Genomic DNA, 72,089 nt, shown 5'->3' with positions numbered 1-72,089 from the left:
TTCAGCATTGCTATTTGTCACCCTGGAAATCCTAAAAGGACTTTTCGGGAATCAGGTGTTCATTCCTTAAACCCATGAATACGTTATTTCTTTTATAAAAGAAATTATTATAAAAATTTGAAGGTGTTTTAACAAAGTATCTATTATTAAAATTATTTTTTAAAAAATTATTTATTTTATAAATAATGCTATATAGAATAAATAAGTAACATATAAAATCATATATAAAAATAAATAATACTATTTTATTTTCCTTGCAAGTCGACATCTTTGAGGTTTTGTGCAATGAGACCGTTATCTCGCTAGCAGCTAATCTGTCGTGCATAGCCACTGTAACCCAGTCGCGTTTCTGATTTTAATTAACAAAGCTGATCACACATGTTTTTGAGGTATGGCTTTGGTATCCATGTTGGCACTCTGTCACGCTCTACTGTATATTTGAAGCGGTTGCATTTATATTTCTTGCAGAAACAGGCACTTTTCTTAATTTCCTAAACACTATCTTTAAATCCTGCAGTGTCCAAGTTAAAATTTCTCCTATAAATATCCAGTGACGCATTTTAATTATCAAAAGAAAATTTGAATAGCTCTGGACACCGGAAATGATAAATTATTGAAACCATCAGGCTTCTAATAAGGTGGGTGGTGGAAGACCACCTCACCGGAAAATGAAAATCATCTATTATATAAAGATTATAGCATGGATGAGACATCCGCATCAACCATGTCAACGGGAGTTTTTGATTATAAGTAAAAATGAAGATCACCTTATATGTACAAGGAATTCGAGGAATTTAGATACTGGAAAGGACTTTAATATTCTGGCTATTTTTGAATTTTTTTTTTCATAAAGGAAACTTGATATTGCCCTTTACTGCGAGTAAAGGGCAATATCACTGCGAGATAGCCAATTTCACTGCAAGTTGCCGAAAACTTTTGTTTCGATCACATATAGGCAAATCGGTCAGAGATCACACGCAGTTAAGACACCAAAACACAATTTGTAGATTGCGTAATGTGTAGATGGAGTAATAAGTAGTGAAACGGTGGGTTCTGCAGAATGGGGTGTCCTACTTTCAAGATAAATCTCTGGATTTCTTGTCAGTGTCACGTAATAATAATGATAATGATAACAGAGCTTTCATAGCTCAGTCATTATAAACGAAACCCTTTGGTCCGTAAGACCTGGGTTCGATTCTTGTTTATAACTCGAAGAACTAAGAATTTTCGACTTAAGGTGAGTTAACTGTTTTACTCCCAGAAACTCGAGTTTATCATGAGAAGGCTACCCAAACCATCACAAAGCCACCTCCTTGAACAGAGTCGATATGGCACGACTGGCTCATGGCCTCATGCTAGCGACTCCATCCTCACAACCTCCCGTGAGCTCGGTACAACTGATAACGGGAATTACCAGACCACTCGACTCTGGTCCACTCTGGCGGGGTTCAGTTTTGATGGTCCCGACACCAAGCGAGGCTCAATGACCGATGGCGGGCTGTCAACAGTGTTACACGATTAGGACTTCTACTCCTGTAGTCCATGTCATGCAGGATACACCGTACCATTCTCTCGTTGATGCTGGTTGGATCCCCGACATTGAAACTGGATGTCATTTGTGTCGCTGTTGCCCTGCGATTGATCTGTAAGAGCCTGGACAGTCTACGTCGATCCTGATCATCAATGTCGTGTGGTCGGCCACTACTTGCTTGCTGGGCTCTGGCATCTGTAATGATATACTCGCGGTAGACCCTTGACACGGTTGTCGTAGAGAAGTCTAGCGTTCTTCGCATTTGGGAGATAGAATGATCCATCTGCCTTGCGTCGATTATATGTCCACGATCAAAGTCGTACATTTAACCGTGATCGTGGATTGCAATACAGTGCTTGGAATCCCTGATATTACTGTCTGCCAGCCTATTACTGTCTGCGTTCGGTTTGGGTACGTTTCACTCTGCGCGGGGATTACTTGTGTCACCTTCCCATCACCCCTATCTCTGATGTTTTGTCCATTGAGTGGAGATCGTTACAACCTTCTGCGTATTTGAACTTTCATTCAGAAAGCTTTATTTAAATGTTGTAATTCGCCTTAAATATTTTAATGTTTGTGAAATTGTATCAAAGGTTTTCAAGATATCTTTATAGAACATCGATTCATTTAGATATTCATGTTTACCTGAAATTAAATTTAAATCTTTTTAAAATATATTTTATTACAATTACTAATTTCTCCATGCACGTTTTTATTTTTAGAATATATTCTATTCTTATACATTTAATCTCAGTGAGGATTTGAGGGATTACCCTTGGTAATCCCGCAAAATTGGATGGCAAATATTGCCATCCAATACCCTTGGAGGGTAATGGATGGCAATGCTGTAGCCGATGAAGTTCTAACCAAGGCTCGGCTGTTGCTGTTACCCTCCTGCCATGATCAGAGCTTTAATAGCTCAATAACACCTTATCCCTACACTGTCCTCTACAGATAACGGGGAAGATAAAAAGCATTCTTGCTTCGTCCCTTTAAGCCAGTCCTTATAAGGACTATTTCAAGCATTATATAGGAAAATCGACCGTGAGATGCGCTCATTAATACCCTTGGAGGGTAATCGATGGCAATGCTGTAGCCAATGAAGTTCTAACTGAGGCTCGGCTATTGCTGTTACCCTCCTGCCATGATCAGAGCTTTAATTGCTCATTAACACCTTATCCCTACACTGTCCTTTACAGATAATGGGGAAGATAAAACGCATTCTTGCTTCGCCCCTTTAAGCCAGTCCTTATAAGGACTATTTCAAGCAATATCAAAGGGAATCCAAAAATTTCTTGTTTAGTACTTTACAAATATAGTATGCAGATATTACAATCCGTGCATATTTTGCAATTCGCAATAGCGTTTAGAAACATCCCACTAGTAAAGTTTTTTTTTTTTTTTTAATATCCGAAAAATGGATTGGGGTGTTTTAAAAGATGCCCAGTGCGAAGAATGCCAGTGAATCAGAGTCCGTAGCATATTTAGTATCACCAATGCCCTCTGGTTGGAAGAAAGGTTTCTGTAGTGGCTTAATCGATCTTTAAAATTTCTTGTTTAAAAGATTAGTTTCGAGTTTATTCTTCATTGCCTTAGGAAATGTTTTCTAAAAGAAATAAATTACATATCTTAAATAACTGTACTTACAATTTTAAGCTTTTATTTCTTTTATTATGTTTTTTTTTCATTATTATATGTATTTCTCAGTGAATTTCTTATTTTGTGTGAGTTTTATTAAATATATGATTGGAAATCGGTTACAATACAGCTTCATTTTCATAATATTGTTTATTACAGTACCATAATCCCGTTTTACTCATTCAGCGTAATATCTCAAATGTTATAAATAAATAAACGTATTAAACATACTGTCTATTTGATATCCGATCTCCAAAAGGTTTTATTTTGGTAATTGAAAATGAGGTATGTACCATCACTTAATCATAAAGTCAATTTGAGATTCATTACATAAAATAATATTAATAGATTTTTTATGTATTATTTTGCAATGCATGGGTTTTAATCGAATTCAACTGAAAATAATATTCTTTACGCTAAAAATATACAGTTGATGAAATAAAAATATTTCATTAAAACCATAAATATCTAAATTATAAAAAATAAATTTAAAAATCAAATAAAAATATTAATTAAAGGATGATATTTGAATTAAATTTCAATTAAAAATAATTTATTTCCCACACCTTTATTTGAAATGAATAAGTTTATTCCTAATTTGACATTGAATTTGGTCAAATGGGAAATTGACATTGAATTTGGTCAAATGGGAATGAAACAAGGAGGAAAAAATGGCGGCCCGTGTGTTAGTGTTTTGTGTAGTGTATTATTGATGATGAAATTAAAGAGTCAGCTGAGTCATTGTGTTGTTAATTAGTGGCGATAGTTTTGAATGATAAATGATATATACAGAGGTAAGTGTTCTTCATTTTCTAAGGTTTTTTAAGGTGAAATATTTGCTACCGTTGCTGGTAGATCGATTTGATCTACGGGATATATATATAATAGAGTAACATTTTATTGCTGGTAGACACCTAAGAGTGTCTACGGGATCTGCTAGTGGACCCTCAAAAGTTCACAGGATTGTCTTTGCCTGCTCGGGGCACCTGCGGGACCTCTACTCTTTCTCCATCTGTGTATCAACACATTTTTATTTCTTGAAATGACAAAACTTCTAAATGAGACCCAATTCGAAGAAGTCTACAGGGAATTCCTCAGACTGGGAAAGCTACTGAGTGATAACTGGCCGGGAAAGGTTAAACTGTATGACACGTTTCCCCCTGAATGTGTCTCAGACGCTGTCGCTGAAGATCATTTAGAGTCGATGCCTTCTACTCCTTCAGACTTTGCAGAAGTGCGTGCTCACAAAGTCGTCGCTGAAGATCATTTAGAGTCGATGCCTTCTACACCTTCAGACTTTGTAGAAGTGCGTGCTCGCAAAAAGCGAAGAACAACAGAAGAACCGCACAATGACAATACTGTAATGGAACAGGATTCTCAGGGTTCGGACGCCGCTACCTCTCCCAAAGAAAAGGTGCCTCCGGTCATCCTTAGAGAAAAACAAAAGTGGGCAGCTTTACGATCCACAATGTCCAATCTGCATATTGGCTTCATTAAGGCCAAAAACATGGATGAAGGCATAAAGATTCAGCCAGCAACAGTGACAGACTACAGAAGGTTGACCAAGGAACTGGACAACAGAGGCATCCAGTATCATACCTTTGCGCTCAGTTCAGAAAAAAATTTAAAAGTAGTCCTTCGTGGTGTCTGTGAAGACATTGACACAGCAGAAATCGCTGCTGACCTAAATTCTCAGGATCTGCCACCAGTCAAAGTGAGCAGAATGTACAAAGCAGACAAAACTCCCATGCCATTAGTCCTTGTTGAGATTCACAAAATATATAAGGATATCTACAACTTAAAAACAGTCTGTGGTCTCATCGTCACACCGGAACCACTCCGTAAAAGATCATCTTCTGGGCAGTGCCACAGGTGCCAAAAGTTTGGCCATGCCCAGAATCTATGCCGAGCAGAATATAGATGTTTAAAATGTGGAGACAGCCACCCAACCAATACCTGCACTAAGCCAAGGACCACCTCGGCCAAATGTGCCAACTGCAGTGGCCCTCATCCGGCGAACTACAAAGGATGTACTCAACACCCAAAGAACAGACGGATGGAGGCAATCAATCAGCCCTCCTCCTACAGTACAAGAACACCAGCGGCCCAGACACCAAAACCGAAGACTCATCGACCACAGTCGGAGACCTCCAACCAAAAGCAAACAAGAAGTTATGCCGATGTGACCCGTACAACTAGGCCAATTCCAGACCAAAATCAACCAAGAGCACCTAAAAACCTAACAGCTATTATCACGGCCTCACTAGCAAACATGCTACAAAATTTTAGCCTATCAAACCCTACTGAAACCTCCACTAAAAGATTTCTTCGTGAAACACAGGTCATCCTCACAGCTCTCATAAATGAATAGTAACAAACTCATTCCAGCATCTCTTCAAATAGTTGCTTGGAACGCAAATGGCCTCAAAAACAAAATCCTGGAACTCCGTGCCTTCACATCTAGGTATCAGCCAGATGTTATTCTAATCAGCGAAACTCATCTAAGACCCTCAGACAACCCTACAATAAGTGGCTATCACCTATACAGAAATGACAGACTACTCTACAGAGGTGGTGGCACTGCCATCTTCATTAAAAACTACATTAAGCACCACTCTGTGAGCATTCCTTCAACCACTAACCTTGAGATCACAGGAGTGGAAGTAGTCACCAGCTCCACTGGCAAACTGAAAATCTACTCAGCTTACAACCCTCCCCAAAAATCTCTTCTTCACTCTGATCTAAATGCCATCTTAGGCATCAGAGGGCCCACCATTATTGCCGGGGATCTGAATTCCAAGCACCCTGCCTGGAATTGTTCAACCACAAACAAGAATGGTTGCATCCTTTTCAATTACTTAGGATCAAGCAACGCTGTTGTGGCAGGCCCCACCGAACCAACTCATCTCAGTACGTTCGGCACTGCTGATATCCTGGATATAGCTATCCTGCAGGATATTAAACTTCAGTACAGTATCATTTCTATGGATGAACTATCATCCGATCACAATCCAATACTGCTGCAGCTGGGAAATCAGGAATTCCTGTGTCCTCCTTCTCACTCCTACATTGTATGGGAAAGACTGTCAGCCGCACTCAAGGATCATATTGGACCTGTTCCTCACATACGCACAAAAGAAGAAGTAGAAACTGCAGTTACAAATCTCACACAACAAATTAATTCTGCTATAAAGGTAGCTTCCTCCTACAAAACTGCCCGCAAGCCAGATCGTTTGCCTGAAGACATCATGAACTTAATCAGAGATAAAAACAGAGCTCGAAAGAGATTCCGTAACACGTGTGCACCACAAGACAAAACAAATCTAAACAGACTAAATGGGGCAGTAAGAGATGCACTGAAAGCTCACAGAGACTATGTATGGGATGAAAAGTTATCCTCCATTTCACCTAGTGATCACTCCATCTGGGGACTACTGAAAAATACCAAAAACAAAGGCAGATCCCTTCCCCCAATATTAACTGATCAGGGCCTTGCTCACACAGATGTGGACAAAGCAGAGGTTATAGCGCACAGCTTAGAAGAGCAATGCAGGCCTTCGTATGGAAACCTTGACTTTGACCACATACATAAGATTCACAGCAAGGTCAGACACTCACTCAAACTTCCTATCACCAGCACTGACCATATTGCATCAACATCACCTGCTGAGATATATGACATTATTAAAAATTTAAAGAACAAAAAAGCTCCTGGACCAGACGGCATTACTAATCGTGTGATTAAACTTCTGCCCCGGAGGGCAGTAGTGTACCTGACCAGTATAATAAATGCAATTTTAAGATTTCACTATTTTCCTTCCACCTGGAAACTGGCTGACGTAATTCCCATACATAAGCCAGGCAAAGACTCACACCTACCCCAAAATTATCGTCCAATCAGTCTCATCTCAAATCTGGGTAAGGTTGCAGAGAAGGTCATCCTCTCACGACTTCAAACCTCAATAAATGACCTAAACATCCTTCCAAAAGAACAGTTTGGTTTTAGGCAACACCATAGTACTACCCAGCAAATCCACAGAATTGTTGAATACATCACAACCAGCTACAACTGGCGCCAATACAGGTGCTGTTTTCCTAGATTTATCCAAAGCATTTGACAAAATCTGGCATTTTGGACTCCTGCACAAGCTTATCTCAGCCGGCATCTCACCTAAAATGGTTCATTTAATCCACTCATATCTTCAAAATAGATCAATGCAAGTAAAAATCAACGGTTCTACATCCTCCCAGCGCCACATCTTTGCTGGTGTGCCGCAGGGATCTCTGCTGGCTCCATTGCTGTTCTCTGTATACATGTCAGACATCCCACACAATCCGATGACTTCCATTTTGGCCCTATATGCAGACGATACGGCAATACTAACCAGATCTCTCAGACCCCTTTTCATTACCAGAAAGCTTCAAGAAAACATTCTAAAGCTGGAGGGTTGGTTCTCTAAATGGAGATTGGAAGTCAACCCCCAGAAAAGCTCAGCCGTTCTTTTCTCAAAAAGGCCAATGTCTCCTGTAGGAGATTTGTTACTATTCAATATTAAAATTCCCTGGCAGTCAGAAACAAATTACCTGGGTGTAATTCTCGACAAAAAGCTATCTTTCAATCAACACACCAAGTCTGCATGCACAAAGGCATCTAAAGTCATAGCACAGATCTATCCGCTAATTAATAGAAATAGCAAGCTCAGCAACAGAATCAAATTGCAGCTATACCAGTTGACGATTCGTCCTATAATCACCTATGCCTCTCCGGCCTGGAGCCACACCTCTAATGCTAACATCATCAAAATACAGCGAGTGCAGAACAAGTGCCTGAGAATGATTTTGAATGCTCCGTGGTATGTTAGAAACATTCAACTCCACAGAGACACAAATATTCCCTATATCTTCTCTTTTCTACGATCCTTAGCCACCAAGTTTTTCCTAAAGACGTCCACACATCCCAACGATTTGGTTCAACAAGCTACAGCATACGATCCAACGGACATATTCAAATACAGAAGACCAAAAGCTATATTGGCCTCCTTTAGTGATGCATAATCTCCATGCCCAATCAGGGCGAGCATTCTGCTCATAAATTTTACCTTCACTGCAACCACAACAGATAGCGGGGAATATGAAAAGCATCTTGCTTCACCCCTAAAGACATAAATGTCAATTGTCAATTGTCAAATGGGAAATATCTCATCTTAAAAGTATATGCTTTTATAGTTGTTTTATTGTGATGGATGACGAGTGTTAAAGGTGTTATTTATGACATTACAAAAACAAAAATAGTTATTATATTATATTTATATTGATGAAATAAAATTTCTCCCACAAAAGTTGCAGATGAGAATTAAGTGTTGTAGATTAAACTAATTCTAGTCTTTTGCAACTTTTATGAAATGAGAAAGATTGGTGCAATGTTAGCATCATAGAGAAAAGGATGAATTGGATTTATAGTCAATTATATTATAGGTGGTTAGAGCTTCCTTGGTTCAGTTGAAAATGACGAAGCTTGTGGCAGTCTGACGAGTCTAGATTTGCCAATTCCTAGAAGAATGCTATTTGTCCGGATGTGGTGTACCAACTGTGAAGATTGGTGGATAAGGATCATGGTCTGAGACTGTGTGTTACAGTTCAGGTTGCCCCCCCCCCCAGCTCCAATAACAGAGAATATTAGCGCTACGGTTCTTCATCTACACTGATACAGGTAGATCTAAAGGTTAACAGCATGAATGAGAATGCAAAAGTTTATGTGATGATTCACTTGAGTGATACATTTATTGTATTGAAGTTAATATATCTTATCATTCATTTATTTATATTTATTTTTAATCAAAGGAGCTGTGGTTTGAATCACATTTTAATTTGAATGATAAATACATAAATATGATCTTCTTCATGTAGCTTCCTCAGTGAGAGGGTGCAGCCCCTGTCCTTCCAATTCTCTTTGTTGGTGGCTTTCGGTTTTGTTTCCGCATAGCCATGTGATCCTGTCCATGATCTTATATCTTTAACCCATGTCCTTCGATTTTTGTCTCTTGATCCTTTTCCCATAATTTTTCCTTCTAAAACTGTCAGTATCCTCTGTCCTGCTGAATTTCTCAGTACATGTCCTGGCAATCTCATCTTTCTCTGGATCATTTCCTGTAATAAAGATCTCTGTGTTCTCATTCTCTTTAGGACATCTGTATTTGTCACATGTTTTGTCCATGGGAATTTTTCTGTTTATTTCTTATTCACTCTCTATTGCTGAACTACTTGCAAGCAATTCAAGCATCTTACTTGATTCTTCTTGCAGTAATCTTCGTGTCGGCAGAAATTCATTACACGTGAAAGCAAAATGAGAGACGCTGAATAATTATGATGATCTGTGACGTGAATTTCTTAACATAAAAGTGTTAAGTCTTAACAAAAAAACAAGTATTATACATCAGAAAAGAGACACCTTGCACATTTAATAACACGAATAATAAAAGTCCACATAAATTAAATTCATCGCTATGAGTCGTATGCAAGGAGGCTTAAGTCTAACCGCCTTTATCCTCGATACGGTAGCGGGTAAATGTAGAAAAATCCTCGACACCGCAAGACAAAAGAGGAGCGAAGTAAAACTATGTTAAAACTATGAAGTCAGTATATTATATTTGTAAATGGAATGTGTTCTCTGGCTGGTTTGCCTATTTTCCCAGAAAAATCATTATTTCTGCTAGGGAAAAAAAAACCTTGTGTACCTCAGACTAATAACATATAACTAACTTTCAATTGAACAACAAAAAAAAACTATATTTAATTTTTTATCTATCCTACGGATGAGAACTAAGATCTTTTTCATACAAAACGTCTTTGTTTATACGTCTTTGATTATGCGGTAGCAGAAAACTCAGCAAATTTGCACAATACGTTTCTGTCCGTTTGTAACTCGATTGATGTTTCCGACTGTGCCAGAGAAGGGGCTTCACTTTTGCATCAATTTCTTGTGCACTATGACGTATTTCATTGTCCTCTACGTTCTCTCTTGTGTCATAGAAACAGAGAGCGAACTTTCACTATAGGAACATAAGCTTCTATCATTCTAGAGACCTTCCCTTCGTGGTGTGGTTTTTTGTAGGGAGGTAGTTCTCTAATTACACTCATTCCATAACCGTAGCCATTGTTTATCCTTGAAATAACTTATGGTCACTTGAAATCATCTGAAATAATAATATCGTGTTGAAGCTAAATAAACTGTGGATTGTTGAGAGTTTACGAATTACAAAGTGATCGATGAGACATTGTTGAACACTTAAAAAACGAAATGGAATCAAAATCTAAATAAAGATATAACGACGCCATCGCTTGATAGGCTAATTTTGCGATAAACGCTGGATAGTAGCACAGAGATGTCGATGTGAGCAGATGATAGAGAAATTTAACAATATTATTCTATTCTAAAATTGTTTATGTAAAATAATTGCAAAAAAAATAATAATATAGAATAGTTTGCTTTAATATGTTTTTAAAAAACAAAGCTTTTACAAAACACCTTTAATTTTTTACAATACATAACTTCCAAAGGCTTAGCATCTTTATTTCGTTGTAAACTCCATTAGATCTAGTTCAAATTATAAAGTCATTTCTTAGTGACAAACGAATGCAAGTCAAACTAAATGATATATTATCTACCCAACGACGCATCTTGGCAGGAGTTCCTCAAGGGTCCCTTCTGGCACCGATACTTTTCACGATTTACATGGCGGACATTCCGCACAATCCAATGTCATCCATCATTGCCCTATACGCAGACGACACAGCTATACTAGCCAGATCTATTAAACCGCACCTTGTCACCAAGAAACTGCAAGAAAACCTGCAGAGATTAGAGCACTGGTTCTCGGAATGGAGACTGCAAGTAAACCCTCAGAAGAGTATTGCCATGCTCTTCACTAAAAACTCAATATTCCCCAAAGATGATATCTTCCTATTTAATACCAAGATTCCCTGGAAAGAAGAAGCCAAATATCTGGGTGTACTGCTGGACAGAAAACTAACTTTCAGTTCACATATAAAAGCCTCATGTTCAAAAGCATCAAGTGTAATTGCACAGCTTTACCCTCTTATCAATAGGAATAGCAAGCTGGATACCAAAATAAAACTGCTCCTTTATCAACTGTTGATTCGACCCATTATTACTTACGCGTCCCCAGCCTGGAGTCACACCTCAAGTACAAATATCCTCAAACTACAGAAAGTGCAAAACAAATGTCTCCGCATGATATTAAACGCACCATGGCACGTCAGAAATGTCCAACTCCACCGGGATACAAATATCCCCTACATCTACTCCTTCCTGCAGTCTTCAGCAGTGAAGTTCTTCTCAGTGTCCTCTTCACATCCAAATGAATTAGTGCAACAAGAAGCCAATTATGATGAAACTGACTTCTCAAAATATAGGAGACCGAAGGCCATCCTACTTCCAAATGAAGATCTCTGAATCGCACCCACTCAGGCAGAGCTCTTAGCTCATAAACGTTTCCTCACACAGTAATCCATATCAGATAGCAGGGAATAAAAAAGAATTTTGCTTCGCCCTTATAGTCAGCAACGTCTTGCGTCTTGCGTCTTTGTAAACTACCCGTGTGGTTGCAGGGATAAGAATAGCTCCACTGCAGCTCATGCATGTCTACTAAAATGGGTACCTAGGGAGGGCAATGGATGACACTGCTGTAGCCAATTAAGTTTTAACTAAGGCTTGACTACTGCTGCTACCCTCCTGCCATGATCAGAGCTTATAGCACTACGGCCTTCCATACATTTTCTTTCCAGATAACGGGGAATATGAAAAGCATTTTTGCTTCGTATTTTTTTTTTGCTTTCGCACATCTAGCCAAAAAAATAAAAATAAATTCACAGTATGCAGTTTACCAATCAACAGGGATGATCTAGCCAAAAAATTTTTTTTCTTTGTAATGATACCAGTGAACATGTTTTTTTTTATATAATAAGTACCTAGCTGTAATTTCGAGGAATGTTAAAAGATAATTAGAAAAAACTGGATGGATTATCTTATCCAACCAAATAAAAAGAAATAAAGAAAGAGAATGCTACTGATATTGAAAACTAATGCAATATGGAAATGTGAAGAAAAAAAAGAATATAAGTAAGAAATGAGTATAACAGATGTCCTACGAAGCCTAATTTAGTGAAATCCAAGAATTCATTGAGAAATTGTAATGCCCTATTTGTTTCTTATTTTGCTGATAAAACAATATGCACATTGAGCCTGTATAGCTCAGTGGATGTGGCTTGTACATTAATTGCTTTATGCTATAATTAGTTGTAGTTCTGTGCATAATATTTGTCAACTATAGAGATTGTAGTTTAGTTTTATGTATCAAAAATGTCAATGACAGTCTATATAGTGGAAGAAATTGATGACATTTTACTGATCCGGTGGGTAACTCAAATCTCTGCCAAAATGTAACTCTCTCCTATGTTAAAACAAACACTACATATGTATATAGAGAGATGCAATCTCAAAGTGATAATAACGAAGCAATAAATCATGTAATGATATGCAAAAACAAGTTTTAGTAATTATATGTTAAGAATATTTATAATATGTAAAGTAACTACATGTGTATGTATAAATATGGTATATGTAAATAGCGCTTAACACGTCATGATAAGTTAATAATGTATAATCCAAACTATATCTGTATAATCCAAACTATATCTGTATAATCCAAACTGTATATGTATAATGTACAATCCAAAATGTACATTATACTGTAAATGTATAATGTACAATCCAAAATGTACATTATACTGTAAATGTATAATGTACAATCCAAAATGTACATTATACTGTAAATGTATAATGTACAATCCAAAATGTACATTATACTGTAAATGTATAATGTACAATCCAAAATGTACATTATACTGTAAATGTATAATGTACAATCCAAAATGTTTACAGTTCAAATGTAAAATTGTCAAGTTAAACATAACAAAGGTCTATAAAGAAGTGTCTCCGAAAGAATAATTATATGTATTATAAGTAAAATAGTCATATGCATAGAAGACGTATTATATGTAAAGTAGTCATAGGTATATATGTATATATGTGTATATGTACATACATGTATAAATATGTATATTTATATATGAATATTGTCAGATTAGTTAGCAATATAAAATCCATTGTTGTATATTTTAAAACAAACCTTACATAGGTTTAAGGAAATGTGTCTCTTATAGGAATTTCATTATAAAAAGGAAATATGATTTATGGAAATAGAAATGTGACTGGTAACTTAAATTCATAATACAGAATTCCATGGATAGTAAAATTATGTTACATTAAAAGAAAAATACTGCTCAACTCATGTAAAAAGGACTGTAGGAAGAAACAGACACTGAGCAGATTATGATGTTAAAAATAAGGAAAAATAAATTGTACATAAAATATATTATTAAGATATCAAGAAATGTAAATCAAAATGCCAATTAGAATAAGCATTCTATGTACAAATGTATATATTGTAAATAGTTGTATATATATTAAATTTGTTTGTACATAGATGCTTTAGTGTTAATAAAATATACTCAGTGGATGTGGCGTTTGCACACCACGGCGCTCAACCTCACGAAGGAAGACTTATTGGTTTCGAATCTAGTCGGCGATTAGAAGAAATTTTTCTAAGCCTTTTTTTTTCCCGAGTTAGTAGATCTCTGGCACGGGCAAGCGGGTATTTTCTCCCGGAAACTCGGATTTTTCGTCCGGTAAACTGAAGAAAATCGACCGTAGAACCCACATTACTTCAGACATTAAATACTTGTTAGAGTTAGAGACCACGAGATGGCGGCACTTGATGAGCCGTCTCTCTTAGTTAGTGATAGCCTAGTGCCGTTTAGATAGCCTTGGGTCAGCTATCCCTGATTGGCTGCCAGTGGAGATTGAACTGCCTAATCAGTCTCCATTGGTTAGATAGGGCTAAACGGCCTCGCGTACTCCCTATATACGAGAATAAAAAGGCCTTATCTGATTTTTTTCTGAGAATAATATGGACAGCAATGAAAAAAAAATTTAAAACGTTTTGGTCCAACTTTTTACAAGCAAAAATGCTTTTGAAAATACATAATATTTATCTATATTTTAGTGAAATTCGTGTTTGAAATCTCAAACACGAATTTCACTAAAACTTCATCTTCATTCTCCAAGCAGGCAAGACCTCCCCGTGAACATACGCTTCTACAGTCAAAATATATATACCCCCTCTCCCAGCAGCAGACTAGGCGACAGGTCGGTTGGGACTGGTACTAACAAGAAGTCGCATCTAAGTAACATGCTGAGCCTGCATAGGAAGCGGGAATAACGCGTAGTGAAAGAAGAAAGAAATCATCCGGCTACAAGCCATCAACAGATATAAATGACGGGATTTCACAAAAAACACTTTGCCATTGCAAAATGATAATCTTAGGTATAATATAAAAAAATTGCAGAATAATCAGAAATTTAAAAAAACAAAAAAATAATAATTTTTAATTTTCTTTCAAACATTCAGAAGTGTATTTGAAATTTAAAAGAAAAAACTCTTTAAAATGTTTTTCTTCTAATACACCTTATATTTTTTACAATACTTTATTTAGAAAATTCCCATCAGTTAACAATGATTAACATAGGTTGCATAGATTGCAGATGCAACTGTAAATCCAGCATGTACTATTATACTATTATAATTCTGAATGTAACAATAACAATTTACATGAAATATTAATAGAAATATCCAAGGAAGGAATTTTACTATACTATAGTGAAAAGTTAACATACCTAACAATCTCCTTTTCGTGTTGCAACTCTGAATATCTAAGGTTTACGATTAATTTCCGCATACTTCGGAGGTTATTTTTATTTAATTAGGTTTATGTACACTTCTTATTAAAATGTGTAGACAATTATAAAAATTCAGCAAATTAGAACAAGACTGTTGATGAAGAGCACATCAAATACACAAACAGATATCAGGAAAGCAAATTGATGTAGTTAAATGAATATATCTATGTGGAATGACTAAGAAATTAGCCAAACGACATTAAACTAGCACTACACAGGACAATGTTCAGAGAAAAGAGAGAAATAAGCTATTGAATCAAAGATTCCAATAAACTACTGTAAAGATTTGGCAGTATAGTATTGGAGTGGTGACAAAATAGCATTCCACTTTGATGGATGATTACTTAAAAAAATATAAGATACTGTAATCCCCCGAAATACTACTCAACAGCGACCATCTGAATGTTAATCTCGGTTAACATTTATCAGACTCTTCCTCATCTAGACTTCAACTGTGGCAAAAACGAGATCACACATTCCTGCTGAATAATGTAAAAAATTCTCTGTAAATAAAAACGTTTATCATTTTTATATTCTTTAGAAAATTTCTTTATAAACATAGCTGAGACGTTTACAATTATAATAAGAAAATTAAGGACACCTTCCTGTTTTTCACTTAAGCTTTCCTAATGTGTTTGTTAGATTGATATGTATGCACATATCCCCGTGTGGCGGCCAGGATTGAATAGCTCCACTTCAGCCCATGTATGTCGTACGAGGCGACTAAAATGGGTACCCTGGGAGGGTAATTGATTGCAATGCTGTAGCCAATGACGTTCTAACTCAAGCTCGGCTATTGCTGTTATCCTCCTGCCATGATCAGAGCTCAATAGCTCAATGAATGAGCATTCTGCGAATATTCATTCACAGAACAAAGAACTCTCAGAATAAGCCCAAAAGAGAATTTTCAATTCTGTATTCTTCGCAAAAGTGACGAAGTCTATCTTGCATAAGTAAAACTTTAGTTTACTCTCTCTTTCTCATAGACAAAATTCTTAGAGTAAAGTAGGCGAACGATCTCTTCAAAACATCACTTTATCTTGAGAATGGAATGATATGAATTAATACATAGAAACGTAAAAAGATTAATTTCTAAGTTCCACTGCATGAGCACTATAAAAATAGATAAATCAGTAATATTTTAATTGGCAGTACTGTAGTGATCATTGGTCAAATTCATCTAAAGCATTCATCTGCATCCTATTAATTACATTGTTTGATTGACTATTTTTTTTTTTAAATTTGACATTCAGTAACTAATTGTGTAAACACGATTGGCTGTAAGAAAACACTGGGAATTGGCCAGGTAAATGAAACACCAGTATAAGGCAACCAGATACTCGCCTAAAGTTTATTCCTGTGCGTTAAAGATGCATCCCTTCATCGCAATTGTCAAATGTCTTCTACTGAAAAAACGTTATTTCATCTGGCTCGTATCTGTATGCTTCGTCATATTTTGTTAAACAAAAATTAGACTTGATCTATTCGACCTTTTCTCAAAGGGTTTAAATTGCAGCTTTTCGGTTCAAAAAACCGAAAAGCTGCAATTCACGGGAGACTCCGAATCTGTGAGATACCCGCTCCGAAACAAACACGGGAATGGTCTCGTACACTCACGCTCATCAGCGACCATCAAAATGTATTCGGCCAATCGAGATCCAAGATTCATATTTTAGCCTGCATTGCACACATGCCATAGAAATGATCGGCGAAACTTGTGCTGTCGCTCGTGACATTTCCAGAGCTCTCCATTCTATTTTGCATCGAGGCCTGATTTCCGAACTACCTTCCTTGAGTCCACCTGATCCCTTCTCTATCCGAAGAACTACCTTTATTTCTGGTTCGATCGCTGTTTCATGGTGGATGGCATCCACTCTTCGAGGTTTGCCCCAATACAGGAGTCCCTCAGGGATCCTTGCTTAAAACTACCCTCTCTCTCTTAAAATTAATCTCCTCCCAAGCACTATGAATACTATCCATAACTTTGCGGACGATTGCAAGCTCCATTCATCCTACTCCTTAGACGAACAATGTAGTCCCCAATCTATCCCTTATATCAAGAACATCTGTAACTAGTGACTTAAACACTGATCTCCATGGCATCCATGCTTTAATTCAAAAAGGGTTTAATGAGCAGCAATGGACAATATAGATCTCCTCCTGTCAAATCAACCCTCGCCTTGCCAGTATGTAGCCTGTTTACACAAGCGGACTCTGGCGAAACCAGCGAGCTACTCTACGAAGGAATTCTTCCTAGTTATAGTAAATGCCACCAGGACACTTGGTGGAACAAGTTCTTCATCGTCTGCATCGGTTCCTGTTCCCCTTTCTCTTCTTCGCGCAGTGTGAGTGATACCGTTCAATGCCAAAAAAAAAAAAAAACTTAGAGACTCATAAACTCCTCCATTTCGAGGGTACATCAATAAAAACGTTGGTGCAACAGGCCGGCGGCCCGATAGTGCACGGGGAAGAACCTGTCAGTAACGAGTCAGCATACTTTCTGAGCAACTAGGGCATACTCCCCCTGCCATATGCTCCGCAGGTACCTGGAATCCAGTCTGAGTAGTGCAATTCGACGGGTCTGTGGAGGCGACGTCATGACGCGGAGACTGGTTTCTCTGTGTATGGCTGTCATTTCCAAAATTCCAATTTCTCTCACTGCACCTCACCACTATATCCTTCCGTGTAATAAAAATTATGAAAACTCACAAACAATAACACTGATACTGCAATAAAAGCAAGTCTTTTAAACATCCACGACATTAACATAAACATAAATGATGTTTACCACCACTTGCAGTCTTCCGCACCAGACATCTTATTCCTAACAGAAATCCAGATTGCAATTACATCTCATTGTGTCCATATCCACCCCCCAATCTATGCACTTCACGATTCGTGACGCCATATGAGTAGCACCTGAGCCTTTGCCAAATCTGACATATCATGCCCAGGGAATGGATAATTTAGAATCCTCTGTTTTTTTACCTTCTCTTGCTGAAGGTTTGCTTTCCCCATTTAGTAACATTTATTTGTCGCACTTATCGCTCTACAAACACTAATAACGATTCTGATCTCTCACATTCCTTTCCATGAAACTTGATCACCTGCAATCCGGCTATTCAAATAGTGAGCTCATCTTCTTGGGCTACCTAAACCTTCATAGTTCGATCTGGTTCTAACGCTACCGACCAAATAGGACGAAAAACAGAAGTTTATGCTATAAGTAATGACCTAATACAAACCGTTCATCTACCACTCAAATCTCTGACAACACTCTTCACACTGCAAATACTCTGGATCTTCTTTTGGCCAGTTCTCCTTCCAGATACACAATAGAACTTACCTCTCTTCAATTCTCACAACTCAGACCATAATCTTTTACGTCTCATTTTTCAGAAAATTCCCTTCCTCCAAGCACTCCTAACTTTCCGTCATCTCGCACCACAATGGAACCAATTGGGATGAGCTCAGGAATTTTTACCCCTCTTTTCCTTGGTCTGATTATTGCATCCACTCACCTGACAAGAGAAATTATTCCCAATGGTAGAAAGGCCTTCGTTGCTCACTCAATCCATAATCCACAACCACTTTCTAAGCCCTGGTTCAACCGAAAATGTCTCATAGCAGTCAAAGAAAAACATTCAGTTTACCGCATGGTTATGATCAAAACCATCAGCTTCTTACTGAACCTATATCAAAGCAAGAAACATGCGTAAATTAATCAGCAGTAGATCCAGATCTAATTTCATAAAGGTCACTAGCAGAGACCTCTCCTCCTGTCCAAAAGGAAGTCGTGCCTTCTGGTCCCTTCTTAAGACCGTTGAAGGTAACTTCTGTTCTCCTGCACTTCCACCTCTTTCTCCTCCTGATGGAACCACTGCTACTTCACCCAAAGATAAAGCTGACCTTCTGGCTTCAGTCTTTTCCTCGAACGCCTGCATACATGACGGAAGGAAAACACTTCCTGACATAGGAATTCAATCACCGTATATCCTTTTTCGACTACAGACAAGGCTTCTAGTTCTGATCCTGATCTCTCTCTCTCTCTCTCTCTCTCTCTCTCTCTCTCTCTCTCTCTCTCTCTCTCTCTAATTGTTCTGAAACAATGTGATCCAGAGCTAAAATCCGTCCTATAATTTATTATACATACCGGGAACCTATCCTAATGCACGGCAGCAATCTCTCATATCCATCCTATTCCAGAAAACGGAGATGGATGTTTACCATCAAAAACTATTGACTAATTGCCATCACCTCTTCTCCCCCCAAAATAATAGAAAGGGTCATCATTAGCCAACCACTCACTCCTTATAGGCTCACTAATTAATCAACGACCACCTGTACGGATTCCGCTGTTGAAGATTCACAGTAGATAAATCATCCTCCCCCTCTTGACACGTACCATTGAAGTTTTAGAGAAACTTGTGCTCTTGAATTTTATATTTCCAAAGTTTTCGATTGTTGTGTGGAATCGAGGAGTGCTAAATAAACAGCCATCCACTTGGTACCCGCTGCTCTCTGAACTGGGTTCCTACGTTCGTCTCTGCTAGGTCATTGCATGCCACGGTAGATGGCTCCCCACTCTTTTTGAGCTTCCCCACCAATGCTGTAGTGCTTGTCCTATTCACCTACTCTTCTCCTGTACATAAATGACCTACTCATAATAACCACTAATCCTAACCATAGTTTCGGAGAAGATAGTACTCTCTAATCATTCTACTCCTTTGACAAACCATGCAGTACACTGACATCCCAGGCTACAAGATGTCTTTAGCCAGTGTACTAAACATTGATCTACATACTCTCCTTCGGTGGCGTAAGAACATCCATGTCACATTCAATACGACCAAAGAAAATCTTGCTTTTTCTCATGCAAAAGAGATTGCAGCTTACCTATCCTTATCCTCAGTAATGCATAAATTACTCGAAAAGGCAAGATTCCTTTCCTTAGAAAGGAATCTTGTCTTTTCGAGTAATTTATGCATTTCTCCAGGAATAAACACATACCATCAATAGCTTCTTCAATATCCAAGACGCTACGCACTCTTTCGTTCAACAGGATATTTTGCACCCAACCAGCTCTTAACAATGTAGGAATCCCATACCCACTAATGTTTGGATTACTGTTCGCATGTTTGGGGTGGTACACTAAAATTTCCCTTAAAATTCTTGAAGCTATCCAGTGACGAGTAATTAGGTTCATTGAAGATCCCTCTCTTATAGATTCACTTATTTATCTCAATCTCTATCTCACAGGCGCAGTGTTTCAGCACTTTGTTGTTTCGCGCCAAGGAATGTTTAACCATTATTCTTACTTGCTATCTGCAGCTACCCGGCATCCCTTTTCAGTATACTGCAAACTTATCGAGTCTTCTTCTTTTCCTCGTATGTTCTATCTGCCTCTGTTACCTTGAACAGCCATCGTCATAATGTGTTCTCCAACAACTTCAACCTTCAGCTCTTTAAGAAAGAGAAAAACAGATTTGAAGATCTCTCTCAATCCTTATCTACACTTCACACACGGCACTGATGTGCTAACAGTTCTTGTACTTTTCGTTCGTGGGATGAACTACCAAAGTAATACTGATTTTTAAACCAAAGATTCCATAAAGAACACTAAGAAATCTTCGACATGAATCTCTATTTTCCTTATTTCTAGGAGAATGTATTATTATGAAACATTCGCATCACTACTCTTTCTAGGTTAATATCGCTATTTATTCAACTGTTAATTGTATTTACTATGAGGCTTAAATTGTTTGAGTAACTCGTTTTATTTTGTTTTTTCATTCATTGTTCTGTCTTTTACATTATTCGTTTCTACAATATATAAGCAAATGATAAATGCCTTGGGATGGTCTACATTCCTAAATCATTTATTCAATTTTACTTAAAAATATGTCTCACGTTTCAGTAATGTAAGTTTACATGCTAAATGAAACATTCTTATGGAGGAATATTCGATGTATACAAACTGGGCTCGAACAGGAATTGAACTGCGTCTCCTGTTATGATGTACATCAGACCAGATATATATACCTTACGATGCTTGTACTGTTTACAGGGGACGAAATATCAGTGTCCCCACTTGCAGAACACCAGAGCTTTGGAAGCATTTATTTGCTTTAAGTTAAGTTGTCGACATTGATGAAGTTTTCATCGTCTATCTGAATGAGGAATTCCAGTTGACGACAGAAGACCCACTTCACCATGGCAACCGCTTTCCTGGACAGGTCTCTATAAGTGTCAATAAAAGTGAATTGCAAAATATCCTGGAATTTATCGTTTCCTTCTGAGATTATCTTTTCCAGAAATTGACTCTTCGTAATTCCAAGAAAAAAAAAAAAAACACTTTCAATCCTTTTGATTTAGCGTAGGAACCCCACGTCTCACTGATTGCATTTCGGGCATCGAAATGAGTTACGCGAATAACTACGATGAGAGAAAGATCGAGCCTTGGTTTGTAGCACAGATCGGGGTCGTTAAGGATAAAAGTATACGGATTATTGCTTTCACGATAATTAAATAGAGCTGTCAGGATAGTTTAAGCAGTGGTTAGTCTCTGAAAAGTTACATTAATGTAGAATTACTTAAGATTAGATTAAGAAAAGCTTCTTTTCGTTAGGGGACGGTTAGGATTGAAATTTTTTCACTGCTTCGTGTTGGACATTGAGATAAAAAGTACAGTCGTCGGAATTTTGACAAGTATTTAAAAATACAATTAAAGATTTATTTAATTTAAAATACCAGAACGATCTTAACTCTAGTTAATATTTATTTAACATAGAACTATTTGCGTACAATTAATTTGAATTTCCATATAGAATACAAAAATCAACTAAGTAAATTAAAATTTATTAAAAGTATTAATTATTTAAACTTTTTAGTTTTACTGTAGCTACTATACGAGTTCTATAATGTTCTTACTATTAAATTAAAACCATTCTGTTATTTCCTTCGTTCTCATATCTTATAAATTTACCGACTGAACGTATAATGGAATTTTTGTATTTGTTTTTGAAAATTCATCTTGAACTTTACTTTTCGAACTTTTTTATTTTATTTACATTATTCTACTTTTATCTTTAGTTTATTATTACGTAATCTCTCCATTTTAAGACTGAAAATTCAAATTAGCCCTTTCTTATAGACGTACTGAATTAATAAAACATTTTTTTTTTTTGTTTTTAACTGTATAAATAACACCTCCTTAATGCTCTCGGATCAAATTTAAATCTATAGTTCTAAAATGTAATGGGATCAGTTTAAATGATTGTTGACAAAACAATCAGCGCACCTGGAATGAACATAAATTACAGCGAATTCGCTGTAATTTATGTTCATTCAGCGCAGGCCCGAGCAAATATCTGAGTGTGGGCAAGATTTTTTTTTTCCGCTCTTCGGTCGAAATTGTATATGTATATATAAAAAGTATATATATAGTGAATAAATAAATAATAATAATAATAAATAAATAAAATATTTTTGTATTTTATTATATAATGAGTACGTAAATTAACACAATTTATAAATATTTACATCAATCACATTAAATACAACAAAACAAATATGAAAAAATCTAAACTAAGAATTAACAATTTTAATTATTTAAAAAAAAGAAACCTTTCTTGCCTTAATTTCAGCAAAAGACTTGAGTACTTATTCTAGATCTAATGTCTCGGCTATATCACTTTCAATAGATAAAGTGGCTAAGCCATCTAATCTTTCTTGGGACGTTGTGGACCTCAAATAATTTTTAATAAGTCTTAATTTAGAAAAACTACGCTCTGCACTTGCAACTGTAGTTGGGATTGTTAAAAGAATTCGTACTGATGTGTACACATTAGGAAAAAGATTTATGCAGTTATTTGGGACATTCTTTGGGAGAATAATTATTTGATATCCTCTGAGACAATCTTTTTAATTCATCTAATAAATCTATTGGTGAAATTCTGTCTGATGGATCTCCATCAGACAGAACAGTTTCTAAGTCGAAACAAGCTTTTTTTACTCTATCATTATCAAATGTTAAGTAACCAATGTTAAAGAGAAACCCCAAAATTGATTCATATTTATTTAGCTGTTCCAATCTCTCAGTAATTGATGTTATTGCTGAATCAAGAATTACATTAAAAAATTAATTTGAAACTGTCGCTCAAAATTAGTAATTGATTCGTCAGGACATTCATAATCGAATTGAGTTTTTATTAATCCTCGTAATCATAGACTGCAAATTATTCTAATGTATATGTCAGTACTGTGTATCATAATAAATGATGATACTGATACGAAAAAAGTATGTGTATTTATATTTAAAGAAAAAATATTTTAAAAAAGATACTTTAAACTGCGTACAGAATTTGTACAGAGCAGTAAATGTCATATGTCTAAATTGTATATATGAAAATACTCCGTATGATGATAATAGAGAAAAAATTGTTATTATCAAAAAAATATTATTATATAGAGTAATTATAACCATTTGTTTTGTCATATATAGAGTGCAAAAATGCAAAACAAAACATCTGTAATAATCATCATTGTTAATATTATAATAACATACGTCGTAAAGACGTATTTCTCACAAAAAAAGAACCATTTTCCCCCAGTATTGTTTTCGATGACACTCAACTTCACAGACAAGACGATATTTCAATTTTCGGAATTACTTTGACATCAAGCGCCCTCTCCTCGCATAAACACATCACAACCATTGCATCCTCAGCTTCCAAAAAAAACTAGGTTTTCTCTTTCGTTCAAGACGCTACCACTTTCACATAGACACTTGGTCTCTACAATCTGTAAACGTTAGTCCAAGGAAAGGAATCATGCCTTTTCGAGTGACTTATGTATAACAAAGGAAAAGAATAGGTGAGCTGCAATCTCTTTTGCGCAAGAAGACGCAATATTTTCTTTGGTCGTATTGCATGTGACATGGATGTTCTTACGCCACCGAGGGAGAGTATGTAGATCAATGTTTAGTACACTGGCTAAAGACATCTTGTAGCCTGAGATGTCGGAGTACTGCATGGTTTGTCAAAGGAGTAGAATGATTGGACAGTACTATCTTCTCCGAAACTGTGGTTAGGATTAGTGGTTATTATGAGTAGGTCATTTATGTACAAGAGAAGAGTAGGTGATAGGACAGGCACTACAGCATTGGTGGTGAAGCGCATAAAGAGAGGGAGCCATCTACCGTGACATGCCAATGACCTAGCAGAGACGAACGTAGGAACCCAGTTGAGAGGGCGGCAAGTGGAAGACTCTTTATTTAGAACCCCCCGATTCCACACAACAATCGAAAACTTTGGAAATATAAAATTCAAGAGCACAAGTTTCTCTAAAACTTCAATGGTACGTGTCAAGAGGGGGAGGATGATTTATCTACTGTGAATCTTCAACGGCGGAATCCGTACTGGTGGTCATTGATTAATTAGTGAGCCTATAAGGAGTGAAATGGTTGGCTAATGATGACCCTTTCTATTATTTTGGAGGGAGAAGAGGTGATAGCAATTGGTCAATAGTTTGATGGTAAACATCCATCTCCGTTTTCTGGAATAGGATGGATATGAGATTGCTGCCGTGCGTTAGGATAGGTTCCCGGTATGCATAATAAATCATTGGACGGATTTTAGTTCTGGATCACATTGTTTCAGAACAATTAGAGAGAGAGAGAGAGAGAGAGAGACATCAGGACCCGAACCAGAAGCCTTGTCTGTAGTCGAAAAAGGATATACGGTGATTGAATTCCTAAGTCAGGAAGTGTTTTCTTCCGTCATGTATGCAGGCGTTCGAGGAAAAGACTGAAGCCAGAAGGTCAGCTTTATCTTTGGGTGAAGTAGCAGTGGTTCCATCAGGAGGAGAGAGAGAGGTGGAAGTGCAGGAGAACAGAAGTTACCTTCAACGGTCTTAAGAAGGGACCAGAAGGCACGACTTCCTTTTGGACAGGAGGAGAGGTCTCTGCTAGTGACCTTTATGAAATTAGATCTGCATCTACTGCTGATTAATTTACGCACGTTTCTTGCTTTGATATAGGTTCAGTAAGAAGCTGATGGTTTTGATCATAACCATGCGGTAAACTGAATGTTTTTCTTTGACTGCTATGAGACATTTTCGGTTGAACCAGGGCTTAGAAAGTGGTTGTGGATTATGGATTGAATGAGCAACGAAGGCCTTTCTACCATTGGGAATAATTTCTCTTACGTTAGGGTCAGGGGAGTGGATGCAATAATCAGACCAAGGAAAAGAGGATAAAAATTCTGGAGGTCATCCCAATTGATTCCATTGTGGTGCGAGATGACGGGAGGTTGGGAGTGCTTGGAGAAAGGGAATTTTCTGAAAAATAAGACGTAACAGATTGTGATCTGAGTTGTGAGAGTAGAAGAGAGGTAGTTCTATTGTGTATCTGGAAGGAGAACTTGCCATGGAGATCAGTGTTTAAGTCACTAGTTACAGATGTTCTTGATATAAGGGATAGATTGGGGACTACATTGTTCGTCTAAGGAGTAGGATGAATGGAGCTTGCAATCGTCCGCAAAGTTATGGATAGTATTCATAGTGCTTGGGAGGAGATTAATTTTAAGAGAGAGAGGGTAGTTTTAAGCAAGGATCCCTGAGGGACTCCTGTATTGGGGCAAACCTCGAAGAGTGGATGCCATCCACCATGAAACAGCGATCGAACCAGAAATAAAGGTAGTTCTTCGGATAGAGAAGGGATCAGGTGGACTCAAGGAAGGTAGTTCGGAAATCAGGCCTCGATGCAAAATAGAATGGAGAGCTCTGGAAATGTCACGAGCGACAGCACACATTTCGCCGATCATTTCTATGGCATGGGTGCAATGCAGGCTAAAATATGAATCTTGGATCTCGATTGGCCGAATCCATTTTGATGGTCGCTAATGAGTGTGAGTGTATGAGACCATTCCCTTTTTTGTTTCGGAGTTGGTATCTCACAGATACGGAGTCTCCCGTGAATTGCAGCTTTTCGGTTTTTTGAATTAAACCCTTTGCGAAAAGGTCGAATAGATCAGGTCTAATTTTTGTTTTAACAAAATATGACGCAGCGTACAGCATACGACCCAGATGAATGACGTTTTTTCAGTAGAAGACATTTGACAATTGCGATGAAGGAATGCATCTTTAACACAGGAATAAATTTTAGGGAAGAATCTGGTTGCCTTATACTCGTATTTCATTTACCTGGCCAATTCCCAGTGTTTTCTTACAGCAAATCTAGTTTACTCAATTAGTTTCTGAATGTCAAATTTAAAAAAAAAATTAGTCAATAAATACAATGTAATCAATACGATGCAGATGAATGCTTTAGATGATTTTGACCAATGATCACTACAGTACTGCCAATTGAAATATAACTGATTTATCTCTTTTTGTAGTACTCATGTAGTAGAACTTAGAAATTAATCCTTTTACGTTTCTATGTATTAATTCATATCATTCCATTCTCAAGATAAAGTGATGTTTTGAAGATATCGTTCGCCTACTTTACTGTAAGAATTTTGTCTATGAGAAAGAGAGAGTAAACTAAAGTTTTACTTATGCAAGACAGACCTCATCACTTTTGCGAAGAATACAGAATTGAAAATTCTCTTTTGGACTTATTCTGAGAGTTCTTTATTCTGTGAATGAATATTCGCAGAATACTCATTCATAGAGCTATGAGCTCTGATCATGGCAGGAGGATAACAGCAATAGCCGAGCCTGAGTTAGAACTTCATTGGCTACAGCATTGCTATCCATTACCCTCCGAGGGTACCCATTTTAGTCGCCTCGTACGACATACATGAGCTGAAATGGGGCTATTCTATCCCGGTCGCCACACTGGGATATGTGAATACATATGAAGCAACACACACATAGAGAAAGCTTAAGTTCAAAACAGAAAGATCTATTTAATTTTCTAATTATAATTGTAAATGTCTCTGCTATTTTTTATAAAGAAATATTTTAAAGAATATAAAAATGCTACACGTTTTTATTTACAGACAATTTTTTACATTATTCAGCAGGAATGTATGATCTCGTTTTTGCCACAGTTGAAGTCCAGATGAGGAAGAGTCTGATAAATGTTAACCGAGATTAACATTCAGATGGTCGCTGTTGAGTAGTATTTCGGGGGATTACAGTATCTTATATTTTTTTAAGTAATCATCCATCAAAGTGGAATGCTATTTTGTCACCACTCCAATACTATACTGCCAAATCTTTACAGTAGTTTATTGGAATTTTTGATGCAATAGCTTATTTCTCTCTTTTCTCTAAACACTGTCCTGTGTAGTGCTAGTTTAATGTCGTTTGGCTAATTTCTTTGTCATTCCACATAGATATATTCAATTGGCTCCTAACTACATCAATTTGCTTTCCTGATATCTGTTTGTGTATTTGATGTGCTCTTCATCAACAGGCTTGTGCTAATTTACTGAATTTTTATAATTGTCTACATAATTGTCTACACGTTTTTAATGAGAAATGCACATGTATTAAGTAAATATATCTCCGATCTGTGCGGAAATCAATCGTAAACCTTATAGGATACTCAGAGTGACAACACGATAAGGAGATTTCTAGGTATGTGAACATACCAGTACAGTTTAATTCCTTCCTTGGAAGTTTTCTGAATAAAGTATTGTAAAAGATATAAGGTGTATTAGAATAAAAACATTTTTACGATTTTTTTCTTTTAAATTTCAAATACACTTTTGAATGTTTGAAAGGAAATTAAAAATTATTTTTTTTTGTTTATTTAAATTTCTGATTATTCTGCAATTTTTTATATTGTACGTAAGATTATCATCTTGCAATGGCAAAGTGTTTCTTGTGAAATCCCATAATTTATATCTGTTGATTGCTTGTAGCCAGATGATTGCTTTCTTCTTTCACTACACGTTATTCCCGCTTCCTATGCAAGCTCAGCATGTTACTTACATGCGACTTCTTGTTTGTACCAGTCCCAACCGACCTGTCGACTGGTCTGCCGCTGGGAGGGGGGGGGGGTATATATTTTGACTGTAGAAGCGTATGTTCACGGAGACGTCTTGCCTGCTTGGAGGATGAAAAACCCTACTGCCCGCGCCCAATACCGGCTAACTTGGCTAAGCCTGAGGAAGATCCTCAAATTCCTCACGTCTTCGACGGAATCGAACCTGGGACACTCCTTCCCTAGGCATACGGTTGCGAATCGCAAAGCCACTATGCTAACCGCGCCGACAGGATGATTGCTTTCCCTGAATAATAAAAAAAAAAAAAACTTTTCTGTAGAAAAAAACTGTCACCTCCTTACGAAGCCGGCTAACTCACCTTTGGCTCATGAAAGTCTTATAAAACTTCATTGCTGCGCTAGATATGGTTCCAACTCGGGTCTTTCCAAACTTAAGACAGATGGTGCGACCTCGCAATGATAATTCAGTCCAGCAAAATGAGGGAAGTTTAACTCTTTAATATAATATTTGAACCTAAACCATATAGAAGCTCTCCGATATAGTAAGAAAAAAGAGTCTTTTCCATAAACTAATATGAATCTAATACTGAAAATGACCTTAATGTCGTGTATCCATATGACCGAATTGTTAACTTCTCTGCGGAGGTTTCTAACAAGTTCAAATCATTGTCACATTTTCAAGGCGGATTTCAAACTCGAATTTCAGTAAAATATGGATAATTATTATGTATTTTTAAATGCAATTTTATTTGAAAAAAGTTAGACCAAAACGTTTTAAATTTTTTTTTCATTGCTGTCCAAAGTGTACTCAGAAAAAATCAGCTGACGCCTTTTTATTCCCGTACATACAGGGGATACACGAGGTCGTATAGCCCTATCTAACTTTTGGAGACTGAGTGCGCAGTTCAATCTCCACTGGCAGCCAATCAGAGATAGCTGGCCCAAGGCTATCACTAATTATGCGGCACGCACTGAAGAGAGACGGCTCAACAAGTACCACCATCTCCTGCACCCTAACGCTAACACTCGTATTTAATGTCTGAAGTAATGTGGGTTCTACGGTCGATTTTCTTCAGTTTACGGGACGAAAAACTCGAGTTTCCGAGAGAAAAAACCCGCTTGCCCGTGCCAGAGATCGACTAACTTGGGAACAGGTCGAAAAAAGGTTTAGAAAAAGTTCTTCTAGTTGCCGACTAGATTCGAAACCAATAAGTCTTCCTTTGTGCGGTCAAGTGCTGTGGTGTGCAAACGCCACCACATCCACTGAGCTGCACAGGCTCAGTGTCCATATTGTTTTATCAGCAAAATAAGAAACAAATAGGGCATTACAATTTCTCACTGTATTTATGGATTTCTCTAAATTAGTACTAAATTAGGCCTTCGTAGGACATCTGTTATACTCATTTCTTACTATATTCTTTTTTTTCTTCACATTTCCATATTACGTGGGCTGTTCAATAAGTAATAAGACTAATTTTACTGTGGCGAAACCACTCATTACAAGTTGGTTGACAAGAGGTTGATAGATGGCGACCGATCGAGTCGCATACGAGGCGCGACCCGTCTTCGAAATGGAAGCGTCCTTGGAGCAGCGTTATGCAATTAAATTTTGTGTGCGTTTGGAAAAATCGACATCGGACACTTTTAACATGATACGCGAAGCTTTCCACGATGAAGCAACGTCGAGGGCAAGTGTTTTTCGCTGGCATAAAACTTTTAAGGAAGGGAGGCAAAATGTGGAAGATCTTGAACGTGAGGGAAGACCTTCAACGTCCATCACAGAGACAATGATCAACACAGCAGCGATTATCATCAAGCACGTCAAAAGGAAGCGTCCATTGCTGAAGAATGGCTTCTTATTGCACCACGATAATGCAAGGCCACATATTGCTGGTTGTGTAGTGGACGTTTTGCAGAAGAACAACACAGATATCCTACCACACCCTCCATACAGTCCTGATCTCGCACCGTGCGATTTCTGGCTGTTTCCTCAGCTCAAGAAACCGCTAAGAGGCCGCCATTTCGAAAGCAACAAAGCATGTGTAAAAGCTGCGGAGGCGGTTTTGAAAGAACTCTCAAAAAACGGACTTTCACATGTGTTTAAGAAGTGGACGCAATGTTGGGACAAATGCATCGCGTCTCACACTGGTATCCGGAGAGTTCATCGAAAAACAGTTTACCGAAAGACAATTCATCGAAGGCAATTCATTGAACAACAATTCATCGAAAAAGCAATTCACCGAATAAACAATTCATCGAAAATCAGTTTATCAAACAACAATTAATCGAAAAGGCAATTCATCGAAAGACAATTCCCCGAAAAAGCAATTCACCGATGAGCAGTTAATCGAAAAGACAATTCATCGAAACGCAATTGATCGAAAAACAACAATTCATCGAAAAATAACAATTCATCGAAAATACAGTTCACCGAAAAATGAATTATAAGGCGTGTGGGGGCGAAGATGTGTGTGCAATTTTTTTTTTTTTTGTTTGTTTGTTTTGGATTATTTTGAGAGGTATATATCTTTTTATTATCCTACTATTTATAACTACTATTTATCCTACTTCGTTCGGAAAGCGATTTTTTGGCGGGCCATACTGGTTGCAGTGAATGATATCCACTGAGGCGGGTAGAGTTGAGATGTTAAAAGAACATTTCATAAAGGGATTTCATCCTCGTGAAATTTTTAACTCATATTCTAACCATTGATGAAACATGGCTTCGTCACTATGACCCGGAGAACAAACAACAGTCAATGGAGTGGAGACACAAAGGTTCTCCATGGCCAAAGAAGTTTCGAACCAAACAGTCAGCAGGGAAAGTTCTTGCCATTGTCTTTTAGGATATGGATGGTGTAATCCTTACCTTACCTCAAGAAAGGCAAAACTGTTACAGCATCTCTGAAGGAATTGAAGGAGGTACTGAAGGAAAATCGGTTCGAGAAACTAAGCAGAGGCGTGTTGCTTTTGCATGACAATGCACCTGCTTATGAAATCCAACAGACAATATACGACTTGGGATTTCAATATCTACCTCAAACACCATATTCACCAGGACTGGCCCCACGGCCGGCCCTAGAAATTTTGTCGCCACGTGCAGTAGAATATTTTTCCGCCCCTTCCCCTTAAAAAACCTCTTTTACTTAATTATTTATACACAAATATAAATATACGCAAAAGAAGAAATCCATCGGAATCAAATCGGGACTGCGCGCTGGCCACAAGCAGTGGGATACGCGCAGTCGCCATAATGTGGAGTTGCTCCATCATGTTGGAAAATGAGGCCCTGCACATTCTCAATCTGGGGAAAAACAAATTTCTCTAGCATATTTAGGTATGCCACTTTCGTAATCGTCTCCTCATGGAAAAAATGGCTCAACAATGCGATGCTGCGTGATCACATTGTTGAGCCATATTTTCGAACCAACTCGAAAATTCCAAAACAGAAAAATCAACTTTAAGAAACATCTCATCTCTGGAAAATGGAAGACTACAAAAAAACTTGGCGTGAATGTATAAAAAAAAGTCTTCCATCCTAAACTTATTTTCTACAAAACTGCAGAAACCGAGAAGAGAAAAATTCTACAGCTCATTTAATGAAACTGCTGAAAAGGACTTCAGAATCCTACGTTTATCAAGGATGTCAAGCGCCTTTATCAGGGCGTTTAACCTGAATGTGAGTTAGCCTGTCTCATACGAGGATGGAAGGTTTTTCCTCTCTGAAATTTTTTCTTTGTTTTTTTCTTGCCGAAAAACAAGCGAACCGAATTGGAAAAACACGCAGGGATTTAAGGCCAGTTGCTTCTTCCTTAATTCAAAACAGCTCAACCCAATTCCAATTTCCTTTAGCACTGTGTTTTCTAACTGTGATCTGCCGACCACTGGCATCCTTCAAAAGTCGAATAAGACTTCCAACAGCTGCTTATCTAAATATAACACCAGATGAGTATGCTTCCAGGTTTGTTTTTTAAGACTCTTTATTCATCATTCCTTATTTTATTATTTTCCTTTCCTAGAGAATATTTTAACCTTTTATTTATTTTTTTGCAAACTGCACCGATCACCTCCTCAAAACCCAGAAATATACCCACACATATGCTCATTAGTATTCTTAGCCTATTTCTCCCCTTATTAATTGCAATTACTTGCTTTCAAGGTTATTCGGAAGATAAGTGCATGGGGCACTCCTGTCTTTGAGGAATAACAGAAACAGGAGTAAATAAGTGAACCGTGATTGAAAAATCTTCAGGAATGAATTTTTTCAGGTTTTCCAATATTTTTACTCTGAATTCCTGTATATTTTATTATTATATTGTGAAAAATATTTACATCAAAGAATCAATTTATTATTATTAGTACTAGTAGTTGTAATATTAATGATTAATACTATTTTCCCTCATCCTCCTCAATATAATGATGATTGGTATAGCAATGCTGCTTTACTAAGGAATAATTACAGAACAATATCGATTCTTATTGTTTTTCTTGTCCGTGCCTATTTCCAGGAGGAAAAGTCTAGTCATCTCAGTATTAGGCCTACTAACTTACGTTCAGTAAATTTATTTATTTATTACATTTATTAATGAAAAAATTTTATTTGGATTCCGTATTTGAAACTTTTACAAAAAAATGTCGAACCCTTCCAGTTTTCAGTTCAGCTATATTCGGGGCTACAAAGAATAGTGTATTATTACACGATATTATTATTTCAGATGATTTCAAGTGACCATAAGTTATTTCAAGGATAAACAATGGCTACGGTTATGGAATGAGTGTAATCAGAGAATTACCTCCCGATAAAGAACCATACCACGAAGGGAAGGTCTCTAGAATGATAGAAGCTTATGTTCCTATAGTGAAAGTTCGCTCTCTGTTTCTATGACACAAGAGAGAACGTAGAGGACAATGAAATACATCATAGTATAAAAGAAAGTGATGCAAAAGTGAAGCCCCTTCTCTGGCACAATCGGAAACATCAATCGAGTTACATACGGACAGAAACATATTGTGCAAATTTGGTGAGTTTTCTGCTACTGCATAATCAAAGACGTTTTGTATGAAAAAGATCTTAGTTCTCATCCCGTAAGATAGATAAAAAAATTAAATATAGTTTTTTTTGTTGTTGTTCAATTGAAAGTTAGTTATACGTTATTAGTCTGAGGTACACAAGGTTTTTTTTTCCCTAGCAGAAATAATGATTTTTCTGGGAAAATAGGCAAACCAGCCAGAGAACACATTCCATTTACAAATATAATATACTGACTTGATAGTTTTAATTGGTTCGGCCGTACTACCAAATAACAAAAACAGCAATTCGTAATAGTAGAATGTCAGCGAATATGAACATCAGTGTTCATCAGTTTTTATCAGTTTTTTTTAGATATCTCTTAAAAATAAATAAATAAATAAATAAAACTAATTGCAATAGAAGGACTACGGAGCTCAGTTATAATGGCGTTTGAATCCTCGCTAGGCCGCGTGAACATAGACTTATAGTCTCGAGTCCAATCGCCGACTGGAGGAACTTTTTCGAAGCTTTTCTTCGACCGGTTGCAGAATTAATTGATATTTGGCATGGAGGGCAAATACGTTTCTTGAGTTTACAGGCTTTTCATCCCTTAAACTCAAGAAAATCGAACCATGGGACCCACATTATTTCAGCCAGTAAGCTATCCTGTTAGGGTTAGGTACCAAGAGATGGCAGCACTTCTTCGCTGGTCTCTTCATCGGTAAATAGACATGGGCCAGCTATCTCTAATTGACTGGCGGTGGATTTGAATTGCCCATTCAGTTTCCAAAAGCTAAATCGGTTTAATTACTTCGCTCTCTATAAGCGAAGAAAACGCGTTAGCCTATTTATTTTTTTAAGTGATTGTAATTATGTTAGAAATTGCATGTATATAGAAATAGAAATATAATATAAAAATGTCAATGGGTGGATAAACGTAATGGAGAAGATTTGTTTCCCCTTCTTAGAAACGGGCTGAATGTGGTTAATATCATCCCTGCATATCAAATACCAGTAGAACAGAAGAATATGAGTCGTCACAAATCAAAAATCAATCTGGAACGCAGATCTCTAGAACAATCGGAGTAATGTTATCAGGGTGGTGTGGATGTGTTCTCGGATCAAATATTGGGATCAAATTGGTGGACATGATTCTTGACGAGGATTTTGATAAAATGTCAGTGCGATACCTTGTACAGCTTTGCTCAGCTATTCCTTTGCACTACAATCCACCCCCCCCTCCTTCAGATCCTTGATCTCTGCAACAATGTTCTTCCATTCTTCTCTATCGAGTACGCTTTCTTATGTGTAACATCCTTACTCGCATCCCTTCTTTCACAAGTTTCTACACAGAGTAAACTCGCCTCATATCTGTCACCAAATGTATTTTCGGAAGTAACGCATTTCTCCAAACCAATCGATTAAAGAAATCATACATTTCATTCACTTTGTTTTTCTGTTGTTATACCACTGATAATGATGCGATGTTGGAGAAAAACTATCATTATAATCAAATACCGGTGATTCTAAATGGCCACCCCAATTTTGATTTCTTTGATCCTAATTTACAGAGCCTTGTTGAGTTTCTCTGATCCCACTTTAGACGCAGTTTTCAGAAGTGGTTAACGTATTTTGCAGTCACAAGTCTTGATCTCATAATTCCATTTCAACAAATCAATTACAATCTTTATTAAGGTATCTTCAGTGACATCTAGACCTAGCATTTATGTCTAGAATCATGGCTGCGCTGCCTAAATACATGTATGTAATTTATCATATTTTCAAATTATTTGTTATTCATATAAGAAGCTCATCACCTGAAAAACTACACCTCTTCTTAAAGATGTAATTAATATTTTTGTACAAAATTAAGCACATGTTACTTCCTTTATAAAACATTTTTGTAAAGACTAGAAAGTGTTTTAATAAATTATCTTTTATTAAAATAACTTTTTTAAAAAACTAAATTTTTATAAATAAAATTATATATAAATAAATACATCATATATAAAATAAATATTTTTTTTTTTCATTTATTTTCGATATCTTTGAGGTGTTCTGAAATGAGGACATTATCCCCCTAGCGGCCAGTCTGTCGCGAATAGCAGCTCTACATCCAGGCACTTTTCTGATTTTAATTAATAAAGCTAACTACACCTCCGTTTGTGAGATAATGTTTTGATGTCCATGTTGGAAGCTGTTTCACTCTACTATATATTTGAAGTAGTTACAATTATATTTCTTGCAGAAAGAGACATGTTTCTTAATTTATTAAAAACTACATTTAAATCTTTCACTATAAAAGTTAATATTTCTGTAATAAATATCCAATCACAGATTTTAATTATCAAATGAAAAATTGAATGGTTCGGAACTAGAACGTTTTGTTGCTGAACTTGTAAGTTTAATACTTTGGGTAGGTTTAACACGAAGTACGTTTAATACTTCGTTATTATAAGTTCAGAAACCCTATTCTGGTCTAATTTACCACCGGGCATGGTAAATTATTGAAACCACTTCAGCCTTCTAATAAACTGAGTGGTGGTCTTCCACCAGGAAATGAAAATCATCACCTACATAAATATTGTAGCATGGGATGGTTGCAAAAAATTCGCAAAGTCCATGTCAACAGAAGTTTGTTTGGCTTAGAAATCAAAAATTAAAATTAAGATTTGTGTGAGTAGCAGATATTCGAGCAATTCAGATCCAGGATTGGACTTCATTATTATAAAAGACGTACAGTACTTTTTTTGAAGATTTTTTTCGTATATTAGAGCATCATAACTCTCACGGACGTATATTAAGGGCGCGTGGTGCACACGCACAGGATAGCAATATCACCGATATTACATTTTTGCCTTTATTCCTGTTAAAGACAGGAATAAATGGGGGATTTTCTTACCCTCGATAATAATAATAATAGCCTGAGTAAAGGTATTTCTTAAATAATATGCCTTGAATACAAGAACATCTCCTCATCCGAAGGTTTGCTGAAGTGAGATGGTGTTCGGTGGACGCGTTAATGGGACAGCCGTCGCGAGTAAGACTAGTGGTAAGTTGCATAATTCATAAGTTGAGGATTGACTGTATGTGGTTACGAAACCTCTTTTGACCTACCTGTTTATCATAGCACAGTCGGAATATGTTGGATGGTTGGTTGGTTGATTGGTTATTTTAGATTTAAGATAATGTGAGGCCAGAATATGTGCAACTAAATTGCATATATTTTTCTGATTAGTTTATCTGTTTTTCTGAGCAGAAGTCAATTTATCTGAGGGGGAAAAGTGTGCCTCTTCCCCCGTAGAAGACCGGCAAACCCACATCTACAAGAAATCTGTATTATATGAAAAAATAAGTTAAAGTTTATGGCACAACTTTCATCGGATTGTTTCGCACAAAAACAAAATCATTCATTCCACAACCCACTGCAGCTGCTTTGATTATACTGTACCTAAGCCAAGTGGATATTAAATCCAGCATTATTTCAAATGCGAATGTAGAAACTAAGAATGCTTCGGAAGTTGACCAGAGAGCTTGCGGGAATACATTCCTCGGCTTCCCCGACTCGCCTTATCGGGCTACTTAAATTTGAATAGAAATTACAAATTTGTAAATTTGTACAGAAGTTGACCAACAACTGCTCGTATCCTTACAGGAACATCTAGCAATGGTTTCACTAGTTTTGGTGGTGTTTTCGACTACGATGATACTTATAAAGGATATTTTAATTGTCAGTATTTTATGAAAAGCATTTAGAGATTTTGCATTTAGCATTTTGGCATTTAGCCAAAATGCTTATTGAATGGATATCTTCTGTTAGACTCTGGAAAGGTGACCTCATTTAGAATGAGGTCGCCCGTTTCAGATCTAACAAGTTGGTTTGTTTTCCTTCTTCCCTTTTGCTGAGTTTTCTGTGGTAGTAGCTTGATCCTTGGCTGTTTCTTCCTCTGTTGTGTCTTTGCTAGTCGTATCTGCAGTCTTAGTTGCGGGCACTTCTTTCTTTTTGCGGTTTTTCTTGTTTAATTTTCTACTGGATGTTTCTGAGGTGGCAGCATGGCTTTCTGTGTGTTTCAAGTGCGGTCTTCATGGTTGGGAAGTCTTCCCGTTCTGGACCAATTGTCTTTTCTGCTGGTGTGATAGCACCTCCCATCCTTTCTGCATGTGTTTTGGATGGGCAGGTGTCCACTTTGTGGTCGTTGGTACCACATTTTAAGTAAGCTGACGGGCACTGTTCCAGTGCATGGCCTGCTGTAATGCAGTTCTTGCACTTCGCTTTCGAGCAGTCGGCCCCAAGGTGGGTGAAGGCACCGCACCTGAAACATTGCTTCTTTACACCAGGGTAATTTACCATTACCCTGGCAGATCCTATAAGGACGAAATGTGGGACGGCAGTTTTTATCTCTAGAGAGATAATTACTTCGCCTGACTTCCATTTGGGATTGTCGACGTCGCTCAAAATTTGTATTTGTACTTCACGAACGACTCCCCATTTGGAGAACACGCTACGGATGATATGTTCATTTTCTGCGTATTCTAAAGGGAATCTGGGGATTTTTAGCATTCTTAAAATGCTCCCTACCATGAAGAGAGATACTTTTTTACCCCATATTCAAATCCTTCAAGTATCTTCTTTCTACACTGTATGGTTTTTACAACCACTTGGTATCTTCTTCCCCCTCCCCATAAGGGGTAAAACCAAATATATTCTCTGCACCTACGCAGTCCATAAGAGTTTTCGCTAGCGTCCTCGCCGGTATGGTATCATCAACTTAGATGCCGACGAGGGTTCGGACGCGCGGTAGGACAGATGTCATAATTGACTGGGGGGGGTCCTTAAAAATCCCTACCACCACCGAGTGTTTATCTTTGCCCCAGTCCGGGCTTTAAAATATCTGTAGTTGATTAGCTCAATATCTTAAGCCCCGATGGGACCCGTATTCGACATTAACTAAAATAACAGATATTACACTTTGCTCTTAGCCTAAGAACAGATACTACACTTTGATATTGGCCAAGAAGCGATGGACAGTATCCATTGCTTCTCGGCCTTTTTAAGATCAAAGTGTAGTATCTGTTCTTAGGGTAAGAGCAAACTGTAGTATCTGTTCTTAGGGTAAGAGCAAACTGTAGTATCTGTTATTTTTAAGATCAAAGTAGTATGTGTTCTTAGGCTAAGAGCAAACTGTAGTATCTGTTATTTTTAAGATCAAAGTAGTATGTGTTCTTAGGCTAAGAGCAAACTGTAGTATCTGTTATTTTTAAGATCAAAGTAGTATGTGTTCTTAGGCTAAGAGCAAACTGTAGTATCTGTTATTTTTAAGATCAAAGTAGTATGTGTTCTTAGGCTAAGAGCAAACTGTAGTATCTGTTATTTTTAAGATCAAAGTAGTATGTGTTCTTAGGCTAAGAGCAAACTGTAGTATCTGTTATTTTTAAGATCAAAGTGTAGCATATGTATATACACAGTATCCATTGCTTCTCGGCCTTTTTAAGATCAAAGTGTAGTATCTGTTATTTTTAAGATCAAGTGTAGTATCTGTTATTTTTAAGATCAAAGTGTAGTATCTGTTATTTTTAAGATCAAGTGTAGTATCTGTTATTTTTAAGATCAAAGTGTAGTATCTGTTATTTTTAAGATCAAAGTAGTATCTGTTCTTAGGCTAAGAGCAAACTGTAGTATCTGTTATATTTTAGTTAATATAAGAGGAAACTGTAGGAGTCTGAATATATATATTTTGTGAATTCAACAAAATTCATCATTGGCCTGTAGAGTAAGATAGGCTGAGAGTCAGCAGATAGTAGGAGAGGAAATAAAGATAGAGTGCATAGTGGTAGAGTAGGTAAAAGAGGCCTCCGTTGACCTGTTTTAGCTGTTTGCCCCCCCCCCCCAGGGGCGATTCTAAAACGGTCGTTGATTTTTCACTTTAAAAAAGGAAAAATCCTAAAAAGGAAGCATGTAACAAAACAAAAAATGAAGTACAGAGAAAACAAAGAAATGTAAAGGTAAACTTAGAGGTGGGGGAAGGATCTGGCCCGAGTGATGCAGCTCACAAGGAACTGCACCGCCTCGCTGTAAGCCTTCGCCGCTCGGGTTCTCAGCTCGACCCCCTTCTCTGTGAACTGAAAGGATAAGCAAGAGTAGATTCTCATTACTTCCGTTTGTTGTGGGCTATTAAGATCCGATCGGCCACCTTGCTTCCCCGGTTCAGGTCTAGCATACGGAGAGCTGTGATGAAGGCCATTTCCACCTCTTCTTCTATATCCAGAGTTCCCCTTATCTCCTCTGGATTGATTTCTCTTATATCCTCTATGAAGAGGTCGCTCCATTTGGCGCTAACGACGTTGGGACCGTGTTTACCTGTGAGGAGGAGTACTGGTTCCCCCATTCTCTCCATTGCTTGTTTAAATTTGGCTGGGATCTCAGGGATATTTTTTATTAGGAACGTTAGAGTTTGCCCTGCTTTTGGTTGGGGGAATTCTTGGTGGGTGGGCTCCGAAGCTTTAGCTGTTTTGGTTTTAAACTCCTCTTCCTGTGGGCTTAATGGCCTTTTGGAGGTGTTGGAGTTTGCCTCCATCTCCTCTATTTCATTTTCTTCTATATTCTCTGGATTGGCTGTATCTGGGTTCGCATTGGTAGCTTTGCTTTCTTCTGTTGGAGTTACTATCATGGTTTCAGTATTGGCATTTTCCTTCAGGGTCGGAAAATCTTCCTGGTTTGTATTTTTATCGTTTTCTGATGATGATTGCGTGGCTGGCGTGACTCTTAATAACATCTTCTTATTATTGTGCTTGTTATCTTCTATCGAAGGTCAGCGACCATCTTGGCGAACAAACTGCGCTCTTGTGCTAATCTGAGCAGTTGTGCACTGCTCTTTCCTGTCCACATCTTGATGTTGTCAAACCATGATATTCTTTTTCTTCCTGTAGTTCCTTTGCCATCAATTCTTCCTACCAAAATAGTTTGTAGAAGTTGGTATTTGCTGATTCTCGGGGCATCATTAATAACATCAACTTAGCAATAATTGATGGTCGCATTTTGCATTATCCTTATATAAGGACTGGCTTGAAGGGGCGAAGCAAGAATGCTTTTCATCTTCCCCGTTATCTGTAGAGGAAAGTGTAGGGATAAGGTGTTATTGAGCTATTATTAAAGCTCTGAACATGACAGGAGGGTAGCAGCAATAGCCGTGCCTCAGTTAGAACCTCATTGGCTACAGCATTGCCATCCATTACCCTCCAAGGGTATTGGATTGAATGAATCAATCCAAGAAAAAAGCATTTTGCATTACAAATGAATTGGTATTTTTATATCTTACTTAAGAAAATAAATAATAGGTGTTTATCATTATTCCTGAAAAACTCAAAAGTACTCCATTTAAAAACCAAAGTATTGATTATTTTATCACATTGAATACCTTATATTTTATTTTGTATAAAATATATTTACATTTATAAATAAATAAAAGGAATGTAATTGGAATGCTTTTCTTTTGTTCGCCTTAATTAAATCATCATCCATACTTAATTAGAATTTCCAACTATAGATGAAACATCTTATATTAAGGAGGTATGAACCATCCGTTGATTTGCTGATATGGCCAGTTTATTAATAATGTGCTTGCGTAGTTGACCGAGTGGTTAGCGTATCCGCTCTCCAGCCAAAGGACTGCAGTTTCGAATTCCGCCTGGCATAGATGTTCTTATCTACGATTAAATTTTTTCCTTCACTGTAAAAGGTGAAGAAGTAGATACCGTGTGCACCTTTTATTTCTTTCAACATTGTAGGGAAGACTTTGGGTTCTTCACACCAAGGAAAATCTATCCCTTAGAACGACGGAAACTTCTCTCTCATTTTTCGATCTCTGGATTTAATTATAAAAATAAAAATAACTTAGAATCGCGTAAGATTTTTTGCCTTATATAGCCTTATTGCTAAATTGAATATTGAATACCGACCTAGTAGAAAAATTATTTATATTTATACTTTTTTGTTTTTTCAATTATTTGTTTTTTCAATAGTGTCAATAGAGTAAATCTCCTCAAGTGCCATTTATAAAGGATAACACTGGCCAACAAAAAAAAAAAAAAAATTTCTGCTGATTATGATCTGACACTTGTTTTTTACTAATTTGGGTGCGCTGATTTCAAATATCAAACCCATTTTTCTCTATCACGTCAGGTTTTTCCTCTACGGCATTTTCTTTTTGCTAATTTGTAAGTTTTTGATAGTTTTAAAGAGGCAGTACTATTTAGAGGATAAAAAAAATCGATTTTTTAATATTATTTTCTGAAAGTATGTACTTTTAAAAATCAGTTCCTAACTTTTTATCAAGAAATTCGAAAAATTCCCGAAGATATAGCCTATTGTTCAACGCGGTGCGCAGATCAGAATCGGAGCGCTCACCGCTCTCGCTTGTTAGTAAACGAATAAATGCGTAAGAACCTGCAACGGCACGTAGTGGCGCTTTGAATGCGAGAGAGGCCGATAACCGACCTAATACATTTAGGTGATGAAAAGTAGGCGATGACAACTGCCTAAAACAAATGAATGATATATGCGTCATAGCGGACAAAGAACGATCGAAATCAGTCAATCGTTAATCGATCGTGAAAGTATGATGAGCCCTTATAACGTTTCAATAAAGTCTCTGGTTTTTTTGTCTTGTTAATTGCATGTTAGTCGGCAGTGAAGAAAATACATCATGTCTACTACTCGAAATTGTGTCAATAGTATAGATTCCTTCTGCTACATTTGTGGCAGCCTGTTACTACATTTAAAGCACGTGTACTTTAAATCATGCAAGCCAACTCCTATGACGAAGGTTATATTCTCATAAATTATTAAAAATCGAAACTGTTTTAAATTTCATTTTATTTGGTTAAAATTAAAACCATGATAAATATTTAATACACTCTTCATATTTTATTTAATTTTAATTTAATTTTTAATGTTTTTAAATTTTTATAAAATTAAAGCTTTTGTGGCAAAATATTTTGATATTTTTATTCTAAACTTCTTGCTGGATTTGATTACTCTTTCCCACCTTCTCTCTCTCTGGATGATGGATTAGCTGCCTGTGGATTAGCAATCCATCGCATTAACCATTCGGCCACCTCGTCTTGTGTTAGCATTTATTTAAAATAACTTTATAAATCCTGAAGGGCATTCTCCTTCCGGCTATTATTTCGTAAATTCAATCATTGCAGAGTATTTGTGGAACTGCACAACACAGAGACGCCGAAAACATATTCTCGGAATCTTGCTTTTGTAATTCATTCAAGGGCTATGATATTTTGTTATTATTATGTATCTGATTAAAATAATAGTTTACGAACATAATTTAAGACACGAAGTTGCCTGTTGTCCGCGTTTCCAGAAAAAAAAGCTTCTTCATTCTCACCTTCAGTTGAAAACACCCTTCTTACGATGTTCAAATATTCTGCAACATGTTTAATGAAGCTGTCTATGTGAGAGAATTACAAAAAAAAAAAAAAAAAAAACTGTTTTGCGCTAATAGAAGAACCCCTTTTATCAGCCAACAAAATTTGGTTCAGCACATATTAGTTGGATTTTTCGGTACACGTTTAAACGTTATTCTATAAAACAATCTTCTCGATCAGCATATTATTCAAGCATGTCTGATTTGTATTTCTAATATAAAAATTTTAATTAATGAGCAATCTATTAAGCTTACACACCGACAAAAAGGGACGTCCTATTACCATAGCGTTTTGCTTTTCGTTGGTTGTGTCATATCGTGACCAACTTATGAATATTCTAAATATAACTGGGGAGTTTTTCAGTCTTATAAGAATGAAACAGTTTGGCTTCTTGGAAGCGATTAATGTGTTAAATAAATTATGTAATCAAATAACAAACAATTCGTAATTGTTTTGAACATTTCTATAGTCATGATTTAAGAATTAATGAACAGAAGACTAGGTGATGACGTTAAGGCGGTAGAGTGCTAATCCACGGGGTTTCCACCAGTTCGGATTCGAATCCCACCCATCCCAAACAATAACCGGGATGGGACTGATGCATAAAAACGACGTTGGAGAATGAATTTTTGATGCATTAGTCAGAGAACGCATGCCTTTATGAGAAGTCGTTAGGAATTCTGTGAGTGTAAAATGCATTGAGAGTCATATTTACAGCCAACTGATCCGGTTGCCAGTTGGGTTGCGAAATGCTGAATTTGACAAAAGACTGAGTACCTCGCAGTTAAGGAGTGGGATATATCATGGGCAAAAGAGGATACAGTTGAATGAGCGGTCCAATAATAATAGTTGACGTATGTAAACGCACGTTTAAAGATGAAAAACGTGTTCTTCATAAACTATTGAAATTGAACAGAAAACTTCTTTATTTTCAACAGTTCTGCTGTTCCTCATGCCAAGAACGAGGCAGATACTGCATTAGATACTATCAAAATATCTTAAGTAAAGATATCTTAATATCTTTAGCACTGAATTAGACTTTTTGCTCTTTTAAAGTTTCTGCCTAGTCTCTGAAGAGAACCAGCCAGTTCGAAACAGCTGTGGGGCCAGTGAAACCTTCATCAAATGCACTAATAAAAGGCGGACATACGGACGCTTGGGCAGCGGTCGTGCTCTTTTGAATAGTACAAGTTAAGGCAACTCCGATGAAGAAGACTGCATTCTCGTAATCTCTCAGGTTAAAATTTACGAAACTTTCATAAGTTTCCACAAAAATTCGGCTTTAAAATAATGCTGGATCTTTAATATCTACTTTCTTATTTGCTATGTAATTTTACATCGCCGAAGTGCAGCCGTATGGCTATTTCTTTAGTGATTATCGTACGAAAATTACCGAAAATCATGTCGCAAATATGACTCTACTGACATCCATGATGTGAGTAAAATAGTACATAAAGAAATGAGTGTGATTAGGTTCCCACTCATAGAATTGAGCAGTTAGCGATGTTTTTAGACGAAATGGCTCGAATAAAGAAGCGTTCGAATACCCCCCCCCCCCGCTCCCTACTTATTTTTAATATTCGTGCTATCCTACGATGCCCATTGTTTGGATGATTAATATCTTTATCCATCTATATACTCATTCTACAATATCGACGTATATGACAATATTTCAAGTTAGAAAAAAAAATCTAAGAAAAGGTCGTCTTATACTCCGGGAATAAGATATGAACCTTTGAATTATGTGATGGGAAACATAGTCAAGAGATCTAGCTCCTGCTGTCATGTACTGTGTAACGGTGTTGATGTTAATAAATACATCTGTCCCTCTCAAATAAGCTTTTAGCTCGTATATGGACCAAAGGCTCAGGTGTGTAGATACGGAAAAAAAAAACACTCAAACCAACTTGTAATGTGGATACTATTTTGGAGAAGAAAGACTAGTGAACTTGGATAAACTGCTGGGAGGTATTAAATGCGATATCATTGGAATTAGCGCGAACCTAAAACCAAAGGAAAAGTAATCCAAGACCTAAGAAATGAAAATCTATGAATAACGAATGGAAAATAAGAACTCAGATATAGAGTTGGATTTTGATAAAAAAAAAGGTAAAATAAGAGTAAAAACATACCAATAAAATAAAACATAAAAGAAAACATTTGTAAGGTCCCGAACTCCCTCAGAAATTTTTCAATCTTAATTGTCGGTGAAAGAAAAAAATCAATCTTTCCTGTGATGCCCGAGATAGAAAAAAAAAATCTGATGGATAATTTTTTTTCTGTAAATCCTGCTTTGTTTTTACACCTTCAGTCTATCCGGGCAAGCTCAGAGGTATTCCGGCAGACAGTTTCGTAGAGCTCACTGAGAATCGAAGCAAACAAGCAGAAATTTTGCAAATAATATCAAATTGTGTTCGCATTATTACTATAAGAAATCTACGTTTTAATATTTTTTGCTCCAACCGTACGCCTTATTAATTAGAAGTGGCCTGAAAAATATTTTCATGTTTAGTTACCTGAGCATTCGTTGATCACCGGAGCATTCTTGTGTTATTCAATCCTTGTTCCATCCGAGATACTACTAATATCTTATAATTCACCACCATTCCGAAGTAGGATTCTCATAGAAATATTGTCTGTGGTACTCGCTTTATCAGAAAACTAAAAATTAGGTCATTGTGTTAGTAATAGGAACGAAATTTGAAATTTGAATAAGCAAATTGTTATATGTAATTGGACGTCCATCTCGTACACATCAAATTTACATATTTTCTAAGAAATAGCTTATATAAAAGTCTTTTTGACGTTTCGAACGATGGAATTGATCTTTGTGATTATTGCAGACGGGTCATAGTTCAATATCGATGTAAACCTGTAATAAGAAAAGTACTTTATTTCTGCATTATTCCTACTAAAATATCGAAACTAAATAGAATATTTTCCATAGGTTATTCTTTCATAATTATTTTTGTATTTATTGGATGGGAGGAATAACTGGAAATCATACTTTAAATGTTATTAATACTAACGCTTCTAAAGGAGGATGGGGGGGGGGGGGAGTGCAATTCCACTGTATAATATTTTCTTCTTCTACGTTTATTATTTGAATTTCTCTAAAAGTTGTTTTATCTTTATGATAAAAAAAACACTTCGAGTATTACAGAGATAATTGTTAAATTAACTTTTTTTTTCTTAAATGTTGAAACAATTTATCAAGAACGTCATACATTTTTCTTGTTTTATTAATTCGAAACACTTCACTTTGTGTTCTCGTTTTTTTTTTTTTTTTTTTTCACGAAAACCTTTTGCGCAAGGAGATTTCTTGGGAGGGAGGCGGAGTGTTGTTAATATGGAACTTTTTTTTAATGCACAAGTTGTTTTTTTTTTTTTTTTTGAATCTTGACTTCGGCCTTCAGTTTAATATCCTCTTATAAAGACTTCAAATGTACTTTTAAAATTTCAATACGCCAATAAGCACAAGAAGCTCTTTAGCAGTAATAATTTATATTAGATTAAAGTTTAAAACAGATCCTTATATTATTAAAAAGAACATCCATATTAAATCCTGGTTTTCACGTCAGCATTAGTTGAATTGTTTCTATATGTATGCTTCTATCATATCTCCTCTCCTACGTCTATCAGCTAGTTTTTGGAGCCCACGGATCTTCAATCTATCCTCGTAGGAGACATCTCACAGGCCTGCAACGATTTTCGTAACCCGCCTCTGAATCCTCTCCACCATTTCCACATCACCAAGAAATGAAGGTGACCAGATGTTCACAGTAGTCCAAATGAGATCTTATTAATGCCTTATAAAGTGGAACAATAACTTCCTTATCCCTGCTTATTGGTATTTTCTTCAACAACCATATAATCTGATTTAAAGTTTTGACAACCCTTGCAATATGCCCTCGAAACTTAAGTTCTCTGTCCACAGTAACTCCCAAGCCCCTTGCCTCTTCAACTTCTTGCAGTTCAGTTCTGTTAATATAGTAAACAGCATGTGATCTCATCCTCCCGAAGTGCATCACCTTACACTTAGCCACATTAAACTGACAGCCATTTACCTTAGTCCATACCGCCAGCCTATTCAAGTCATCCTGCAAGATATCTACATCATCTGAATTGATATCGCTCTTCCTAATTTTGCATCATCAGCATAATTCCTAAATATATCGTCGCTCGTATTCTATTTTGTAATTTAATTATATGTTATGGAAAACATTATGATCACAATCAAATTAAATAATTGATTATGTTGTTGGTGCTGTGCAGTCTTTCTTTCTAAATGCCAATCAGAAGAACACACACACACACACACACACACACACACACACACACACACACACACACACACACACACACACACACACACACACACACACACACACACACACACAGATAATGATAATATGCCAGCATCACAGCTTTAGCGCTTCGGTCGTTCATTATGACTGTTTAAAATATGAAAACCTTTACTTAGCCTACAGAAAATGGTAAATTGAAATCTTGTACAGAGATTGTTCTGATGTTCGTAAAGAAAAATTCGAAAACCGAAATGTTAGGGTTAACGAACTCCCCCCCCCCCCCACCTACAAATATAAGCTTGGAGCTTGACCACCTTTGCTACGAGTTGCCTGCATGCTTACTTTAGAATTTAAATTAAATTAAAACATTAAATAATAATTTAAAATAATATTAATATTTAGAAAGCATTTTAAATTTTAAGAACATATCGAATGGCTTATTTTTATTACCATTTAGGTAAAGCAGGCAAAACATTGTTTGTAGAAAACAAAAATATATCCTATTTTCCTTTGCGCGTATAAATATATCTTCTTTTCGTCTGAGGCTCATGAATATTTGAATTAGGTCTGAAATGTAGTTATTGTTCTGATATGGCTGTTAATTCTTACGTTCTCTATAGTGTATTATGGCTGTCAATGTACTTTCGGGTTTTGTTATTTGCATGGTATATACTGTATGTCTCACGACAAATAAATTCCGGGATTTCTGTCGCAGTTAAGGTTACACAAGTATCTGATTAGTACTACGGTAAATTGTTTCTTGAACGACTGTATTTAGTAAAAACATTTATTATTTAATCGTTTAATGATATTTTATTTTATTTATAAAATAAAGTGTAAACTAATATGTTATTGATAAAATTAGAAAAGAAATACAATTTTCAATAATATACACAGGTAATTTTGATGTTTATTTCTAACACCAATTCAGTTTTTCTATATACTTTATATGTATATTCTTAGAGAAGGTGGTCTCATCGTGCCTTAAACTAATGAGTAAGGAAAATAACGAGCCTTGGTAGCGCTTGGCTCTTCCACTAAAATCGTGGTGAGAATTTTTGCAAGGGGACAGGTCGTCCTTGAGTGACCTGCCTACTTCGCAGGATGCTCGGGTAGTTGTGATCTTACCCTTGAAAACATGCCAAAAAAAATAACATAACATTTTAACTTTATGGAGCAGTGCGGCAGTTCTCTTATCAGATGAGGGAGGCGGGTTAAGAGTTACGCCATTTCAGCGTAAGCCAATAAAACACGAGTAGTAACTATGCGCATGCGTCAAAATGACGCAATCCTCTGCGACGAATACGGCAGTAGTTTTAGGATTATCTTTTAGGTTGAGGATTATTTATTTTCAATAAAAATATTCATTATATTTAAAACTAGATTATTTGCGATACAACGCTACAGTTACGTGGCATGTCTAATTTTTTTTTATTAATATATCCTAATATGTGTAATTTTGCTTAAATCCTTTACAAAATTATGCAAATCATAAGTTAATTATTTATGATTCTAACATTCTTGAAAATTTCTTGAATTTTTATTTCAATATTAAACAAAATAAGGATACCATTAATATGTTTATTTATGCTTTATTCATATATTCGATAGGCTGCAGTGATTGGTGATCGTATAGAATCAATCGACCGTGAGATGCGGTGATTGATTCATTCAATCCAATACCCTTGGAGGGTAATGGATGGCAATGCTGTAACCAAAGAAGTTCTAACTGAGGCTCGGCTATTGCTGTTACCCTCCTGCCATGATCAGAGCTTTAATTGCTCAATAACACCTTATCCCTACACTGTCCTCTACAGATAACGGGGAATATGAAAAGCATTCTTGCTTCACCCCTTTAAGCCAGTCCTTATAAGGACTATAAGGCGACAGCAGATACAGGGTAGAAATTGAATCAATCGACCGTGAGATGCGGTGATTGATTCATTCAATCCAATACTCTTGGAGGGTAATGGATGGCAATGCTGTAGCCAGTGAAGTTCTAACTGAGGCTTGGCTATTGCTGTTACCCTCCTGCCATGATCAGAGCTTTAATTGCTCAATAACACCTTATCCCTACACTGTCCTCTACAGATAACGGGGAATATGAAAAGCATTCTTGCTTCACCCCTTTAAGCCAGTCCTTATAAGGACTATAAGGCGACAGCAGATACAGGGTAGAAATTGAATCAATCGACCGTGAGATGCGGTGATTGATTCATTCAATCCAATACTCTTGGAGGGTAATGGATGGCAATGCTGTAGCCAGTGAAGTTCTAACTGAGGCTTGGCTATTGCTGTTACCCTCCTGCCATGATCAGAGCTTTAATTTAATAGCTCAATAACACCTTATCCCTACACTGTTCTCTACAGATAACGGGGAATATGAAAAGCATTCTTGCTTCGCCCCTTTAAGCCAGTCCTTATAAGGACATAAGGCGACAGCAGGCGGTGATTAATACCCTTGGAGGGTAATGGATGGCAATGCTGTAGCCAATGAAGTTCTAACTGAGGCTGGGCTATTGCTATTACCCTCCTGCCATGATCAGAGCCTTTAATAGCTCAATAACACCTTATCCCTACACTCTCCTCTACAGATAACGGGGAAGATGAAAAGCATTCTTGCTTCGCCCCTTTAAGCCAGTCCTTTGGAATGGAAAAAAGAAACAGATGCTTGACAGCATGTGTTTCTTTTTTCTTTCAAGCACTTGCGTATCAAATGATATCGTCTGTGAAGCTGGATTTGCAATAAAAATTAAGTAAATATATTCGGCCATTGATAGCATTACTACTTGAAATAAATGGACCTTAAATGGGCAGGAGACATTCACCGTAGAGGGCGTTTAAGTGAAGATTTTCCAGATATTAACATTGGAGAAATCAAAGTGATTAGATTTGCAGCACAGATCTAATTACTTTCACGAGAACCAAAAAATCATTCGCAACTTACTTCTACTGCATTTCTGTTTGTTTTTAACCTAGTAAGAATCAGCTCGATTTTTTCTGTAATATCAAAATACGTTGCATTTCATTATTAGTTCAATATTATTTTACATTGAAGTTTGTCATTTTTACACGCAGAATACAAAGAGATGAGTGGAAATGTATTTGCTTATTTATTATTTAATTTTTTTTCTGTAAATCAAAGTACCTTCTTGCCGTAGGGGGGATAAGGATTTTTTTTCTATTTTTTCATTATTAATTTTTATACAAACCTTTCTCTACAGACTAAACATGGAACTTTGGCAGCCAATTGAGGAGGACTCTAATAAACTAGCTAGTGGTCATCTCGGAGGATGAAATACATCCTCCACCTAAATTGTAACATCGAGACATCGTTTTTTTTTTTTTAGGGGAACTTCCCTTCTAATATTCTAGAGGGAGTTGTGTTGCATTCCACAAAATCCACATTTTTGATCAATTCCATATTTTTCTTGATTCCTTGATGGACCTGTGTTTCCCTTAGGATTTCTCCATGAGTGCAGGTCACAAAGATGCCTCCAAAGATCTCGATCTTGAGCCTCTCTCTTCCATGTTATACCCATAGATTTCACTAGTGGATCTTCCTATCTTGTAGGTGGTCTTCCTGCTTTTCTCTTTATTCTTGTTTGCCAGTTGAGTATTCTATATGTCCATCTGTTATCCCTGAGTCTGGCTATGTGACCTGCCCATCTCATCTTGCTTTCAAATACTGCAGTTACCACATCTTTTATGCCTGATCTCTTTCTTTATTGATTTTAAAAAAAGCGTTTGATACCATCGAACACCACGCAGTAATCAGTACCTTACTGGAAATAAATGTGGACCCTACTTACATCCACATGATAAAAGAAATTAACAAAAATCAGACCACACAAATAACCCTATTTGATCAACCTATAAATATAGATATAAAGAGAGGGGTCCGTCAAGGCGATGTGATCTCCCCAAATCTATTTACCAGCACTTTAGAATACATTCTGAAAAAAAAAAAAAAAAGCCCTAAACGGAGGAATAAGCATAGATGGTGAAAAACTACAAATCCTTATATTTGCCGATGATCTAGTACTGATATCCCACAATCCAAAAGACCTAGAAGAAATGGGTCAAAAAATATACACAAACAGCAGTAAAATAAGCTTAGAAATAAATCTAGAAAAAACAAAATGGATCAAAAACATCTACACAAGTGACAGTCACCTATGTATTGATAACGTCTCTATAGAACATGTTGACTCCTACAATTCCATATATTTATTTTATTTATTTTTTGCTTTTTTTTTCAATATTATGACATACGCTGACGTTTTGATTTATCACTGGAGGAGGAATACATCTGCAGGAAAGTTCAATGAAACTATAAAGCATCCTACCCCCCCCCCTCTAAGTTTGAACTTATCTAAAGTGCTCGCGTTAGTTCTGCTTTCCTAAAATACTCCCCACTAAGCACTTTTGACGTACAGGAGTGTCTGAAGTGTTTTTTTATTTATTTAATTAATTATTATTATTATTATTATTATTATTATTATCATTATATTAAAATAAATTTTTCTCTCATTAAAAACAATATTATTTTAATTAATTTAATTTAATATAATAAGATTATTATATTAATTGCTGCTATGTAATACTCTTTTGGAAAATTAAATCAATGTATACAAACCTTTTTTACTAGTTTTTAAATGATTTTTAAATTTTGATTTTTTTTAAAAAAGAGATAACATGCATTTCTAAATCATATACAGACCTGAACCCAGAATTCGTTCTTTTCTCATTTTTTTTTTCTTTCAGGCACTTGTGTATCATGGCATCGTCTGTGAAGCTGGATCTAAAAAAAAAAAAAAAAAAGTAAAGAAAAGTAAATAAATAAATAAAACCAAAAGACAGTTTCAGTTCTGATTACTGACCAGAGGAAGTTTCGCCAGTTCCAGAGCTTGTCAATCAACAGAGAAAATACCCGAGTATTTTCCATTACTTCCGTAATAACTATTACTCTCTATTACTATTATTACTATGTTATCTATAACTATTACTTCCATAGTAACTCTGTCCGAAGCGGAACCTACTTTCCTAACATCCTTGACCTTCTTGGGGTCGATTTCTGCCATTTTTATTTATGAAAACTAATCAGAAACACTTCATATAGATTTCATATCTCTTTTAACCCCCCCCCCACACACACACATGCCTTTCCTTACATTACTGTTCAATTCAATATCGTAATTCCACTCTCTTTGTTAAGTCTCCTTTAAACACTGAGATTTATCGAGATCCCATCTTTTCCATAAAACTGAATATTTCTATTATATAGCAGAATTTTAGCAATATTCAAAACTATCAATCGGGGGGGGGGGAGCTAAGAGACAATTATCTATGACAGAGATAACAATAGCCTTGATTGATATTCAAGAAGTTTCAGATATACAAGAATGCGTCGACAGCATAAATGAAATACAGTTTGAATTGCAAACGTGCAACCTTTACACTAATTAGCATGAGGAACATCGCCTCTTATCTAGCACGCCGTGTGAATGCAATCCGCTGTGGCGATGATGAAAGAGAACAGCTACCTACCGATTTATAGAATGCAAAATTAGAGCATAGACAAATGATATTCTCCACTAGCAGATCTAATACATTAAAGAAAAATGTGGACCACATTCTATCCGAAATGGCTACATATTATTCCCAACAATTATAGCAATTATTACAAAAAAAAAAAAAAAAAAAGGCACAGGACAACAGACTTAATTCTTGTAAATAAACTTCAGTTTTATTTTTATTTACGTGTTCCACGACTTTGGTATTGTATAGTGTGTATACAATAGTAGATGTGTTGTCTATTTGTTGGTAATACGATGAAAACAGGATCGAAGAAGACGTACAAACGAGACAAGTATTTTGAACTTTCGCTTCGTAATTTTTATTCAGTTTTAAATAGCTTTATGTTAGCATCCAAGTGAGGTAAACCCAAAGCCTTTTATATCCAGATAATTCGCCTCATTTTTATAAGTATCCATATCTGTAAAACCATCTATATTTTTTTTAAATGGCGGAAAAGGAAAATTGCTCTTTGTTCTGCAGTGCAAATCTGGATTTTGGATACTTCATACTTCCAGTAAGCACATCGATAGTGTTACACCGGGTTACGATGCTCATCTCCCACCTGGCAGCGCCTAGTACCACAGGCCTTTCTCCTGAAGGATATGGACGAACACATCGACTTCTGTCTGAATTAGTTGACTCCTAGATAGTTTCTGAAATCTCATGGTTTAATACCTGCTGGTTGGCTGGCAAGTATATATCTAGGTCTACTACTAATAGGTCGGTTTAAATTGAGGATTTGATTGGCGCACATCAACCAGTTTTCGCCGAAGTACGATGTATATCAGATTATGGTTGCCTGAACATCAGCTCCCTGAGCTGCTTAGGCTTTCGGAGTATAGTATACTTAGCCCAAATCAGGAAAATCAATCTTGGGTATCTCAAGGCAAATATCTGCAGAATTCTTCCTCCCTCCCCAACGTACAGCGAATGTATTGAACAGCAGCACAATCTGAAAGCAAATATCCCATTTGAAAGGATTTAAAATAGTATAAAAACTATAGCTTACAAATATTCAGTAACCTGTCATATTTCTAATGTTTATCTATTTATTTTTTATTTTATTATTTTTTTGTAGATAATTACATGATTTTCTATTTTTTTTTTTTTTCTTTTTCGAAACGATTGACATCAGCGAGGAATGGAGCATGTGACACTTTATGAGAGTGGTATAAATTGAAATGGATGAAAGATGCGATTTTAGGATAGACATTTCCTTAATTCGCAAAGATTTTCATAATTATGCTTTCCAAATAAGCCTAAGGGATCTCAGCTTTCGAATACCAAAGAAAGGTATCGATAGATGGCACCACTCATCCATTCGTAATTAGTTGATTGTCTTGAGTTACCAAGTTGATTTAAAGTAGCATACCATACTTTACCAAACACCAATGGCGGCAAATAGGTCTCATCTCAGAATTCGAAGAACGACTGCAAATCATAGAAATAAAGGACCAACCATAAAAAAAAAAAAAAATAAATAAATAAATAAATAAACATATACACGATAAAATAAATATACATAAGCGAAAGAAAAGCATATTGTAAACTTTTTCATTAAACTGTATAACCACTTGTACATTAATTGCTTTATGCTAGTTGTAGTTCTGTGATTAATATTTGTCAACTATAGAGGTTGTAGTTTAGTTTTATGTATCAAAAATGTCAATGACAGTCTATATAGTGGAAGAACTTGATGACATTTTACTGATCCGGTGGGTAACTCAAATCTCTGCCAAAATGTAACTCTCTCCTTCTATGTTAAAACAAACACTACATATGTATATAGAGAGATGCAATCTCAAAGTGATAATAACGAAGCAATAAATCATGTAATGATATGCAAAAACAAGTTTTAGTAATTATATGTTAAAAATAATTATGATATGTAAAGTAACTACATGTGTATGTATAAATATGGTATATGTAAATAGCGCTTAACACTTCGTGATAAGTTAATAATGTACAATCCAAAATGTATATGTGAAGTCAAATATAACAAAGGTCTGTAAAGAAGTGTCTCCGAAAGAATAATTATATGTATTATAGGTAAAATAGTCATATTCATAGAAGACGTATTATATGTAAAGTAGTAATAGGTATATATGTATGTGTATAAATATGTATATTTATATATGAATATTGTCAGATTAGTTAGCAATATAAAATCCACTGTTGTATATTTTAAAACAAACCTTACATAGGTTTAAGGAAAGGTGTTCCCCTCACAAGAGATAATAACGTAGATCGAATCCCATATGTAATTGGAAATATGCCACAAAAATATAGGCATTTCATTATAAAAAGGAAATATGATTTATGGAAATAGAAATGTGACTGGTAACTTAAATTCATAATACAGAATTCCATGGATAGTAAAGTTATGTTACATTAAAAGAAAAATACTGCTCAACTCATGTAAAAAGGACTGTAGGAAGAAGCAGACACTGAGCAGATTATTGATGTTAAAAATAAGGAAAAATAAATTGTACATAATATATATTATTAAGATATCAAGAAATGTAAATCAAAATGCCAATTAGAATAAACATTCTATGTACAAATGTATATATTGTAAATAAATGTGTATATATATTTATTTTGATTGTACATAGATGCTTTAGTGTTAATAAAATATAACCATACTTTACCTGAAGAAAGATGTCTTGAAATTTAAGTTGCATTCTTAATTTATAGTTACTTGCAGAACCTGCACTAGGGTTTTTGCCGACCGCATGCAATTTCTATCTAAGCACCCCTGTAACGATCCGGGTGCGTTTGGTTCTTTTACGATAATAAAAATTTTAATTATTTTAAATTTCTTAAATAAATTTTGACAGAACAGCCATACGTTGGTTCGCTAAATGTAACGAACCGGGGGGGGGGGGGTGACTAGGCAGGATAATCGTTAAAAACCCGAATTTTCAAAAAATTTTCAAAAGTTAAAGCAAATTTTGATAAAGCCACTTCACTTTAATCGTTGAATATAATGATACAGGGATTATAGCCTTCTCACCGACCCGAATCGCTAACAAAATTAAAATGAATTTTAATTAAAGTTAAAATTTATTTGAACTAAAGTTTAAAAATTTCTTGCATTATACAAGTTAGTAAATTCTTAGTAACTTGTAAAAAATTTTTAATAATTTTATAAGTGGAACTATCTTTTAGGAAAATAAAAGAAATTCCAGAGAGATGAGAAAATAAGAAAATAATTCAGAAATAATTAGAACATTTAATATAAGTATTCAAAAAATAACATCTTTATAGAACAACAGAAAATAAATTAAATTACATAAATATACTTGAAAATGTTTTTATTAAAATTTTAGGGTTTTTGATTTCATATTCACAAAATTAGAAATAATGGTCTTAACGTCTAATTCCGCACATATATCATTTTCAATAGCTATTAACGCCAAACTAGCAAGCCTTTTTTGTGACATGCTTGTTCTTAATTAGGTTTTAATCAATTTCAACTTGGAAAAGGAACGTTCACCACTCGCTATATTAACAGGTAAGGTTAATAGTATTCGTAAAGCAATTGAAAAGTTAGGGAAAGATGAATTATTGGACAGAATAAAATTAAGAATATCGAAAGGGTTTTTGAATATTTAAATTATCCTTCCGAAAAATATCCCGGAAAGCACAGAACTCGTCGTATAGTTCTGTTGCATTTAGAACGTTATTGTCGCCGTCCTTCAAGAGAATCTCTAAATCGTCACAATATTTTCGTAAATTTTCGTTATTAATTTGTAGTAATCTATGCAAGAAATTGAAATTATCATAATATGTTTTTAGTTGTTCAAAACATTCTATTAACGAACACATTGCTACGTCTAGAAGTGTATAGAACACATTCACTCTAAATTTATCTTCTGGCGATTGTGGCGTTCCGTCATGATGCTCGTAGTCAAATTGTCGTGTCTTCTTTCGTCGTCGAACTTCCGTACCAGTTTTAAATTAAAACTGGTCCATCCACCTCTTCACTCAGTTCTTTTGCCGTTTTTAGAACTTCTTTAAAATTTATTTGATCGATACTCTTGAAAGAATATTTTAAAGTTTTCGATAGATTCTAAAGCAAGTGTAATGTTCTTATTTTTGTCTTGAAGCATTTTACTCACAGGGTTTATTCTGTTAAGTAAATCATGCTAAGTTATACATTTGTAGTCCTTTATTTTAGCACATAATGTTTGTGCTTCATGCTGAGTTTCTTTATTAAAATTTTCATTATTTAAAATTTCAAAAAGTGCATCGTAAATTTCTCCTAACTGATATCGTAGAGAGTGGATTGCATTAATTTTACTTTCCCATCGCGTTTCTGATGGATGGCTGTTTCAATGTTAATTTTTTTACGAAGTTTAAAAGGATTGCCCAACGTTTGTAAGAGAATGAAAAGAAATTGTATATTTCTTGAATAATTGCAAAGGAACTGAATTGTATCTGCATTCACTTTCACTGCATTGTTAATGATTAAATTTTGAGTATGAGCAGCGCATGGCACGTAAGAAGCTCGAGGATTTTTGTCAAATAGAAAATTTGGGAGCCCATATTTTTTCCCTTTCATATTTGCCCCATTGTCATACCCTTGACCTCGCATGTCTTCAATGGGAAAGTTCCATTTTTCCAGTTGTTCCATTATTGTTGCACATAAATCACGTCCTGTGGAATCTGATACATCTGCAAAACCTAAAACGTTTTCCCTGATCTTGACAATTCCATTGTCACAGGAAACAAAGCGAATAATAATGGTCATTTGTTCTGTTTTACTTGCATCAGGTGTGCAGTCTAAAATTATGGAATAATATTTAGATTTTCGAATTGATAATAAAATTGTATCCCTGATTGCGTTACTTAAAGTTTCCAATATTTCATTTTGACTGTCTTTACTCAAACAGTGTACTCTATTGTATTCGTTGTAGAGCCCTTTCAACATGATTTTCCATAACGGGATCAAACTTCGCAAACAGTTCGACTAATTTTAAAAAAAATTGCCGTTATCCCTTTCATATAATTTATCAGATGATCCGCGAAAAGCTAAATTTTGGCTACCAAGGAATTTTATAATTTCAATCAAGCGTTCTAAAACACTCGTCCAATGTTTCTTTTCCATTTCATGCATGTTTTAAGTCTGGCAATCAATAGTAGTTTAGTTTTTTAAATTTTTATCAAGTTCCTTCTATTTTAAGAAATTTTTCATGTGAGGTAAACTAGTCTCATGTGTATGCAAAGTTGTACTTACATTTCTCCAATCGTTATAATCTTCTACAAGACTACTTGGTGCGAAAAATCTCAGTAGGTGCGAAACGTTTGCAACAAAAGTGAAAAACAGAATTTAAAGTTTCGGAATAAATAAGCCATGTTCTTGGCACGAGCTCTCCGTTTTCCATTTTTCTATTATAATAGGTGTCGCCAAATTTACGACCATATGTATCTCTGGGATATATTATATTTTCTGTTGAACAGGCCCCATTTCAATTAAAACAACTCGTTATTTTTCATCAATATTTCCCTATTCACCTGGATCTTCTAAATTTACAGAGACTAACAATGTGTTAGTTTCGTGGTCAACTACAACTAAATCTTCTCCTAATTGTTTTTCACTTAAATCATGCGTCTTGTTATTTTGTTCAATAGTTGCAATAGTACTTTCATGAAAACTGGATGTTGTGCACGGTTCTTCAACTCTGATTTCTGATGTATCTAGTTGGTTACAATCTGCATCAGAATATTTTAATAGTTTAACAAATTTATTAAGAGCCCCAGTTTGTTTCTTAACATCTGCTTCTTTTACAGCATGACGCTTACGATTTTGTGTACCGGATAATTTTAAAAAAAAAAAAATTGATTCCATTTCTATTTTATACCACAAGAAATTATTACACAACACGACACAGGGACGAAATAATAGTCCGCACTGCGTTACTATCAGTAGCCTACTGAGATGTGTACCATATGACTGGCTAACTAGCAACAAATGTTTTATACGAAAATTCGTTTCTGCGCATAAAATCCGTTCATCGTTTCACTTTAGATAGACTGCAGTGGACACAATATTCTGCAGGCAAGCATTTAGCCTGCTCTTGCTGCAAAATTGTAAAGCCGGCTGATCAAAGAGGCGGCAATATACAATTATTTTTTAAATTTTTATTCGGTGTATCCGGCCTTATTTATTTTAATATTGATCATTCTAAGAATTTTTTGTTTTTATGATAAAAATTTTGTTTTTTAAAAATGAACTTATGAACCGTGCCGCGGCGGCGGCGCCCCTTCGTAGAGGCGCCCGCATGCCTGCTTCAGTCGGCCCTGGTTACTTGGTATGGTTGTAATTACAATTACAGTTGAAGCAACTATGGTATCAGGCTGTTACATTATGGCTGGTTTGTAACTGCAAAGTTGCGTGATTATTCGCACAAATTCATCGAAAACTGTAATTGAAAGACATTTTTATCAAAGAAAAATTCACCGAAAAAGTTCACCGAGCAAAAACATTTTACTGGACAAATTTATCTAATATAATATCAATTCATTGTAAAAACAATTGATCTAAAAATCTATTCATAAATAATTTTTATGAACTCCATTCATACTTAGTCGAAAGAGTGAAATTATTTTTACCATCTGACTGGCTCTCTTCACTGGATGCTGTTTAAAAATAACTGACAGCGTTTCGGCCAGTTATATCTGATTTGCCTAAGCGTAGAGATTGATATCCCTCCCCTAAGTCTACACAAGTTACATAAAACAAAAAGTAACTCTCCAACTCCCTTTTGGGAAAGTAATGGATATTTTTAATTCTCATTAAATTTATTTAACATTATTTAGGAGGCAAATAACAGTAATAGTTAGCCGTGGAGAATTCTGATGAATATTTTAGTATATTAGAACATTGTTCTGTAATGTGTACATAATAATCACAGCGTAGTTTGTGAATCATTCTGTGACTAACTTTGTTTACGGTTTATGTAATCTTTGTGGCTCAGCGGAAATAGCGTTTGCATTCAGAAAGACCTAAGTTCAATTCTAGTCGCCGACCAGAGGAACGTTTTCGAAGCTTTGACTGGTTCCCGAGTTAGTCTCTCAGGCATATGGAATCATTGTTTTCTTCCAGAAACTAGGGTTTTTCGTTCAGTAAACTCAAGAAAATCAACCATAGAGCCCCCCCCCCCACACTATATTTTTAAACAATAACATATTTGCTAGAGTTAAGGGCCACGAGATAGTGCACTTGCTCACCATCTCTTCAATGGATGTAACTAAGGCTCTAAACAGAGCCTTAGATGTAACTTAAAGCTAGTGATACTCTTGGGTCCAGTGATATAGCTAAAGCTTTTCCGCCTGGGCGATCCCTGAGTTTGCCGCCCCCTCTCAATACACACCGAAATACTACAAAAAGTCAAAACGACGTATAGCGAAATAAATTAGAACACTATGTTTATATTTGAAGTAAAACTTTCATTTCAACATTCTAAAATGTTATTTTTCTTGCTTTTCTGTTAACAGAATCGTCGACGACATTGACGAAGTCCATTTCGTAGTAATGCACGTAATTCTTAATCAATTTTATTTAGAAACACTCCTCTCTGTTACAAAATATATAGCAGAATCTTAAATAACAAACTAACGAAATATTCCGAAAACTTTATTCTAGAGGTACAAAATGGATTTAGAAAAGGATGATCATCTATAGACCCAGCCTTTTGCCTAAAATTAATAATAGAGAAAAGAAGAGAATATAATTTAGAAACACATATTGCATTTATTGACTTTGAAAAAGCATTTGACAAAGTTAAAAGAAACATATTATTTAACATATTAAAAGAAAGACAAATATCAAATAATATCCTAAAAGCTGTCACAAGTATATATGAAAATAATCAAATACAAATAAGATTAAATCATGAGCTATCATATACAAGAGAGATAAACCAAGGGATCCGACAGGGATGTCCCCTTTCAGCAACTCTTTTTAATATCTACTTAAATGAAATAATAATAAAATGGAGTAAAAATTTACATCAAGGAATTAAACTTTCACCTACAGTGAACTTAAACACTCTCCTCTTTGCAGACGACTAAATAATAATTACAAATTCTGAAGATAACTTACAGAAAGCTATTTTAGATCTAAATGAGATATCCAAAGATTATGGTATGATAATATCAACGGAAAAACCAAAACTATGGCCTTTAAAGGACAAGACCCAGCAAGAACTAAAATAGTAATAGATAACATGATCTTAGAACAGGTGAATTCATTTAACTACCTAGGATGTATGATCACTTATGAAAATGAAAAAGATATAAACATAAAAATTGCAAAATATTTAAAAATAACAGGAGTAATTAACTGTATATTTAAACCAAACCTAGTTCAAAAATAAACCAGGCTAAAAGTATACAATACGTTAGCCCTACCGGTCTTAATGTATGGAAGCGAAATCTGGACAATAAAACAAAAAGACAAACAAAGATTAACAACAGCAGAAATGAAGTTTATGAGAAAAACTGCAAAGTATACCCTATTTGATCACAAAAGAAATGAAGATATTATGAAAGAATTAAACCAAGAACCAGTAATAGAAAAAATTAAAAAATATAAACATAAATGGATGGAACACGTTCAAAGAATGAAAACAGAAAGATTACCAAAACAAGCCTTAAAGTACAAGCCATTAGGAAAAAGAAAACCAGGACGTCCTCTTAAACGATTCAATGATGACTTCTAAAGCCGGAACAGGCCATACTAGGCCTAAATCCTTGATACGTATGATGATGATGATGATGATGATGACAATTAGCAACACCTACAGCAATTGTGAGGAAAATTCGCAGTAGGATTACAGTATTTGGGAATGAATTCTCGAGACTTTATTTTAGAATTAACTGCGAAAGTTCAAAAAGGTTGAAAGTGCCGCCTGGGGTGGACTGTCCTCTCCTCTTAGGTATGCTCTGCTTGGGCCAACTATCTCAATGGCTACTGGCGGAGATTTAACTTCCCCTTCCTTCTGTTAGCCTTCAAAAATTAAATAGGAATGAATCAACCTCGCCTATTCCCTAAAAGGCGTTAGCTGATATGTTTTAGTATTCTGGACAATATTTCATTCTGACCAGAACAGAATAATAAACATCGTTAAAAATTTTTGCCGATTGTTTTCTTCAACAGAAATGGACTGTATTCGGAACCGAAGTACATCGCTTATGCTTTCATAAACATTTGTAAATAGCTAGAAAGAAGCACTCTTTTTCAAAATACTTTTTGCAAGTTTAGTAGTCACCTGTGAAACCATTCTGCACTTTATTTTATATTCACATTGTTTTATGCGCTTTTACTGGTTCAAAGTATTTCTATTGTTTTCATATTTTGATAACTACACTATCTACCAATAATAATCCAGATATCCCTGTTATTTGAAGTTATGGAACATTCCAGGTTTGTTTAATAGCATAAAAAACAGTGTACAGATAGTAGGAAGAAATATTTCGTCGTAGCAGTTGAATACAGGTGGTATGGCAACACGACGTGAATTCAGTGACTTCGAAAGAGGTGTCATCGTGGGCTGTCACATTGGTGGCATGTCCATACGTGTCATTGCCGCTCAACTGAAGCATCCAAAATCAACGGTTGGCAATATGATCAACAAATGGTGATGTTCTGCATCACAAGTGCAGGAAAACATCCAGGACGACCGCCGAAAATTACTCACAGGAAAAGAAGGATGTTGAAACGGGTGAACGCAAAAACCAGCTGCAATCGGCCCAGACCATCCGTGATGAGTCCAGAGTGCCAGTAACACCAGTGAGCACTAATAATATACGAAAAGAACTCCATTTACTGGGTTTACAGTATCAGCACACAAACTGAACATCACAATAAGGCGGCTCAGTACTTCGATATTCTGGATACTCAGGTGCTACCTACACTATGGAGTTTTTAGGGACCTGACCATTGTTACTATCAAGACAATTCCCCATGCCACAGAGCTGCAGCTGTTATGGAATGGTACGAAGAAATAGGTGTTAAACGACTGCCCTGGAAAAACAAACCCATCGAACACCTGTAGGACGAATTGGAGCTGCGATCGAGGCAAGAACTACACTATCTGGGGCAGCATGTACTCGATCTGTCACTGAACTCAGTGCTGCTTTGATGGAGAAATGAAAACAAATTCCACCTGATATCTGCCACACATTGGTGGAAAGTCTCCTGCAAAGGGTGCAGGAGGTGATCAAAGCCAAAGGTGGACATACCCGATAATACGTTTCGCCTGCTGTTATCAATTGTAAATTGCTGAAGTGTCCAGTCAGTTATTGGTAGATAGTGTAGTTCTTGCCTCAATCACTATTTCTTTCATTTTTTCACCCTCCTTATTATCCAGAATATCAAAGTTCTACCCTAGTGGTGAGCAGAACCGCTCATATTCCAAGGGAAAGCATTCATCGACAAGGCCGAAACAGGCCATGATAGAAAACACCCCCCCCCCCAGATGCCCAAAATGCTTTCAAAAGACATCGTATAAGTAAAGACCTCTCTAAAAATGAGGCAATCATCCAGACCACTCTAAACGCGTGACCGACGGATCTAACGCAGCGTTGGTTCCACTCAGTGGCAGGCTCACCCTACCACTGAGCAGAACAGCTTATATTCCATTCGGGAAAAGCATCCACCGACAAGGCCCCCACACAGGCCACGCCGGAAAACACTAACCCCGGAGACTCAAATTTTGCCCTCTCAAAGAGAGCAGAAACTCGTTCAGTACTAAGAAACTTGAAACTTCTTTGGGAGATGGACCGAGTCCTTGACTCTTTATCTCTTTCTCTGATTTTAGCTTGTGTATGAGAAGATTATTGATGGTAAATTACCCGCTCATTGTGAGCATTGTAAGCTGTATTAGTTTTATCTTGCGATGGAGGATTTTGTTTTTTTTATGTTTGAAATGATCTGAGGGTTTGTAGTCTGCTGCCTGTTGAATTAGCTGATTTGGGTGATTATCTGTGTCTGTGAAGAATTTTTCTGCAATGCCTGTCATGTAGATCTTGATATCTGGAAGGTTGGCTTCCTAGTATAACTGGAGGTTTCTCATGAACCAAGGCGCATTAAATGCCATTCTCAGGCATTTGTTCTGGATCGTCTGTAATTTGTTGATGTTGCTTTTAGGTGTGTGTGCCTAGGTTAGTGAGGCGCAAGTTAGCTGGGGTCTTATGACTGATTTATAGAGGAGAATTTTGTTGTGTTTATTTAGGAAGCCGTTCCTATTCAAAAGTGGATATAGCTGTGCGATTGTCTGACTTGCTTTAGTGGAGATACTATTTATGTGTGTCCTGAAATTTAGGCGTTTATCAAGATGAACTCCTAGATATTTTGCAGTTTTGCCAAGGGATGATTTTTCCAAACATTTGTATGCTTGTGTTCGGTTCTGCTTTACGTCTGGTGAAAAGTAATGCAGAGCTTTTTCCATGAATTGATGGCAATGCTCCATTTGGTATACCAGTCCTCTAATTCGTTGACTGCTCTCTGTAGCTTGTTTGTGGCCAGATGTGGACGGAGGGTTCTGGCTATGATAATTGTGTCGTCGGCATAGAGAGCGGTGATGGATCGGGACAACTTGGGGAGATCCGCCATGTATATGGAGAAGCAGGGCCGTCCCTAGGAATTTTGTCGCCCCGTGTAGTACCATATTTTGCCGCTCCTTCTCCCTTATTTTTCGTATAGTTTATGCCAACTTTGTCGCCCAGTGCAAATGCACGTCTTGCACCGTCGGTAGAGCCGGCCCTGTGGAGAAGTTTATGTCCTCTGGGAGTTTATTTGGTGGTGCGCATTTGGTTGTATGTGTTACCTGTGATACTGCTGTTAGTACTTGCTTTTCGAAGGTTTTTACTGCTTTTTCTATGTCTTCAGTGGATATTATACGTGGTACTGGGCCAAGAATTTCCTGGAGGCCTAGAGAAGTTGTTTACAGTTTATAAAGGTGGAGGTATTTTCCGTTAAATCTTGTGTGGTGCCTAGTTGCAATATGATGGGGTTGTGATCAGAACTTAATTCGTTGACTGCATGTATTTGATAGTCCGCGCGGTTAGCCTAGTGGCTTTGCGCTTCGCAACCATATGCCTGGGGAAGGAGTGTCCTAGGTTCGATTCCCGTCGACGACGTGAGGAGCTGAAGGATCTTCCTCAGCCATAGCCAAGTTAGCCGGTCTTGGGCGCGGGCAGTAGGGTTTTTTCCGCCAGTTTATCTGGTGTTTTTCATCCCGCAAGCAGGCAAACCGGCCCCGTGAACACACAGGGATACAGCCAAGAATACCTTGAGGCATAGGAGTGACCATTCTATCCTCGTATTTCGGTTACGAAATCCAAGCATGCTTGGAAGGTTGTGGGCCTTAAAGGCCTGTTAAAGCCATTGGGATAGATGTATTTGATAGCTGTGCGCTATGTTTTTTAATATAGCTATATCAAGTACAAGAGGACGTCCGGTTGCACCGGTGTGTTGGTTCTGTGGGTGCTATTATTGCTATGTTTCGTGAAGTAATATAAGAGTTGAATATTCTTCCGTTGATATTTGAGTTTCTACTATTCCAGGCTGAATGTTTGGTATTAAAATCTCTATGATTACTGCTTTACCTGCATTTAGTATTCCGTCCAGATCTGATTCTAGGAGTTTTTTTTTTTTATCTGGGGGGTTGTAGGCTGCAAATATCATGATACTGCTTGTGTTCTCCATGTGTATTTCAATTCCTGTTGTTTCCATGTGTTCTGTTTGAGGTGTGGCGATTGCGTTGTGTTTTATACTTCTTTTAATGAAGATGGTAGTTCCTCCTCCTCCTGCACAGGTTCTATCTGTGCGAAACATGGTGTAGTTGTTGATTTTTGTCTTGTCAGATGGACGCAAGTGTGTTTCATTTACTAAGATGATGTCTGCTTCGGTTTCTATCGCGAATTTCTGTAGTTCTATTGCTTTGTTGGGTAGTCCGTTAGCATTCCAGCTGATGATCTGCAGAGTTGGGGGTTTTATTTTGCTTTTATCCATTAAGGATTGCAGAGAATAAAATTTGTGTGTGTTTTAGAATGATGTCCTTGGCCATTTGTGTTGGGTCAGTTTGTCGGAGTTCTGCAAGCATCTCTCCTATGCAGCTTGTTATGTTGAGGAGATTGGTCTTGCTGGTTTGCTGTGGGTGGTTTGTTTTGGGTTTGGAGTCTTGTTGTTGGGTTGGTCTTGCAACTTCTGCATATGTTCTTCCGTTTGTTGTGGAGGCTGTGATTTGTTGGGTGGGTCTGCTTTCTTGTATGAGCTTGCTGCTTTGGGGTTGTATCTTCTGGTTTTGGGGATGTACTTTACACCGTCTGTAGTTGGCAGGGTTAGCACATTTCGTTGGTTGGGTGCGTGGTTTCTTGCATTATAGTGTGGCGTGTTTTCCTCCGCATTTCACGCATCGGAATTCTGCTTTGCATGACCGAACTTCTGACATCTGTGACATTGTGTTGTTGTGGATTTGCATCTCAGAGATTCTACTTTTATAATTAGGTCGCAGATGGGTTGGAGGTCGTATATATATCTTTCTGGTCTTTTGAGATTTCGACTAGGATCAAGGGGTAGAGTCTTGTCTGCTCTGTGCATCCGGCTTACTTTAATGGGGTTTAATCCTTTGTTATGTAGGTCTGTGGTGACTTCTTCTGTTGATATTATTTCTGTGATTCTTCTTAGTACTACTTTCAGATGTTTGTCGCTGTTGAGTTGGAATGTGTGATACGGTGGGTTGTTGTTATCCAAGAATTTTGTTATGTTCCTGTAGTCTGTCGATGTCTTAGGTTGAATTCGTATTCCTTCTTCCGTGTTTGTTGCTTTTGTGAAGGTGATTCCTGTTGTTTTCAGAGCGGTGGCGATCTATGTCCAGTGTTCCTTGGCCCTTAGGATGACTCCGGGTATTCTTTCCTTTGTGTCTGTTTCTGTTTTGGGTATTTCTGTCGTGTTAGATATTTTTCTTTTCTTTTGTACTTTCTGGAAGTCTATGTGCGATTCTGCTGTTTGGTAAGCGTTGCTATGTGTTGCTTGGTCTTCTGATTGTGGCATGAGTGCTAAGTCTTGTTGAGGGTGTGTGTCGTCTTCGTTGTTTTGGTCGTCCATGATGTCGTCTGTGACTGCTGCGGGGGGGGGGGGGGAGATGTGTCGTGCAGTTTTACCTTTCCTGGCCAGTTATCGCTTAAGAGTTTTCCTAATCTTAGGAACTCTCTGTAAACTTCTTCGAACGTTAGGGGCTTTTCCATGGTCTTGGTATTTGCTAAGTTAAATAGAGAATTGGCTGCTACTTACCTTAGTAAGTTTTTCTGATTTCTGGCACTCAGAAACGCTCCTGTAGTCCTTTTTGTAATAAGGTTCCAATACTTTGAGAATAATCTGTAATCCTGAGACACGAATATAACTATTTTCATCAGAATATCAGTAAATCACTAATAAGACACTAACTACTGTCGCCTCCACTTAATGGGGTAATCACAACTACGGAACTTGAAATGTCAGAAGAATGTATTTTTTGTAAGCGAACTCTCGGTCAGTGTAAATGTATTTACTAAAATAAAGAGTCAAAAGGCTTCGGTTCGGCGATGCAAAATTATATGAGTAAAGTGGATATTACATCCAGCATTATTTCAAAGCCAAAACTATGCAAGTTTATAAAGTAAGTTGACCAGAGTACTTACAGGCATACACTCCGCAACATTCAAGAGTTGCCTTAGCGCGGACTCCTTAGAAGACTTATTCGCCTTGCATCAGTCTATTTTCGGTAAGGTTTCGCTGGATAGAGAAGTATCGGTGTGTAAAGAGGGCTCCAGTTTCAGATACGTTTTGTAGTGTGTGGGATTTTTCTGTTTAAGTTTATTTAAATTCGTTGAAATTAAAGCTTAGTATAGTAACTGGTGATCACTGAGAAAGAGTTATGTTCATACAAAGTAGAGATGCAACAGGGAAATAGAGCCAGTGGCTTTGAGGCAGTATGGTATGAGACAGCGGTGAATACAATAAAATACTTAGTTGGATGTTGTTATAGACCTGGTAACGTGGAGGTTAGTGGCCACGATATGTATAATCAAATCAGCCTAGCAGGAAAGGGTGATCACTATCAATGATTTTAATTATGGCAATATCGACTAGGACGACAAGATAGCAACCGGAAGTAAAGAAAATGAGTTTATCAAGTTTTTGAGGTACAACTACCTCAGACGGTATGTAACAGAGGGCACAAGAGGATTAAGGGTCTTGGATTTGATCATCTCATCAGAGGATGTAATTATCAGGGGCGAATTCTCCATGCTTGCTATGCTTGGTGCGCAAACTCATTAATTGAGAAAGAAGTAATATTTATTTGTTAGTAAATGAAGGGTACAGGGGAAAAACAGCTTCAGTCCAATTTGGCCTTCAGGCCATTATTTGCTATTTGTTTTTTTAATTTTTAAGTACTATTTAATTTTTTTTTATTTGATTTGATTTTTTTTTTCTGATTAATATACATGATATTAAGCTAAATGGCCTCGCCTACTTCCCGTATACGGGAATAAAAAGGCGTTAGCTGATTTTTTTTTTTTTTTTTTTTAATATACATGAATGTACCATATCATTTTTTTATTTTGTTATGCTATGTTTACTTGCATTTTGACAAGGAAAATTTAATTACGTTTTTTTCAGAAGTCAATATCGTGAACTGAAGTTGTTTTACCCCTGCACCCTTCAAATGCAAGCATTTATAAGTATTTCATTTAGGCTTTTATTTTTGTAGACCGAAGACGTCTTAAGCTTGCATGGCAATAATTGAGCTTTGCGTTGTGTAGCAAAGGCCGATGCTTGCTCGTCTAGTCAAAGCTACACTGACTTGCTTGGTTGTAGAAGCTTCCAGGTCCTTGCAGCAGCACTGTGATTTCATGCGCGCACATAGCCATTTCACGTTGTCTCACTCTGTTGCTTAAACACAGGCCATACGCAGTCGATGTAGCTCTAATCAGTGAGTTTCAGCCAGCCTTTACAAGTGTGCGTGTTGCTTGGGAAAAATTAAGTTACAACCAACTTTTTATGTCGATGTTATTGACCAGTTCATAAAGAAGAACCGTTGGGTAGAATTTGTATTCAAGTAGCTAAATTGAAAAAAGAATATCATTTGTAAAATAAATGTTGTATTTGTATGATTAAATGTACATAAATTTCTAAATATATAGTTTTAAATGGTCAGTAATTCATTATTCTGCTAATCAGACTTCAATCACACCTCTCGCTCGCTGAATGATAACAAGAGCAAGCGTGAATTTCAAGACCAGCATTCGCCCCTGGTAATTATAAATTAGATGTCAAATCACCCTCCTATTGGTGAGAGTAACCCTGAAGTGATTACCTGGGGTTGTCAGCGGAGTTAGGACTTCTGTGAGAAAAGGGTATATGTGGAACTACAAGGCTGGTGATTAAGAGGAGCTCAGAAGACAGTTTGCAGGTGTAGCATGGAATGAGGAGTTAGCTGGAAACGAGATCAATGCAGCATAAGGGATATTCAAGAACTATCTAGTAGAAGCAATGTCTAAATGTATTCAAAAGCCAAGGGTCAGAAGGTTAAATAAGGTAGGTGTGAAATGGATGAATGAAGAGATTAAGCATGTGATACATTGGAAAAGGCATTACAGAAGCAGTATAAAAGAAGTGGTAATAAATAATTCTGTGATTATTACAAAGACCAGGTGAGGAGGGTGACTTGGTTGGTAAGGGTAGCAAAAGTGAAGTATGAGCAGTAGTTAGCTAATGAAGCCAAAAAGAATCCTAGGGAGTTCTTTCAATAGGTAGCCAGCAAAACAAAGAATGATTATGGAAGGATGATACTAGTGGAGATACTTAATGAGCAGTTCGTAAAGATCTTTCATTATTGTGAATGTGATATCATGGAGAGTTTGGCTCTCAAATAATATATCAGCACGTATTCTGAAGGAATATGCCAGGGAGTTGACATCTGCCTTGACATATTTTTTTTAATATGTCTTGCACTGGGGTGAGTTCCAAAGAAGTGGAAGGAGGACAAGTTGTGCTGCTTCATATGGGAGGTGATAGAACTCAGGCATCAAATTATAGGCCTATCTGTGTGTGTCAGATAGGTGTTGTGGTCAAGTTGTTGGAGAAGCTGGTGAGAATTAGGATCCAGAAGTGGGTTAACAACAATGGTATTATCTCCGATGGACAGCATGGATTTGCTAAAGGGAGGTCATGTTTAAGTAATCCACTTACTTATTACAATAAGGTGACAGCTTCCTTGGACAGAGGAGAGGAATACACAATACTATATTTAGATGATGCAAAAGCCTTTGATAGATTACTGTATGATAAGTTGATAGTCAAACTACAGTAGATGGGGTTGGATATTAGATTAGTGCATTGGATCAGAGACTGGCTATCTCACAGGTATCAGCAAGTTCTGTATGGGGAAGCAACATCCAGGAAGAGAAAAGTTAATAGCGGTGTCCCTCGGGGTCTGCTTTATGGCCATTGCTGTTTAATCTGTATGTTATGATATAGGTGAAGATTTGGATGGGGATATTCAGTTGTTTGCTATAGGGAGTGCTATAGTTTACTTTAATTTCAACCATCATTTCAGAAGCAGGGATTCAGTCATTTGTATTATTTTGCTATCCCTTCCCTAATGTTGTAGAATTTTCTAAAGAGCAGCATACCAAATAGAATCAAAGGCTTTCTGTAAGTCAGTAAAAGTATGGCATATTATTTTATTATGTTTTATCTATTGTTCTCCAATGATATGAACTGTAAATATATGGTTCTAATTGTACTTCTGTTCTTTCTGAATCCAGAGTGGAAAATTCAATTCCATTTTTCCTTTAATAGTGACAGCAAAATGTCTAAAAATATTTTGCTGATAAGACTAATTGTCCTAAAATACTGCACTTTTTTGTGGGTTCCTTTTTTTTTTTTTTGGAAATATGAATACCTGTGCACCAATATTATTTTGGCCAGATTTCAATGTTCCACATCTGCTGGCAAATTTTGTGGCTTGCTACAATAGGTTCTCATCCTCCTTAAAATAGCTTGTTTTATGGCTTCTCTAAGTTTAGAATAATTAGTACTCTCAGTTATCACTATTACAATCCTCTTTAACCTGGATACCCACGTTTTTAGCAAGTTTTATCTCTCTCTCTTTTTAAATCTTCCTATTCGGATAATTATATTGTTCATTGTTGTTCCCAATGCTCCAAATTGGTCATAATCCCCACTAATCACAAAGCTCAGATATTTCTTGGGTAATCCAAGGTTTATTGATACAGCATTCTCTTCCTAAAATGCTTCAGCTGCTTTAATAATTGTTCAGAAAACTGCTGGTAAGAGGCATCAGTATCAAGAGAGTTAGCAAGGATTTCAGATAGGGAAAAAGAGAAAAGCAGTATTTGAGTTGTATATGGTAAATCACAAAAATTGTGTAAGGTGCTTTGTTTTCTTATTTTCTTTGTGGTTCTCATTCAAATTTCAACATAAATGTTTCTATGACTAAATCATGGTTATTTTCAATATCAGCACCAGGGAAATATATAATTCTTTCTGAGTTTATATGGGTTTTCCAGGTTCTGAGTTTTTCCATCTATGCAGAACCAGGTCCGTTTTTGTGATCTTTAAAGTAGGAAAAATATGTTGATTATGGTGAGATCATTCTGCAAGGCAAATTTTATCAGTTTCATAGTTCTGTTATATGTTTCTCCTATTCCAAAAGGACCAACAAAGGGCAGAAAATTCCTATCTATATCTGTTCCAATTTTTGCATTCCAGTCCTATTGTACTGTTAGAAAGTCTGCTTAGGTGCTTCACAGATCAGGTTAATGATTTGATGATAAAAGAGATTCACTTCCTGATCATCATGTGAGATTGTTGATGCATATGTTTGTATAATAGATAGGTTTAGTGGAATAGACTTTAAACCTGTAAATGACATAGTGCTTAATATTCTTTTGATTCAAGAAACTAACCCCCTCTTGTTCTCCTTCTGAGTACCTGAGTAAAGCAAGAGATTACCTTCTTTTGTTAATTCTCCAGATTGGCTATCATAAACATTGTCTTGCATAAACCAATGATAGACATCATAGCATGCTAGTTCTTTTTTGCAGTATCTTGAGATGGCCACTTTGATATAAGAGGTGGTCATTTGTGCTTCAATGTGAATAATGGTTAGTGTGGGTCTCCAAATTGAATCTTCAGATTCCATGGAAATACTGATATAATGATAATATTTTGGGGAAATTTGGAAGTATCAAAGATTTGCACAACTTCACATGGATGTAAGAAATAAGAAACACCTCATTGACTGTTATTGTTGACTAATATCTTCATGCTGGTTCAAGACACAAGAGTATATAGTAGATTTGAAATAGGAAGAGATCACCATTTAGTTTTTAGCAGGATAAAAATGAATTTCATATTGAAAAGAAAAATATGTACCAAAGTTTTAAACAGAAACAAAATTTAAGCAGCTTCCAGAGGAGACTCAAATATACAAGCATTATTGAAGAAAATATTATTATTATTATTGTGACACCTCCAGGGAGTCCAAAGACTTATTGAGGGAGAGTGTGCCAACAGCATCGAACGATTGATCCCGGTCGAACTACTAACTGCGCTCAAACTTGCTTAAGCCATTAGTAGCAGAGGCTCTACCAATCGACCAACCTTTGCTTTGCTTATAAGAGAGTGGACAACAGTAATAAAACTTTGATGATGCAGACCGAAG

At 36.4% G+C, this 72,089-nt stretch overlaps 1 non-coding gene across 1 annotated transcript; it reads left to right on the top strand.

Annotated features, from left to right (window-relative positions):
• The first annotated feature begins 47,743 nt into the window (after window positions 1–47,743).
• Window positions 47,744–47,895, top strand: LOC150101968 (U12 minor spliceosomal RNA). Its single transcript, XR_016549093.1, has one exon. It is a non-coding gene; the product is annotated as a U12 minor spliceosomal RNA (small nuclear RNA).
• Window positions 47,896–72,089: the final 24,194 nt, after the last annotated feature.

The sequence above is a fragment of the Typopeltis vanoorti genome, chromosome 11 (genome assembly GCF_054136105.1).
Source record: "Typopeltis vanoorti isolate ZY-2024b chromosome 11, IOZ_Tvanoo_1.0, whole genome shotgun sequence".
Classification (NCBI taxonomy): Eukaryota; Metazoa; Arthropoda; class Arachnida; order Uropygi; family Thelyphonidae; genus Typopeltis; species Typopeltis vanoorti.
The sequence above is the reverse complement of the archived record's forward strand: the minus strand, read 5'-3'. Positions and strand labels throughout refer to the sequence as shown.